This window comes from Eublepharis macularius, chromosome 1 (assembly GCF_028583425.1).
Source record: "Eublepharis macularius isolate TG4126 chromosome 1, MPM_Emac_v1.0, whole genome shotgun sequence".
Lineage (NCBI taxonomy): Eukaryota > Metazoa > Chordata > Lepidosauria > Squamata > Eublepharidae > Eublepharis > Eublepharis macularius.
The window spans coordinates 87,470,020-87,542,108 of record NC_072790.1 but is presented as its reverse complement, the minus strand read 5'-3'; the positions used below and the strand labels follow the sequence as shown (position 1 = coordinate 87,542,108).

Genomic DNA, 72,089 nt, shown 5'->3' with positions numbered 1-72,089 from the left:
AGTTTACTTTCATTCTATTATAGCTAATAGACGTCATACTTCTTTTCTGGGATTTTTTGATGGTTTCAAAATAGTAGCTTTCAAACTGTGTTCTGCAGAAACCTGGTTTCCTATAAATTTCTCAGCAGGGGCTGTGGCTCAGTGGCAGAACACAGTCTTTGAATGTCCAGGGTCCCAGGTTCAACCCTTGGATTTTTCAGCTAAAAGACCAGGTAGTTAGTGATGTAAAACACTTGGGGCCCTGGAGAACCACTGGCGGTCATGGTAGATAACATAGATCTTGCCAGACCAATGATCTGACTCAGTAGCACTCCATAGATTATATCACTCACATTGAAAAACTACCTCTTTTCTGTAGGCTCAAGTACATGGTTTCCAAGGAGATCTCCCATTCAGATCTATATCCACGACAAAATTGCTGCATCTTATGCCTTTTGAGCATTCTGAGATGTCATGACAAACTAGTGTATCATAGAACTGAGGTAATACAACTTTTCGAAAGAAGCTGAACTTGAAAAGTCCATTATGCTTTTTGAACCTACTTGTTCAATGAAATCTAGAAAATTCTGGAAAATATCAAAGCAGTACAACTTGTAGAAAAACAGTGTTTTTCAGATTTTCTGCTGCCAAGGACCCATCTACTGTGAAATTTTTAGGCATTGTAGAATATTTCAAGGCATTTCCCAAAACAGTCCATTCCATTCAAGTACATCCAGGCCTCTAGGGCTTCATTTATGCCCTTCATGAATGGTAAGTACACCCTAGAATATATCAAACTTTGACCTGTGCCTATCGGACAACGAGGAAGACGGATAATACATAACATGCTGTCTTTCAAGGAACCTTTATTAACACATGAATCGGTCATACTAGCTCTCTCCCAAAAACATCATGAGCATTGAAATCAACATACACTGAGGGGAGAGTGTGAATTAGTGTTACCACACCCCTTCAAACTAGGGTTGCCAGATCCAAGTTGGGAAATTCCTGGATATCGGGGGGGGGGGGTGAAACCTGGAGAAAGTGGGGTTTGGGGAAGGAAAGGACCTTGACATAGCATAATTTCATAGAGCCCACCCCCCAAAGTAGCCATTTTCTCCAGGTGAACTGATCTCTGTGGCCTGGAGACCAGTTGTAATTCTGGGAGATCTCCAGCCACTACCTGGAGGCTGGAAACCCTGCTTCACAAGTAGGGGTGTGCAAGCCAAAAAATTTCGGCTAAAGCCGAAAGCCGAAAGAAGAATCTCTTTCGAATAAGCCGAAAGCCGAAACGGCCAGCCGTTTCGGCTTTCGGCTTTGTTTCGGCTTTGTTTCGGCTTTTTCAATGGGAAAATGCCTCCGTCTTCCCGGACGTCTGGGGGAGGCATTTTCCCACCGAATCAGCCCAAAATTGGTGGGGACCTTCCTCTAACCCCTCTCTAAAACCCCCCAAGTTTCAGACCGATTGGACTTTGAGGGGCCATGTTATGGCCCCCCAAAGCAGGTCCCCCTATCCTCCCATAAGAAAGCGAAGGAGCAGCATATTGTTAGCATGCTGCTGCTCATCTTCTTCATTATTTCCTATGGGGAAAAAATGAAGAAGCAGGCTTCCTTTGCCAGGGGTGGCATTTTGCATGCAAAATGCCCCCTTACCCTCAGGGGCCCTTCTCCCACCCTTCCTCCCACCCCCCACCAAGGCTCAGCCTGCTCCCACTTGGGGGGGGGCATTTCATGGCCTCCCCAAGTAGGTGCTCTGCTGTCATCTCTACCACTGACAGCTGGGGGAGGCTTGTCTTGCCAGGGGTGGCATTTTGCATGCAAAATGCCCCCCAGCCCTCAGGGGCCCTTCTCCCACCCCTCCTCCCACCCCCACCAAGGCTCAGCCTGCTCCCACCTGGGGGGGCCATTTCATGGCCTCCCCAAGTAGGTCCTCTCAGCCCCTAAAGTCCACCCCTTACAGCCCCACACAAACCCAATTCCCCCCCAGCTGCCACACACAGACCCAAATCCCCACATTAGCCCCTCACAGACCCAAATCCACCCCCACCTGCCCCACACCCATAACCCCAGGAACAGGCTGGCAAAGGCCAGCCCTCTCCCTTTGTTCCCTATGCTGGGAACTTCTAAACTCTCTTTCCCTGGGCAATTCTGCACAGCCCAGGGGTGCCACAATGGTGGGCACACTTCTGAGTGCCAGCTGGTCCCTGTGAAAGAGCACCTGAACCACAGACACCCTCCCTCAAATTCCCCCACCACCTACAGAGATGGCTGGCCAGCCAGCCCCATTGTTCCCTATGATGGGAACCAACTGCACAACAAAGAATAAAACACGAACAACACAAAAAAAAGTTTTTTAAAAATTATTTTCTCCCTTTCAAAGTACAAGTAGGCAAAGCATTATGACACATTACACCAGCAGTCCCCTACACAGAAAAATTAACACAACTCACTTAACATCAGAGAATCACAACACACGATTTCTGTCAAAAACACTTTATTACTTGAACAGCTTTAGGTTACACAGCAGGGAAGCACACCAAAGGGCATGGCAGCAGTATCTTACACAAAAATAACACAAATCACTTAACATCAGAGAATCACAAAAGCACAATTCCTGTCAAAAACACTTTATTTCTTGAACAGCTTTAGGATACACAGCAGGGGGGCGCACCAAAGGGCATGGCAGCAGTATCTTACACAAAAATAACACAACTCACTTAACATCAGAGAAACACCCCAAAATATTGCTGTCAAAAGCACTTTATTTCCTTAACTGCTTTAGGTTACACAGTAGGAAGGCACAACAGGGCATGAAAGCAGTGTACTACATAAAAATAACACAACTCACTTCACATCAGAGAATCACACAAAAGCAACTGCTGTAAAAAACGGTGAAGTGGGTTGTATTATTTTGTGTAGTACACTTCTATCATGCCCTTTGGTGCGCCCCCCTGCTGTGTATCCTAAAGCTGTTCAAGAAATAAAGTGTTTTTGACAGGAATCGTGTTTTGTGATTCTCTGATGTTAAGTGAGTTGTGTTAATTTTTCTGTGTGGGGGACTGCTGGTGTAATGTGTCATAATGCTTTGCCTACTTGTACTTTGAAAGGGAGAAAATAATTTTTAAAAAACTTTATTTTGTGTTGTTTGTGTTTTATTCTTTGTTGTGCAGTTGGTTCCCATCATAGGGAACAATGGGGCTGGCTGGCCAGCCATCTCTGTAGGTGGTGGGGGAATTTGAGGGAGGGTGTCTGTGGTTCAGGTGCTCTTTCACAGGGACCAGCTGGCACTCAGAAGTGTGCCCACCATTGTGGCACCCCTGGGCTGTGCAGAATTGCCCAGGGAAAGAGAGTTTAGAAGATCCCAGCATAGGGAACAAAGGGAGAGGGCTGGCCTTTGCCAGCCTGTTCCTGGGGTTATGGGTGTGGGGCAGGTGGGGGAGGATTTGGGTCTCTGAGGGGCTAATGTGGGGATTTGGGTCTGTGTGTGGCAGCTGGGGGGGAATTGGGTTTGTGTGGGGCTGTAAGGGGTAGACTTTAGGGGCTGAGAGGACCTACTTGGGGAAGCCATGAAATGGCCCCCCCAAGTGGGAGCAGGCTGAGCCTTGGTGGGGGGTGGGAGGAGGGGTGGGAGAAGGGCCCCTGAGGGCTGGGGGGCATTTTGCATGCAAAATGCCACCCCTGGCAAGACAAGCCTCCCCCAGCTGTCAGTGGTAGAGATTAGAGCACCTACTTGGGGAGGCCATGAAATGCCCCCCCCCAAGTGGGAGCAGGCTGAGCGTTGGTGGGGGGTGGGAGGAGGGGTGGGAGAAGGGCCCCTGAGGGCTGGTGGGCATTTTGCATGCAAAATGCCACCCCTGGCAAAGGAAGCCTGCTCCTTCATTTTTTCCCCATAGGAAATAATGAAGAAGATGAGCAGCAGCATGCTAACAATATGCTGCTCCTTCGCTTTCTTATGGGAGGATAGGGGGACCTGCTTTGGGGGGCCATAACATGGCCCCCCAAAGTCCAATCGGTCTGAAACTTGGGGTTTTTTTAGAGAGGGGTTAGAGGAAGGTCCCCACCAATTTTGGGCTGATTCGGTGGGAAAATACCTCCCCCAGACGTCCGGGAAGACGGAGGCATTTTCCCATTGAAAAGCCGAAAGAAAGCCGAAAGAAGCCGAAACGTTTCGGCTTTTTTTCTTTCGGCTAGCCGAAACGTTTCGGCTAACCCGAAAGAAGCCGAAACACTTTTGTTTCGGCTTTCTTTCGGCATTCAGAAAGCCGAAACGCACATCCCTATTCACAAGCTTTACAAGGGGAATTATCTTGGGTGTTTGAACAAGGAGAGAAAATCAGATTTTTTATCCAAAGAGGAGGCTGTGTTCAGGAGGAAAAGGATGACAGAGACCAGATTTAAAAGTTTTAAAAGAAATATGTTTGTTTGCATTTGTTACAATATTATGGAAGAGAAAACTTATCCACAAAATCAGTGCACAGACAAATAGCACATTCCTTATCCAAGCTTACAATACCACAACTGCTAGAAATCAATGGAGCAGGAGTTATGTTTAAACTAAAGTTGTAAATGTGGGGAAATGGGGGTCAGGCCAGAGGAGGAGTGTGCGGTTTTCCAGGTATGAGGGCCTAGATCTCAGGGATGAGCCAAATGTATAGTGCAGTGTAGGCTGCAAAATGTATAATGCAGTGTGTCTTGCAAAGCATGGGAAGATAAAGATGTGGAGCAATGATGTAACTTTCCTAGTCTATGTATTAATCAAGATGGAAGGAGGGATCCAGAGTGGTGGGAGTCTGAATTGCAGTCCAAGTTGAAGCCAGGATCAGGCTAGGCTTTCTGGCACCAGAGTATAGGACTATGGGGGCTACAAGAACATGGATGCTTGTCCGAACACAAAGGATTGCAACAGAAGATAAAGGAATGACTTGGAAACATGAATTATCAGGAGACAACAACAGAACTCGGAGTGTATGGATTGAATAACCGGGGAGGGGCAGTAGAAAGGGGAGTGGAAGTGAGAACTCCAAATACAGGCATGGTTAAGCAGGCTCTGTACAGGAAAGGGGAGGGGTAAGAGGGAAGTTAACTTGGAGTGATTAGGTTACCTGAATGCTGACCAGACAAAACTGTTGGACAAAGGCTGGGTAGTGGCTTGATGGCCCTTCTTGGGCCTGTGATTGAATCACCTGAGTAACAACAAGCCAGATTAACAAAGACCAGGAGATGGCTGATGGCTCAGACCTCACTTGTGTTTTGAGGGAATTCTGCATTATAAGGCAGATTCCTGGATAGTTCTACCTGGAAAGTTAATGATTGTCCAACAACCATGATCTTTGACATGGTCTGAATTTTGATGAGCCCTCAGGAAGTCAAAGAGAAGCGAGTTTCCAGGCCCCTAGGAGAACCTGACTACTAAGAGTGAATCAGTTTTGCTGCTGCATGTTACCTGATTTCAGTTCCTCAGTTTTAATATCAAATATGGTTTCTCTCTCGCAATCTTGGACAGCATATTGTCTGAGAAGTTGTGAAGGTGACTCAAAAACGTGGCTCCCAACTCAGGGCTGATTTCAGAGTTACTTTTTATTTATTTATTTATTTATTTACATCATTTATATTCCGCCTTTCTCACTGAGACTCAAGGCATATTACACAGTATGAGGTTAATACAATCAGTATCAAGTACATTTCAATACAATACCATAAGGTAAACAGATACAAGTTTAAAAGACATAGCATTAGCAAGGATCCAAGAGAGAGTAGAAAAAAATACTGGAGCAAAACATCAATTCTGGGACTAACATTAGACAACATGGAACGTTGGTTGTACATAGGAGTATATATTTAAAGCAGCAGATAATATATAAGGCAAAAATAGTGATGAAGTCTATGATCCCCAACTCGTTAATGAAGCATCTGAGACCCCATCCCTACAATACAGCCCTCCTATTTGAGTAAAAAGCCTTTTTGAATAGTTTGGTTTTGCATCATTTACAGAAAGCCAGGAGAATGGGGGCTCTTCTGACTTCCTCAGGCAGGTCATTCCACAAGACAGGGGCCACCACAGAGAAAGCCCTTGTACGGGCTGCTGCTAACTTCACCTGTGTGCAGCCTGGCACCTGCAGGAGACCCTGTTCAGACGAGCGAAGCTGCCGTGGAGGAACATAGGGAGGGAGGCGGTTCTGTAGGTATGCTGGACAAAACCGTGAAGAACTTTGTATGTAATAACTAATACCTTGAACTGAGCATGGTAAATGATGGGTAGCCAGTGGAGCGACTGTAGGATAGGAGTGATGTTCATGCTCCTGCTTGCGCCTGATAACAATCAAGCTGCAGCATTTTGCACTAATTGGAGCCTCCTAGTTAACTTAGATGGGAGGCCAATGTATGGAGCATTACAATAGTCAAGCCTTGATGTTACCATAGCATGGATCCAAGTGGCCAGGTCAGCAGTGTCAAGAAGCCATCTTCCAGGCTAGAGTAAGGTTGTAGAAAGCATTCTTTACTGCTGCCTTGTTTTTCTAGTAATAATGCTGGATCCAGTATAACCCCATGGCTCTTAACTGAGTCTGCAAGGGTCAGACGAACTCCATCAGAAGTGGGGAGTACAATGTCCTTCAAGATCTCTGCCTTCCCAACAAGCATCACTTCAATCCTGTCTGGGTTCAATTTCAATTTGTTGTTTTTCAACCATTTCACCACAGCTGTCAGGCAGTGATCTAAGATTTCCACTGCATCCTGTGGGGACCTGGATAGTGAGATATAGAGTTGGGTGTCATCTGCATATTGATGACATCCAACTCCATAGCTGCGAATGAGTTCTCCTAAAGGCTTTACGCAGAGGTTGAATAACATGGAAGATGAGCATACTGATCCAGCTTGTGAGTACAGAATCTATGTGCTTAAGAAAGTGTACTTGTATAGGCATCATAACAGTGATTGGATATATTTGAAAAGGTGAACAATGACCCTTGTCACCCTTATCTATCTTGTTAGTCATGGAAGATCCAGTGGGCAAACTGGTTCATTCAAGTCAATTAAGAGTTAAACAAGACCTATTAACTGGCATAATACACAGGAAATCTGTGGCAAACACCTGTATACTAAGCTCCTTATGAACCCAGATTAAAGCACATAAGAACACAAACTACTCTCTCCGAATAGACTTTTGTTTGTGGCCTAAACCTGAAGGAATTTCCAAGAATTTGTATGATCGAATGCCTATGTTTATGTACAATTGTATCATGTGCCTTGAAAATAGCAGCTTTGCTATAAATGTTATGGTAATATTTTGGCTTTCAAAAAACCTAAAGAGATGGTTATATTGCTTTGTGGGAATTAATTTAATTAGTTAAGTTTGTATGAGAATTGCCTTTTGTCCATGTGAACTTCTATAGGTCTATATTTTTATTGTGAAAGAGCTCTTTCTAAGTACATACATCTGGCTTCCCAAAGACATCCTGTTCAAAACAATTTTATTTCACTATACTTTGGAATTTGAAGTAGAATAGTCCTTAGTTATTTATAATATTACTAACAATGTCATCAGATGGAGAGCAGATGATTGGGAGAGTATTGTGTTGAAAGGATTTGCTATATGGGTTCCTGAAGCGATGGTCCAAATTATATTGCACTAGATGGGGACCCACAAATACTTGTGTGTGTGGGGTGGGATTACATTTCCTCCTCCCCCACTATTTCCTCTTTCCCTTCCCTGGCAGCCTCATAGCCTTTTGACTTTTCCTGCTTCTTCTCTCCTTTCCTCCAACAAGCCAACCTACCTTTATCTTCCACTCAGGTTTAGGGGGGGGGAGGGGGTTGGGAGCTGTTGTTGAACAGTAGCAAGCAGCTAGTCCTGAGTAAATCAAGCAATCTGTGTAGTGGCAAGTCACCTGGCCTCTATAACTCCCCCTTCAAAGTACAAAACAGCTCTTAGAAAGGACCATACCCCCCTCCTTTTTAGCTGACATAATCCAGTGCTTGAAGGCTGGCAACACTATGTGGTTGCCAAGCAACAACAACTGAGAGCATTTGTTACTTAAAGCTGGCTTTTGTGTGGTGGCTGCTGTTGAACAGTAGTGAGCAGCCAGGCATGGGTGAGTCACAGAACTTGTGTGGTACAAGTTGTCCGTGGTTGTTGCCAGGCCTGGTCCCATGAGTCTCTCCCAAAGGCTGAAATAGTCATGGAAAAGACCCTGCCTGCTCCTCCTGCCTTTTACTGACCAAGGCTTCATCTGGCAATACTGTTGTGGTTACCTGGCAATGGCCTCTGAAGGCATTCATTTTTTAAATCTACCATTCTGCTTCTATTATTTTTGGTGTGTGTGTGTGTCTGCAAACCTGGGAATTTTCTCTTGTTTTGTAGAAAGATCTGTCTTGTCTATTTATGGCTCTAATCTCCAGATTTAAATATCCACACATTTGATCAAGTTGAGAATTAGATTGATAATATTGGTTCTGATGACCTATTCCATGTTTTCCTTAATAAGTATTTCTGTGTATCAATTTAATATCCTACTTATGTTTAGTATAGATAACATATTGTTACTGAACAAAAGGCTGTCTGTCTCATGGCGAGTTTGATCAAATGCAAGTTTGCCATTGTGCCTCCTCTTCTTGCTCATCCTATTTTACCTCCTCCCTCCTGTCACTTTGAGAACTACTAGTGTTTCCCTTTGAATGTGGAAGGGTGAGATGGGAAGGGTCAAGATTGCTATTTTCAATTAATATGGTGCAATTGTACATAAGCCCTTGGAAATCCCTACAGGTTCAAACTACATTGCTTGTCTATTAATAGATCCTTTAGTTTATTTCTAAAACATGGGTTTTGTTCCAGGTTTCCAAAAAATGGAAACCTGATCTTAAGAATGATTCTGGGGATGGCAGCAGTTGTCTGTTGGTAGTCCAGAGTAACTGGTAAGAGCATTTACAATGCTGTGACACTTGCAGTACAGTCTTTAAAAGTTACACCCTTCTAAGTCTATTAAGTCAATGCGCTTAGAAAGATTTAACTGACTGCCAAGTATAAGATTTATAAAACTAAAGTAGCAGCATTCACTACTAATACAATTCTAGTAATATTACACATCACATGAATTTGAGTATTTTTAATAACTTGAAACATAGCCAGTCACCTAGAGTTATATTTTTTATTTTCCTTAGATCTGAATAAAATACGTACTTGTGAACAGTTTCAAGGGTTTCATTTATGCTACCAGTTATCTAGCAGATAAGGCATTTACTTTTTGAAATGTCATTGGATCAAGGAGATACCTGCACCTGCAAGTCTGACTTGAGTTCCTAAATGTAAGGAAAATGACAACTTCCTGCATTTCTGTGGCATTAGAATGAAATTTTCAGACTTTCCCAGCTGAGTCCTATTAATATTCACAATAGGGTGACATTTTAATTTTCCTCTCTCTTTCCCCTGGAGCAACTAGGGTCCTAGTTTGTTTGCTTGTTAATTTTATTTTCTGAATCATCTCTCTGCTGTGTGAAAAAAACAGAGATTTGAGATACCATGCTGTGTTTCCATAGCAATGGCTTGAGCCTCAATGCTGGGCTTTGAAGGCCTTATCCTACTCAGTGACATAATGCACATTTCTATGTCTATAAAAGCAAAACCCTATTAGCTGGCTATGAAAGACTCTCAAGGAATGCCACAGTGACATACAGAAAATAAAACTTACAGTAAACATTCGGCTCTGACTCTTTTTTTCTTTTTCTTTTTATAAATTATTTTTATTAGGTTTTTAAAAATGGGTAAGGGAGTTACAAAAAAACCCCCACATTTCAGTAAGATTCATGTGCAAGATCATCATGTGTAATCAATACTTCCAAACAAGGGAAAAGTTTTCTTTTTTCCAATATAACTATCAATCCATAAATAAAGAAAGACACTGCATATCTGGCTAGCGCCCCTTATACCCTCAGCCTTCCCTTTAATCTCTCCAATCATTTCAATTCTTTGTTTTGTTTTTTGTATCCACTTACTCTATTTCTTATTTCTTACATTTTTTCTTTTATATATATTATGTTTACTTCATCTTAAATCACATTTCCCATCCCTTAAATTTTAGCTAAGGATGTTAATCCCTTAATCATTCCAGAAACAAAACATAAGAAAAGGACAGATGATATGAGCGAAAAGATAGATAACCATTACTATATATCATTATAAAAAGACATTTTTGTACCAGTCTTCCCTCCTTCTTTCATTTATTTGATCCAAGCCACCTAAAATTATATCTTTGGATTTTCATTGTAATGGGGCTAGGAAAACATCATAGGTAAATAAAAGACTTTGGTTTAAACACTAATTTATGCTCTAGAGAGAGTAATTAGGAAATAGGAATAATCAGAGAAGACTCTAAAGACCCAGTTATCATATTATCTCTAGTCTTTTAACAGTAAATATAAATATCTAACATGTTATAAAATATCTAAACTTAATTCTGTATTAAACTTCATTAAGCATAGAAAGAGAACACGTTGGATCATAATCTGAATTTCATTATATTTCTCACTCTTTTTTCTTAAAAGAAGAAATTTGGTATCTATTTGAGTCAGGGAACATGAGCAGACATTTTCTTGTCTGTGTTGAATTTCTTGGAATCTTACTATTTATAATGGACTAGATCTTACAAATATTTATAGTACTAGCCAATTCTGTTCTATGGGAATAATCTTTTCTAGGGTTGGAATTAGCTGCTGGGGGGAGAAAAGCATAGGGAATTTTATTTATTTACTTTATCTATACCCTGCTTTTCTCCACAATGGGAACCCAAAGCAGCTCATATCCTCCCCCCTCTGCTCCATTTTATCCTCATGACAACCTTGTGAGGTAGACTGAAAGTTTGTGACTGGCCCAAGGTCACCCAGCAAACTTCCATAGCAGAGCAGTGGTTCAAACCCAAGTCTTCCAGATCCCAATCCAACACTGTATCTCACTGGGAAAGACCACCACACTGTTTTTGTTCCAATGGAAAAGCTCTGAGGGTGGGTAGAGTGAATCTTTCTGAGCTTGCTCTTCCCCTACTAGCATTCTAAGTGCCACAGAAATAGCCTGAGCACCAGGGAAACCTCATAAATAAAATAGGATAGAACCCATGTTTTTTTCTGTTCATGTGAGGAAAAGGCAGGTGATAAGTCAATGGCTCCTACTTACTACAGGCTTCCATGCTGTCCACCAGGCTTTACCAATATCTTTTTGGAGATTATGAGAGCCTGCTTGGGTGAGTGGTGGTGGTGGGGAGACAAGGAAAAATGTCTCCTCATGTTGAAAGATCAAACTCCAATCCAAGGGAATCAGAGTGGGCTGCTGGGTGAAGGCGAGGTGGTGAAAGATCTGCTCTGCCAACTGCTGCTGAAAACTTTCTCTGCAGGATAAAACACAATATAATTGAACATAAAAGTTATGGGCTGTATTTGCTTTTCCATCCCTTCTTTTGCTTAGTTTTTTAAATTTTTCTCTCATTCAGTGATAATTTCAAGCTATGAAGCTTGCCCCCTGGGAAATTATTTTGTACAATAATAGAGCTACCTATCAGAAAGCTTTCCTGATGTTCAGCCTAAAATTTCATTTTAATTTCACTTATTAGACTCACGTATGATGCTGCTTACTTTTATTCAATAATTCATTGCCATTTTAATGTGCATAGGTAGCTGCAGATCTGCATTTTTTCATCAGCAGAAAACAGCATATAGTATTTAAAATTAAACTTCCTTACTTAGTTAACTGATAATTTCTGCTCCTCTGCTAATGAAAAGGTCAGCAGCACCAAACTTCCAACTGTATCAGTCAAGTATTTCACCTTAATGATACAATAGTTAAATCTGAGTTCCATGAGTATTTTTTTTACAACTACTGTATTATCAAGTAAGCCATCCATCTCTATCTCATACATGTTTTATCTGTACTGGCCCCCACTTTATGGAATGGCCTGCTTGAGGTCAGGAAAACTCCCACTCTACTGGCTTCCCACAAGCTATGTGTCCGGTGTGGGCCTCACGCCTGACTCGCTGGACCCGCCTGCCTTGCTACCCACCCCCCTCTCCCAGGGGCTGCCCGGCCCCTTGGCCCTGGTGACCACCTTACCTGGGCTAGCAGCGGCACTGGCAACATCGGAAGCTGCGATGGAGCAGGCGGCTGGGACAAGAGCAAGGCCACCACCGAAGGCAGCAGCCGACACACCCATCCCCCGATCAGATAGGGAGGCCCTGGGAGCCACCGCTGCAGCGCAGCAGAAGAGGCTGGAGCCAGCACAGGCCGCCCTGAAGGCATGGCCACAACAAATGGAGCCAGGCACCAGGGACCCGATGCTGTTGCAGGGCATGGGTCCAATTGCAGCAAGGCTGGGCCTGGCTTGTTCGGGAAGAGAGGAAATGGCGTCATGACAGCAGAGGAGGCTGGTTGGAAGAAACGCTGAAGGAGACGGTGGGCTTAGGGCCAGAGGTGGAGCTACCTTGGGGTGAAAGGCTGACCGCTGGCTAGGGAGAACCTATTGGGACAGGGCTGGGGAACAACAGGAGGGCACGGGAGACGGGTGGAGGAGGGGCAGTAACAAGGGTGACAGTTGGTGGAGGCGCTGGGGGGAGGTAACACTGAGGTGTATAAAGGTAAACCTTTCAGGGAAGCCGAGGATGAGGAGTGTTGACATGACCTAGGCAGAAGGGAGGCATGTACAACCAGGTAGGAGGAGGAACCAGGTGGTGCAACCCCCTCCCCTACCCCAACTCTGAGGCTGAGGGAGACAGCCTCACCCTTTGCAGGGTAGGGTCACCATGGTGGTGCGCTGACCAGGTGGGGCAGATGCAGCCAGGACTGACACTATGGAAAACTGAATTATTCAGAAGGGCTTTCTGCCCAGATCACAGAACTGTGTCATAAGAAACAGATCCAAGAGATGCTTTGATATGGACAGGGACTATATGCCATGCTATTGGATATTGTATGCTGATACAGATATATGCCACATTGCTTAACATGCCATGTAAATTAATTAGTTGTTTCAGAAAGATGCTCAATTTTATGCTTATTTTCAAATTTTCTACTATGTACCATATTGTACCCTACCCATACCCTACCCTACCCTAGTCTCAGGCCTTTGCCTGGCTCTGGGGCCTAGTTTGAATGAGGCCTCTCTTATTTTTTTTGCTTGTCTTTATTTCTTCTTAATTCTTTATCTGATCTTTTGAGGGCTCACACTCTTGTTTCCTTTGGTTTTATTTTGTGCACCTCTCCCACCTGGGCAGGTGTCTGTGTGGTGGTTTTGGGGCCCTCCTCCCCAAGCCCAGTCTCAGGGCCACTGCCTGGCTCTGGGGCCGTTTTGTGAGTTCCGCTCAACATTTTGCAATCTTGGCCAAACTGGGAGGGTGGGTGGAAGAGAGCCTGCTAAAGTCTCCCTGCAAGTCTGGCATCTTTGGGTATGAAGTGGGCCATTGAAGTGCCTCGGGTTCTGACGAATCACGAAACTAACAAATCATATCATGAAACGGGATAATTTTGTGAAAGTTTGTGTTTCGTGGAATGTGATGAAACATGAAACTCTTGGAATTAATCTTGCTATGCAAATCTCTCAAGTAGAGACCATGGATATATTAAATATAAAATAGAGATGGGCACGAAATGGAAAAAAATGAAACAAGAGTTTCGTGTTTAATCACATTCCACGAAATATATATCCATGGTCTCTGCTTGAGAGATTTGCATAGCAAGATTAATTCCATTATCACGCTGCCGGGTTCAAGTTCCTGATCTCTGCCACTTCTGTTCTTCATAATAAATTTGCACTCTAAAAAAAAAGGTGATAGAACTCTTGATGTTTGTTGCCTTGGGGATTCTATTCAGGTGGTAGATGATGCTGGTGGCATAGATGTTTTAAATAAATACTTAATACAGAAACAGAAAAAAACAGCCTTTTTGTCTTGTGATTCTTTGTTTAAACTCGTCTAAGCACCATGTACAACAATTAGCACATGTCTGCGACTTGATGGAGCACACACACACATTCAGTCTGGTTGCAACCATCAAGTGAGGAGTCAGAACTGAGTTCAGTTGCATTCTGGCTGGAACACCCCCGCCCCTGGAAATGGTATAGTCCCGAACAACAGAATTCAAACTTCAATCCAAATACATGACTGGATTGGGATTGTGTTTAAATAAGTTGTAGTTGAACATAAGAAACCGCCTTAAACTAGCTTTGTCCAAGTTACAGTGAATACAAGTACATTCTGCATGCATGTGCATACATCTGTTTGTAAGAAAGAGCCACACATTAATTTTGCAATTGAAACCAGTGACCACTACTTGGATAAATGTAGGGGTTGTATCACATATTCAGCTGTACATGAAAGTAACATGAAAATTATTTCAGACACGTTATGCTAAAAAATGAAATGCACACTGTACATGAATTGTACATGTGTTCACTGTAACTCTGGAAGAGTGCTCTTGTGTTTGATCATTGCCAGAGAGGGGAGAGAGTTCCATCCAGGATTGAGAGACCAGCTGCTTAGCCCTGCCGTACTCTGTACTTGAGGCATGCCTACTTCCAAGAGCCTGTTGCTACCAGAGGAATGAAGAGACCTCCAGCTCATGGTGAAAAAGACTCAGCCCCACCTTCCTCTGTACTGAGGCCCTGAAAGAACTTTAAGTGGGGGAAAGCATTGTGATCACTTGATCCAGTTTACTCAGGGTTTATGGTAATATTTGTTTAGAATAGTTTATTTAACATAACTTTGTACCGTAAGTTGGCTTGGATACTGCTTTGCAGATGGAGTAAAAATAAATACATACTTGGCCCATCTAACTCTAACTAGCAGTGGCTGTCAAGCAGACCCGAGCCCCACCTTCCAACACACCTGGCACCTGAAATATTTTCATTAGCGATGGGATCATCTGCGTACAAGACATGTCCACTGAGCCCAAGGTTCTTTCCAACAAAGTTTGTTTTTTACTTACAAAACAGAGCTCGACATTATACAGTAATCCTGGTTAGTAAGCAAAAAGGGAAACTGCATTTTTTTTAAAAGTGTCACAAGACACCGCAGTTTATTAAAGACTTCCCATTTGTCATCCTGGCACTGTAAGTGAAGGAAAGAGAGAGAGAGCAAATAAATCAGAGAATTTCAGTTTACTTCTATCACAAATACCAACTTGTGGGCATGGGGCACTGATCCGTTTGTGGGGGGAAAGGGCCTTGGTGCTCAGTTTCCCTATTATGGAATCCCCTTCGGGGATTTGGAGAAGTTTGGCAGGTGCATGCCCAGCTTGGGGGCTGTTGGGTCCGCCTCACTCACAGATGGCAAGGGATCCACACAGAGGTGTCCACCCACATGCCCTTCTGTCATTTCATTCTTCTTCTCTGGCAAGGGTCTGACGGGGCGGGGGGTCATCAGCAGTCAAGTGGGTCAGCTGATGCTTGGAACTGTGCCCCATGTAGTGCCAGTGCTCTGTGAGGTGTAAAATCAATAAAGTTGTGGCCTCCTTTAACTTCATCACTTGTATTGGGTGTTTTGTCACTGTGCCCCTTGCCCTTCCTTCCCCGCATTGTTGCTAGTCTGCAACTTCAGTTTACTTCTATCACAAACAGCAACTTGATAAACAGAATTCTGCTACCATTAGAAGTCTTCAGCTTGTGATTTAAATAGAATCTCTTAAAACAATGCTTCAATTAGCCATCTTTTCCGCCATCATCGCTTCCAAAAATTAATGGTTCTCACAATAATAGAAACACAGTAATAGTTATTTTATTTCTTAAAACATCACCAGGGCTTGCACTCCTTACCTCAAATCACATGCCAAAGGATATAACACGGTTTTAATATTGTTGAGTGCATTTTCTATAGGTTACATTTCCTGAGACATGCATAGTATTTTAGACTTCTGTAAATCAAGCACAGATTGTGTACTCCACATTATACAATGTCAGTGGCGAATACATCAGTGTTTAATGGTATGAAAACTACTTCCCAAATAGATTAACTGTTGATAATGTGCCACAAAAATGAAATTATGCAAGTATAAATTAAGCTTTTTAATCAAGGATCCAAAAAATTACTGCTATGGCTTTAAAATACATCTAAAATGTCCAATGCTTTGTTTAGTTCTTAAAAGTTTATAAACAGTTATGGATTTGAGACCCACAAAATTAAACTTACACATATGTACAAGAAAAGAATTGTGTCACGTCCAATCAGCTAGTCACTACAACCTCTGTTAAAACTGGTGTAGCTTACACAGCCTTTTTCTTGGACTTTTGGGAGATGTTGGACCACAGATATCTATAAAGACTGCAAAGAAAAATAGGCAGCACATTTGTAAGCTCAGAATGCTGTCACTAACAGTCACATTGCTGCATTTCAGATAGCTTTCCAGAAAGCACAAAGGTTAATTTAAAAATATTCTGTTCTGTTCACTTCCTGCCTTCAGAAATTAGAAGAATCTGTTCCCAAGGATCAAATATTAGGTAATATTGATGTTGTGGATGTTACTGCCTTTCAGGAATTTATTAGATTTCTTTTTCTCAATGGATAAGTTCTATAGCTAATAGTTGGATGACCCCTTATTCTTCTCTGAAATTGCATAAAGCTATATCATTCAGAAAACAGTAAGAAATGTTGTAAAGTTTCTGCCCGATCTACGTTTTTATTAGACACAGGAAATCCGTAAGGATAAAATTCCCACCAAACTGTGTGAAAAGCTTAAGATTATTATTTACAGAAAGGAATTATGTAAATAAATTGTGGAAAGATATAAGACAGCTGATTTTTAAAAAATAAAATCCAAGGCTAAGGCTCTTTAAAAAAAACAAAAACAAAAACCTTTATATCATCTACTGGCACCCTGGACTTTTATAAGTGCATACATTAAGATTAATTCAGCCATCCTTGAAAATAAATTGCCAGTTTTATAATCCATTGCCTGTTTTTAAGGCATCTGAATTTACCAAAAATATATTAAAAGGGTATCAATATAAATGTTACCTATAAAGGCAAAGTAGGAAATTGAGACTAAGCTCAATGACAAGGCAATACACATTCTACTTTTTGTAATCAAATCGATTCTTAACTGTAAAAATATGTCACAGCTACGGAATTACACAAGCTATTTTCCAAAATGTTAATAGTATCAAGTATTTGCCAGTTTCACAATGGCAACATATTTGTATGTTGAAGCAAATTTCAGATATCTAACAGACCTGGATGACCACTCTGTGAGAAAATATCCACACAGTAGAGGTATCCATGGCTAGAATGTAGTGTTTCGCAAACCCAGGCAAACCCCCTGGATTTTCAGAAAGACTTATTAAAGAATAAAAAATGCAGGCATCATGAAGAAAGCGTGCACTTGAGGGTTTAAAGGAACAGAAGGAAGCAGAAAAGGCAACAAAATAGCAAGTAGGAGAACAGGGAATGAGGCAAATAGCAGTGGGGAGGCAACAGTGTAAGATGGGGAAACAAGCAGCAAACAGGGAACCAGAAGAGGATGAGAACACTAATGGCAGAAAAATGGGGTTGGAGAACAAAGAATAGAATTTCCATTCCCCCATGAAGACCCCACTTGCACCATTTGAATTTGCAAGCAAGAACTTTTTACAAGCAATTTTATGTGCAGAATGGAAGGAAAACTGTTCAATGGTTTACAGATCAACATGTATAGCTGCTAAAAAATGGCCTTCTTCATAAGAAAATTGACCACTCAAGCTTTTTGGATTGTAATAGTAACTTTTTATGGGGAAAAATATTAGACAAGTGGAGTGCGTTTCTAGTCTTTTTCACTCATTACATGTTACTATGTAATTTAAGCTGAAGCAGGAAAAACCCAGTACCAGCAAATGAATAAGATATCTGTTGCTGGATAGAAGGGGTGGGGAAAAATGTTTGAATGCTCGCCACAAAAATTTCTGTGCACATAAAATTTTTACACCAGGGGAAAGGCCCAGTTTTCTCCCTGATATACTCTTAGAATTAAATGGATTCCCAAAGATGGACAAGACCCAACATTGACAAGAAATTACAGACCAACATAATTATTGAATAATGACTATAAGTTGTTTACAACAATTTTGGCTAAAAGATTGAAAATAATTCTACAAGAATTTATTCACGGAGATCAAAGTGGGTTCTTAACTAAAAGACAGCTGAAGGATAATGTTAGAATAGTTTTAGATATTTTGGAGTATTTTGAAAAACAACGAAAAACAAGTCACATTGATCTTTTTGGATGCCGGGAAAGCCTTTGATAATCTGAACTTGACCTTTCTGTTTAAGGTTTAGAAGATATGAATTTTGGAAAGAATTTAATAAAATGGGTGAAATTGATCTACACAAACAGCACAAATAATTGTTAAGGAGATTTGAATAAACCATGTGAAATTCAAAAAAGAAACAAGACAAGGTTGTCCACTTATCTTATTTATATTGGTTCTTAAAATATTAAATAGAGATATAAGACATGATGAGAAGATTGGGGAATAAAGATTTTAAAAGACTTACAAGCAAAAAAGACTTTGCAAATTATTTGGTGTTAGTTCTGGAAGACCCTTTAAAGAATATTGAATTATTAATGGCTAAATTGAAAGAGTTTGATGCATTAGCTTGTTTCAAAATTAAACAGAAAACAAGGATGTTAAAAAAATATGACAACAGCAAAAGGAGCTGATAAAAAAACTGGTTTCAAGGTTGAAAAGAAGGTATATTTGGGTATTACATTTGGATATTACATTTGGGTAAACATGAATTGCATGTTATTTCAAAATAATTATATTAAGACAGGTAGTGAAGTTTAAAAAGTTATGGTAAGATGGGACAAAGTGCAATTGTCTTTGTTGGGGAGAATATCTGTGATCAAGATGAGTATTTTGCTTAGAATGTTATTTTTATTCCAGAGTACCTATTTTGACAACTGAAATATCATTTAAACAATAGCAGAAAGATATATCCAAATTTGTATGGCAAGGGAAAAAACCAAGAGTTAGATAGAAGGTATTACAAGATACAAAGCAAAGAGGAGGATTGAGGTTACCTGATCTGAAAGTACACTTTGTTGCTTGTTGTCTAGTTTGGATAAAAGAATGGGTGCTGCTGAGAAACAGAAGTTTATTGTAGTTAGGAGGTCACAATTTAAGATTTGGATGGCATGACTATTTGCGCTATGACAAAGATAAGGGTAATTTAGATTTCAAACCCAATATATCAGACATGCTAATTTGAGAATATGTAATAAATATAAACCTAGATTGCGTCCAAAAACACCTTTGTGACTCTACACAAGAAGCATTTTACAGATGAGAAATGATAACTAAACATAAATGGTCAACATATTGTGATATATTATACTTCTCTCAAGAGGACTATAAAAATGAAATTAAAAGATTTGATAACAGAAGGATATACTTGCCAGTGTGCAACTATCACAAAGCTTTAAACCAGATAAAAGATCTTATGGTTTTGAATAATCAAACAGAATTTGAAACAGAAGTATGTACAAAGGATGAACACATTATTGCTAAAATGTACAAACTTTTGTTGAAATTTGAGAGAGAGGATGAATGAGCGAAAGAACCTATGATAAAATGAGCTAAAGATTTTGGATTTAACATACAAATGGAACAATGGGAAAATATATGGATAAAAAGTTTTAAATTCACGCTAAGCTCCAGTCTTAAAGATAATTTTTATAAAAGGATGTATTGATGGTATATGATACCAGAGAAATTAGCTAAAATATATAAAAATATTTTGAATGTATGCCAGAAATATGAACAAAAAGGGACTTTCTAACATTTATGCTGGACATGTACTAAATTGAAATTTTTTTGGTCATTCTATCATTTATGGTGGACATGTACTAAAGCCAAAAAATTCTGGACTCAAATTCATTAATTCAGAAGATTTTAAAGATTAATGTTCAAATGAAACCAGAGGTTTTTCTTTTGGGACTAATGGACAGACAGAAAAAAGTGATGGAACTTTTATATATGACAATGGCAGCGAGATTATTATATACACAAAAATGGGAGAAGTTCGACACTAGAGATGGGCACAAACCGGGGAAAAAACAAACTGTGCAGCTCGTGGTTTGTTTCATGAACCACGAACTTTCACGAACCTGCCCCAGTTTGTGAACCGTTTGGTTTGTCACTTCCAGGTTAGCAAATCGTCACTTCTGGGTCAGCAGAAAGTCTGCAGAAAGCTCATCCCCTCTTGCCTAGGAAACTGATTGATCAGCACCAGGCTGTCTGCAGTGATGAACCGACAAATGAACTGGCCTAAAGTTTGTGGCGATTTGTCAGAAATAGGCTCTGATGAACTTTCGGTTCACGAACCACAAACCGGCCTGGTTCATGCCAAACTTTGGTTCATATTTCAGTTCACGTGCATCTCTATTCGACACTACCCACAACAGAGGAATGGTTGGTGATGATGGAATTTGCAGAGATTACTTTTTTGATTAGAGAAAAGATATCGTCTACATCTACTGTTACCTGGAAACCTTTATAGATTTTTTGCAGGAAATAGAAATAAATGAACTGTTAACAAGGATTTGAGGGAGGAGAGGGGGGAGCGGATAATAGAAAAAGGAGACTTATTGTTTGTAATTACAGAGTAAGGGTTAAGTTTGTGATTCTATTTATATTTGTTGTAGAGAAAATCAGAAGTTACCACTTTATATATCTTTTTCATATATTATGCAACTTTTTTCTTTCTTTTCCTTTCTCCTTTCTTTCAATTTTTTGCTAGTTTTATCTTTTTGTTCTGAAAAATTCTTAATAAAAATAAGATTAAAAAGAATTAAATGAATCCCCTAGTTATAATAGGAGTGGAATACTCCTGCAAGAGATACATCTCATGAGACTTATCACTGTATGTTTTGTCTTGGGAGATTTAGTTTGAATAGTAATGAAAGAAACAGATAATATTCTAGTCAATTCCTAAGCATCATGGTCAATCACAACCACTAAAAAAACCCTTCCCCCAACTCCTTCCACTACAAGGTGCGTTGTTTATTTACAATAACATCATATATTCATATTTCTGTTGCTCAGGAAGTAAAATATAGCAATATTTCAGCACAAAGGAATTTTATAACAAGTTTATCAATAGCTCTACAATTACATGAGACTTTTAACCTTATACACAGTTGTCAGAAAAGGAAGACAAGGAAAGAAAATGAATCAGAAGTCTGGAGAAATAAATAAAGGATTCCTCTGTAGCTAACTCCTAGCTCACTTGGGACTGTTGTATATAATAGTTTCCAGCTCAATTTACAAGAAATGAAATGTACCAGATAGAAAATACTGTCAGTTGACATGAATGCTAGGTATTGGTAATAAAGGCATTTACTGGAAATTGGTTAAAGCCACCAACTCAGAAATGCTATCTCTCAAAACATTTCTCCTTAATTAAATTAAATATGATACTGCTAAGACTTCATGATCTGGTGCTATATTTGAGAGCTGCTACAAGATTTATTGGAAGACTCAGACGAGGTGGAATGTCTTCACAACGTATGGGAATTATTAACAATAGTTAAATCAACAGTATATACAAAATTCAATCCAAAGTATGAAAAATGTAAGAATGAGTTCTGGTCCTAGGTCAATTTCACATGTATTAATAATAGGGTTACATTATAAATGTTAAAAATGAGGTTGCATGAACTGATACTTTTTACTTTTTGTAGATTTGTATCTAAGTACTATACTTCCTTTTTTTAAAAGGGAAAATATGACCTTGTATGTATGAAGACATTTTAACTTCAAAATCATCCAAGGCGGTAATGCACTTAGTAAAAAATATGTCTTAAGCATTAGGATGGTTGGGATGGTTTTATGTTAAGAAAAGCTCTGGGACCAAAATAGCATGGCCTAGTCAGTGTAATTTTATCTTCAGAGCAAGAAGTACAGTATAGCGTACATTTACTGGCTAATCTTTGGGCAATCACTTCTTTTTCTTCATAAAACTATATGCATAGGAAATGTGTGTGTGTGTGTGTGGATTGAGCGGTGGGGAGCGGATTACCTAAGTTTTTCCCAGGAAGAAACTGTGAGCTCCTTGAATGGCTCCTTGGTAAACTTAAGAAGATTCTACAGAATGTATTTAACTATGAATATATTTAGTTAAGGAAGTTAAGCTATTTTTACATGTCTCCAATTCATTTCTCCAATAAGAAAAGACAAATGAGTCATTGTGGCTATTATTTCTTTACATTTTTGAACTATATACAGAAAGACATTTGAAAAACATACCATATTTTCTAATGAAATGTAATTGTACAGACTAAGACATTTTAGACAGCATTTGACAGTTCAAGTTTTGGAAATGTGATCAAAATAATACACAAAACAATAAAGTACCACTCCAAAAAATGATTTAAGCGGGCACCAGCATATTTTAACAAAAGAAACAGCCTGTCTCCTACACTATTCAACATTCTTTGAGTGGAAGTTACAAACAAACTTCTTTGTAAAGAAGAGATTAAATTAATATTACACACTATACAATCTTATATAAATTTCATTATTACACAAAACGGTATTTCTGTATTTTTGTTCAGATTAAAGTGTTTGTCTGCTTTAAGCCTTTAGCATAAATGTGCAGAAGATGCCTCCAACATTTATTTCATTTATCAACAACAGTGCTATGTACATTACAAAATGACTTACGTACAACATAATTTTGCAGACAGCTCTTTCTTATAAAGTAAATTACAATAATTTTGTTTCATGTAAGGCAGACATTCACAACTTTTTGCAACTTCTTTGTCACATAATTTATTGAAATAACTGTTGGGACACCTGCTTGGTTCTGACAGAAAAAGAAGCGCGAATCTGTAAGCAACTCACATGTTCATAAAAACCGGTAGCTCTGTTGTCGAACTGTTAAGCTCTAAAATCAAGCATTCCATGTTATTTGTTGTACCACCATGACAACTTGTAAGATGTTTCACAGAAAAAGTATTCATTTAAAAATGGTGGGTAGATAAGATTAAAATTCGTAACTGACTGGACCCTTATACAAGAAAGGACCTTGTATGGAAGAAAAGGTAGCCTAGAGATATATTAATAAAACAAATAATAAAATATTAACTTGGAAAGGTTGTCTTTACATTTATTGCAGATCTGGTTGGAAATACGTAAGTGATTCAATCAGAGAATAAATCTCTGAAGAATATTAACTGGCTTTATATAAAGGGGTTTTTATTCTGAGATGCAGCAAGGCCTTGACAAAGTATATATAGTGAACTAATACTCTTTGAACATGTGCTTACATAGATTCTTATTGGGTTACCTGCTTATCAGTGGTATTATAGACTAGGGGCTAGATTTTCTGATATGAAGGCACTGGAATTTGTTACTCTCCCCTTCCAGTGAAACAGTAGATTTTATTACTGTACTCACACACTCTATGCAGTCAATTAATATGAGAAAGCTTCAGATGAAACACTCTGTATTATTGTAGTGTGTTATAACACTTCCTAAACTTTCTATAATGTACGACGGATGAGAACTGCAATTTTAAAAAGGAAACAAACAAATTATAAAGTCTTATTTTTAAAGCATGCAACATGAAAAATTAAACACCCATATAAAGAAAACATTAAATTGATGAGGATACATAAAGTGCCTAACAATAATAGTTAAATAGATTTAAGAGCATGGCTATTCCCAAACCTTTAAACATTTATAGATGAATGGAGATCCTCAAAGTATTCATTACTTTAAGTGTTGTGTTTATGGACATAAACCATTCTGGTCAAATCAAAGATACTAAAACAATCAAATTCACTAAGTTACTCAGCTGTCAAGTGGAAATACAAGATTACTGCAACTATATTATTATTGATTCTCCAGTTACTTCAATAGTTTGTTCTTGTAACCAAATAGAAATTAGTAAGTGATACAATTATCATTTATTAATTTGCTTGTCTCAAACATTTTTTTCAGTACAAATATAGAAAGTTAGTATTACCACCTGGGAAATATTGTCCATGTTTAGCAGCAGCAACCACTGGACTACTTGCAACCATGCAATTCAAGCAACTCACCCAGGTGTGGAAGTGGCTACCAGAAAACTTTATGCCAAACAACTTGCCAGGGGCTAGCACAACCTCAACAAAACTTGCCCAACTTGGCCAGGCTCATCAGTGGCTACCACACAATTTACCTAAGTGACTTGCTATCTCATAACCTTTGCAACTTGGCCAGACTTTTCCTGGGGAGAGGTTACCAGGGAGATGGAAAGAAGAAAAACAGAAATCCAGTATGTTGTAGAGATTAGGATCTGGTAGACTCAGATTCAAATCCCTGCTCTGCCATGGAAGCTTGCTGGGTGACCTTGGGCCAGTCATACTCTCTCAACCTAATTTACTTCACAGGTTAGTTGTGAGGATAAATGGGGGCAAGGACAGTGGTGTAAGCTGCTTTGGCTCCCAACTAAGGAAAAAAGTGGGTTATAAATTAAATAAATAATAAATAAAGCTTAAGATGGTGAGGGGCAGATAACACAAAGCTTTATTGGTGAGTGGGAAACAGAAGGAAAGCAGCAAAATGAGAGGTTTTAAGGATGCTGCCAGGAAGAGAGAGAGATGGAATAGCTTGGAGGAGATACGGATAAAATGAAGTAAGTCTTGCAAGTTCTTGCAGGTTCCCCACTTGTAATGTCTGTTTTGAAACTGCAAAATTTGATTCCTATTTCTTTATGGACTGGCATTAACCTTTAAAGCTCTTTATAATCTGTGACTCGAATATTGGAAGAGCCGTGTTTCCCTAGAAAGACCTTTTTGATACTATTCTCTTTTTGGCAAGTATGTTCAGTGAAGGCAAAGATCTCAGGTGTTGCTCTATTTTTTAAAATAGTCTTCCAAAAATGGTAACTAGACCCACCTCTTTAGATACTTTCCACAGGCACTTTGCTAAGCAGTTTTACTGGGTTGTTATATTTGCAGTTTAATTATTGGTTATCTATGTGTTTTATAATTTTTTAAGCTTTTTTAGTCATTATTAATTCACTAGCAACAAAGCCTGTTGTGGAGAAAAAACGAGCTCTAGAAAGGGCCGGGCAAGGGGGCCGGGCAATGCCTCCTCTACAGTGCCCGATCAGGGTGGGGGAGGACAAGGTGGCTGGGCAGGCATTGCCCCCTCTCCCATGTTCCGATCTGGGTAGAGGAAGTGCAGGGCAGCCGGGCTGGGCATTGCTGGCTCCGCCCCCCCCCGGCTTGGCCTTATCCTAGGGAGGGCACTGTGGGCGTCCCGCCCATCCTGCCGCTTCCCTGGTCAATTGCAGCTGGGGAGGGCCAGGAGGACTGCATCTGCACCAACATAAAAGGTGAGTCATCGCCAATATGGCTCACCTTTTATGGAGTATGATAAGCTGCTTTGAGTTAAAAATAAAAATTTTAATAAATAAAACTGGCCAATGGTTTCAGTAAGCTTACAAGCATATTTTTAAATCCTCAAAATATTTCTGCAGAATCACTGAATATGGAGGCTTTGTAAAGAAAATAAATCACAGAATGTTATTATATTTACAGTTTCAGTGCATATGGACAGTATGAATTTTACTCATATAAGATCCTGAACATTTGTTAGTGATTGATAAAGGAATACAGGGTACAGTATTCAACTTTTTCCAGCTTACTACAACAAAATGTCCACAAAGTTCCCTGGGAGTCAAATCAGGTCAACTGTATGGCCACAACTCAAGAACAAAGCATCAAAATTATGTCAGAATAAAACACCATAGCCCTCATGTCCCTGCAAAAAAACCCTTTTCTTTTAGACTATGTAGCACAGCACACTTTTGAAAACTGCTAAAACAAGCACATAATATACACACACTGCATCATATCTGAGGATTTGCTATATTAGATCTGGACAAGTGCCACGAGAGCACAAAAGAGAGGCACTTTTAATTTTAGACCTCAGAAGGCACTCACTGTGACCACAATGTCCTGTTACCTATTACTGAGAAAAGATTCAAAGCACTGACGTTCTAGTGGTACAGCCCTCTCATAGGATTGTGTCTCTTCAGAATGCAAGTGATGGAGCATGTTTGAAAGGACCCCCATACAGAAATCCCCCTCCATGAGAACAGTTTACACATAAGGGAGAAGTCTAAGTAACTAAGAATGTCACATGAAGATAGATTTTGTTACCAACTAATTGGCTTTTTAGAAGTTATTTTAGTATAAACCACATTGAAAGCTTTTGGAAGAAGGCAGAACATACACTGAAGAATAGTGATGGGCACGAAATGGGAAAAAAAGAACTCTGAGTTTCGTGATTTGTTACGTTCCATGAAACACGAACTTTCATGAAATTGTCCTGTTTCGTGAAATGATTTGTTAGGTTCATGATTCGTCAGATCCTGGGGCCCTAAAATGGTCCCCTTAATACCCAGAGATGCCAAACTCACTGGCACACTTCAGCAGGGTCTCCTCTAGCCATCTTCCAAGTAGCTCTCTTTGCTGACTTTTCCGTCCTGGGCTCCTGCTTTCTGCCGCTGTTGGAAGAAAAGTCAAGCAGAGCGGATCTGCTTGGGTTTTCTTCTCTTCAGGTTCTCTTTGCTGACTTTTTCTTCTTTTCCTCCTGCTGCTCTGACATGCCCTCCCACCCCCGCCTCCAAGTTCTCAAAGGAAAAGCCAAACAGAGCAGATCCACTCAGGATCCGCTCTGGGGAGCTTGGGGGCGGGAAGGCATGTCAGAGAAGCAGGAGGATGGGAAGCAGAGAGTCAGGAAAGGGTTCCTGAAGCTGGCAAGCAGTGAGCAGTGGCAGAAGGAGCTGCTGAGGCTGCCGCGACTGCCACTACTCCACCCCCCATTCTTAAAAATGGAGAAGGGAAACAGGGAGGGGAAGGAGTCTCTAACTACAATTCTCAGGTAAACTTGCACAGACTCGCATTGCTCAGCTCTCAGGTTGGCAGGGAGAGCTGCCTATCAAGGTTATGTGGGTTAAGATTGGGGTTTCCATGGCAACAAAAGGTCTGCAGGCATTCCGGGCCTATGTTGCCTAGGGAATCAATGGATTGGCGCCAGCCTGTCTGGCATCACAAAGCGTTCACGAATCTAATGAATTGGCCCAAAAGTTGTGGATTTCATGAAAAACATGGCCCCACGAAATGTGTTTTCGCGATATGTGAATTGGCCCGATTCATCACGAAATTTGATTCGTATTTCAATTTGTGCCCATGTCTACTGAAGTACAATGAACAATTAAAATCTGAACATGGAAGTGCTTTCATACAAGCGACTGTTAACACATTCTGAGTCCTGTGAGAGGACAACATACTTTAAGCACATGTACAATTATATAAGGTTTCCTTTGCCTTTATCACCATTATATAATTTTGGTGCCTTGTGCACATGCACATCCCACTCCCTCTATTTGGCATCTCCTTTTAAGGTGGGAATGGATAGGGAAAAGGCCACTTCTATCTTATTTTAACTTCTGCAGTGCTCTTGTGACTGGCAATTTATATAGTTTCCAAATAATATTTTTCCAAAAGAAAAAGTAGTCTTATTAAGCATTCTTTTAAAAAATGCAAAGAAATTTTTCTTTGATGAAAATTATTTCTCTCTCCTTAGGTGATTTTCTTTTCCATTTCAGATTATCCTTTTGTGATAACTTAATACAGATTCAAATTTCTAGTCTTGCTCACAATATTGCTTAGTTAAAAAGCGGGAACATTTTAACAGGATACTAAATATGTCTTCTGTCATTCATAACAAAGTATTAGCAACTATGATGATCACAACTATTTCACTTCACTCATCTTTTCCACCAAAAGACAAAACAAATATAAACAAAAACTTTCCTGCTTCTAGGAAGAATATAAAATAGGACACTGGGCAGAAAAAAGACTGGTGTTGTATAGTTCCCATCCATTTTAATGATGCACAGAAAAGTTAAGGGAATCTGCAATTTACCAAACACTGTTTCATGCACCACATACACGTTAATCTTTAAGAAATTATGGATGCAGAAGGTTGATCACAGTTGCTCCAAGGCCTGAACTAAAGCACTGAAGGATTCACAATAGTTCATTTTCCTTTGTTTCCAGTTCACCTAATGCTCTGGAAGCTGCTACTAAAGTTTGCTTACCTTTTGAAGAAGCTTCTTGGGGAGTGCAGTTTTTTTTTCCTGGAAGGGAGAAATTCAGAACCCCAGTTTCTTTCAGAGCTATGCAGTTGTTTGGATGACAGCCAAAGTTCTATACCTCTCTACTTGAATTACTAGTAAAATATTCATACTATACAGAATATTAATACATACAGTATTCAGCACTTCAAATATATTCTCAATATGCTATGTAAGAATCCAAGAAGCTAGTATTGCTTGCCATTGTTATCTTTACTCCTCAAAGTAAAAATTTTCTTTAGTGAAGGTATAGAGTAAGTTAACTAGTTAAAATCTCTGCAATATACACGACACAGTGTGACAGGTTCCTTATGGGGCTGAATCCATTCAGAAACAAACACAGTAATATCTCATGTAAGCCACTGCTCTTTTTCCTGGCTGTATTTTTCAGACCACTTGTGAGTGAGCTCCAGATAAATATTTGGTTTATGTGGTTGATAGTCTAGGTAAACTGTCTTTCCAGTCTTTTTTGGAATGGCTTTTTCAATCTGTGTTCCTTCATGCCATTCATTAAAAGAGGTAATTGAAATTATTTCAGGTCGTACCAGAAGTGCTGCGCTGAATGCAGTCTCATAGTATTTTCCATTGACACGGTTCCGGGTGTTATGGTTGTTCCATGGTCGAATGCTGGTATCTACATAACCTGGACCCACACTTGGAATAAACATTAGGTTGTTCTTGTCACAAAAGGCTTTCAGACTTGGCCAGTTATGATGACTTGAGCCATAAGAAAAGCCATTTGTTGCAAAGTATGTATAAATTCCATCAAAGCCACTTCTGAGGATTTCATGCTTATGTTTTTCTTCTACGAGAAGGGCAATAAATAAACTATCATATGGTGTATTGCGTATGCTCTGGGAACCTGATACAGTGAGCAGATTTGCCCACATTTCAGGGATTGTGATGTAAGAATCATAAACGTAAAACATGGGAAAGGTTCGACCTGTACTAACTTTATGTCTGTAAAAACCTGGATGATCTCCATATCTGTAAAGCAAACAGAACACAGTACACAGTGATTTGTTTTGTTATCTCAGAAGAAAAATCTCTTACACTCAATTATTTTTCTCCAAATGTTGATATTCAAAATTCCTTCTTCTCAACAAATAATATTTCAGCTCAAATCTGGTTTCATATTTACCATCAGATAATTAGAGAGACATATCAAATCTCCTAGATTAAATCCAAGTAAAATTTGTCAGGCCAACCAAATAGGAAATTTAGCTATTTATGACAGCTGCAAGATTAACTGATAGCAAAGGACAGAAAGAGGTTGTATAAATACCATCAGACATGTTGAAGTCTTTTTTTTTTAAAGAAAATTCTTACTTGTCTATGATATACTTGACATTGTTGTACATACTACGATCATCTCTGTCTTTGTATGGCTCAATATGGAAAGTGATCTGAAAGAAGAAAATGTTGGTCAGACAGTCAAAAACGAGAAACCAATACTGTCAACTAACTGAGGACCACAGAATCTATTTTTTTTCTTTTACTAAACAAAAGTACAGAATGCAACAGCACTAGAACAAACAACTCAGTAACTGCTTATAGTTAAGGGGGGGCTGTATCCTGTACCATAAGCACTACATAGGTATCTGTAGAAGTCTTTGCAAACTTGCGGTAGATAAGAGTAAAGAAAAAAAGACAAATAAGAAAATAAGAGGGTCCACAGATGAAGAATCACTGCTTTTTGCCTTTGTTCAGCCATTCTGTTTTCTGTCTTCCCTTTTAGTACATGTAATGAACATGTGCACCAAAGCCTCAGAATCTGGGAAGCTGTAGCACCACTGCCATGTTCATTGAGTTAATTTTTTCTCAGATAAACACAATCACTTTGTGAACTGGTGAAGTAGCTTAGACTGAGAAGTAGTGATTGGCCCAGGGCTATAAGAGAGTGGAGATTTGAACTCCAGTCCTAATTCAACATTCAAACTATTATACTGTATTGACACTAGGAATGCCAACAAGCCTGGAGAAAAATGTCCACTGCCTTTGATAGAGTGCTAGAGGCTTAATGTGATGTTATTTACCTCCATGCTATGAAAAGCTTCAGCTGCTTCTTTCCACCTGTTAAGCCTCTATTAAAGGGATGTCATTTTTCTCCAGGCCTGATGGCAACCCTAATTAATACTCTGGGGGAAAAAATCTGGTTGCTTCTGAAACTACCTTCTCGTTGCCTGGTAAGGAAGTCTCCAAATTCTAAAATGTTCCGTTTAATAAGAATGGGAAAGAGAAAAGCATTAAGGAGTGCTGAGGCCTTTACTGTTGTGCAGAGTTATGTTATACCATCCCTCAGCCCTTCTATAAACAGTAAGTAGTTGAGTGAAACAACTATGTTAGTGTCTCCTTATGCAAACTGTGATAATGCAGATCCAAAAATCTGCTCTCAACCATAAACATAATGGTAGTAATCATCCCAACAGCAAACATCTTAAGAATGGGTGGCTGGATTTTGGCAAGATGAAATCTGTGACCTAACCTTAAATGACACTTTATCTTAAAGATAAACTCTGTAACATGCAACTTTGGGGGAAAAATGTGTTTTAATTTGCACTTGACCAATGGTAGGAGACTAGCCAAAAATGGCCCTATTATATAGGACAAACGCTATATAGTAATTTAAGTTTTCCAATTTGGTTTTGATCAGAGAATCTGCTTGCCTAGAAGGAATAATATACAGTAAAACCTTTATTTGGCAAACATCAATCAAATTTGATGGATACTCACACTTACCGCTATACTCCAGTAACTTCCTACAGGGGAATCCACAACTACCAAACCCCACCCTCCTGGAAACATCATGTTGACAACATCCATACTCCCCCAGCCACGAAGCCATCCTACACAGCAGCCAAACAAACAGTCAAGAAGGAGCCCTTCAGCATGGCTGACTCCTATGGCCCTGAAGTAGACTGAAAGGGAAAGAAGTATCATGGATGATTTCCACTGGAAAAAGTGGGAAATTTGGGGGAACACTGAAAAAAAAACTTATAATACTAATAACAACAACATTAGATTATATACTGCCCTTCAGGACAACTTAATGCTCACTCAGAGTGGTTTGCAAAGTATGTTATTATTATTCCCACAACAATCACCCTGTGAGGTGGGTGGGGCTGAGAGAGCTCTGGAAGAACTGTGACTCACCCAAGGTCACCCAGTTGGCTTCAAATGTATACTGTAGATGTATACAATATTGTCATTTTTTTGGTTTAATCACAATAATTTGGGCAATAATTAATATGCTATAATATGTTTAATAACAATACATTATTAAAGCGTTAAGTGTTTTAATAAAGTTAATATCCAAACATGCTGGTAGTCTTACTTAAGTAATCACTTATTGTGATTCAGAGAGTTTCTGTACAAATAATATAATTTTTTTTGTTTACTACAGAATTTTTCTTCTACTTTCAACTTTTATTTTCCTATGCCTCATATGGCAAAAATTAAAGATACTATGCTATGGTAACAGAGTGCATCAGTTTGTAATTATTTTACAAGTACTGGGTATACTTGAAATTCCAGCAATATGAAATCCTCTACCACCTCACTCACCATCCCTCTGCCCATTGATTCAATGGCAGGAGAAAAAGATAGGAGATGGTGGTGGTGAGAGACAGCATAGCTGATGTCATTACATCATTTCTGGGAGAAAACCCAGAAGTGATATCCCAGCCTATTACAAGATGCTAGAAATTTCGCAAATCTCTGGTTTTTAACACAGACATCACTTCTGGATTTTCTCCTGGAAATGATGTATTGGTGTTGGAGATACCATTTTTCCAAAGGTTCTGCCCAGAAGAAGCTCCTGGAAGTTGGCAGCAACAACTGGGCAACCCTAGATCTTAGCAAGCAGGATAAATTTCCCATATTTTTGGTAAAACAAGAGTCAGCAGAAGCTATTTTTTTAACATTATGAAATTAAAACAGGGGTCTCCAACCTTTTTGAGCTTGTGGGCACCTCTGGAATGTGGAAAGGGGATGATGAGTGCCTGTGGTTGCCACAGGAGCTACAGTCAAACCCAAAATGGCTGTTACAGGAGGTGGAACAAAACACAATACCTCCTTTCTCACACTGCAAAAGAATTGCAGAAGGAGAATAAAAAGAAATGGATTGAAGCCCAGAGGGAAGGAAGAAAGAGATAGGGGTGGGGGAGAAGGAAAGTCTAAAAGGGAAATGGAACCACAAGCCTGGAGGCATACTAGTTTTCCTGATCATCAGTGACTGTTGCTGCTATTGCATTCATGGAAAACCCTTTCATTTGAATCATAGGGTTTCTTATGTTGGTCATATCATAAGAAGACAATACTAAGAGAAGTTGAAGGCAGTAGGAAAAGAGGAATACCTAACATGAGATGGATTGAGTCAATAAAGGAAGACACAGCCTTCTCTTTACAAGACCTGAGTAAATCTGTCAGTGATAAGACATTTTGGAGAGCATTCATTCATAGGGTACCTTAAGTCAGAAGCAATTTGATGGCACATAACACACACACACACACACACACACACTAATAACAAGCCCTGCCTCCCAAAAGCCCTATCTACTTTCTAAAAAGTTTCTCGGGCAACAGGAGAAGTGCTGGCAGGTGCCAGGATGCCCACAGGCAGCACACTGGGGAACTCTGAATTAAAAGCTAAAATATGAAGTCTGCACAAATACTTGCATGTGTACATATGTGCTGCCATTCGCAACCAACTTATGGCAACCTCAGAAAGGGGCTTTCAAGGCAAGTAAGAAGCAGAGATGTTTTCCCATTGCAGAGTCTTCCTGGGCAGTCACTCACCTAGGTACTGACTCTGCTTAGCTTCTGAAATTTTACAAGATCTGGCTATACTATGCTGTCTTCCCGCCCCCATAAATAAAGAACTGTATTTGTTTCAGTTGCTATTTCTTTTACTTAAAAAAGTAAAGTGCACAGTAAGATAAAAACCTAGTAAGTAAGTATCACAATGGGAGAATTATGCATGGCATACTAATAAGAGAAGTAGTTAATCCCTAGTAAGCAGCTACATGGTGAGAGACAAAGTAAAGTGAATACACAATAAGTATTAAAATGGTTTCATGTGAAATTTTGACAGAATACTCTATTATAATTGATTACACAACAGCAAGGAGAAAATGCAAAACCACAACAGTAACAAACTTCCATATAACAACAAAATGCAAAGACAAAAGGCTAATTAATATGATTAATACCAAATGCATATAGAAAGTACTAGAGAGACAAATTTTAATTTATACAACTGCAAATCAAGTTTATACCTCAAAGTAAAAAAGGTTAAAAGCTAAAGCTTCCTCTTTTTCCTGTGCAAGTATCAAGTCATTACTGACCCATGGGGAGAAGTTGCATCATGACGTTTTCTTGGCAGATTTTTTGTTACGGGGTGGTTTGCCAGTGCCTTCCCCAGTCATCTACACTTTACCCCCAAGAAACTGGGTATTCATTTTACCGACCTCGGAAGGATGGAAGGCTGTCAACCTTGAACCGGCTATTTGAACCCAGCTTCTGCCAGGATTGAATTCAGGTCGTGAGCAAAGCTTGGGCTGCAGTACTGCAGTTTATCACTCTGCGCCACAGGGCATATACCTCAAATTAATAATCTAATGATCCAGAGCATCCTACCACTCCACTCAGCTATGTGTAGAACAGTCTTCTGGTATAAAGAAGCTTTTCAATCAGTGAATCTTCTTTGAGTGCTGCGGTAGGATAAAGCCCATTATAATTTCTACATTTTAAAATGTAAAAGATTAATTTTAACATTAAGCAAGAAATATACATCACACAGTTGTTGCTGTTGTTGTTATTATTTATTACATTTCTAATTCACCCTTCCTGCAAGCGGGCTCAGGGCGAGGTACAGCGCCCTGAGGGCGAGGTATATTTATAAAAATATAATACAAATATTAAAACAATTCATAAAACAACAGTTCAAAAGAGAATGTAGTTTTTACTAAGCCAATTGTCTGTTTTTTTATAACAATAATGTCACCTGGAGACGATCACACAGAGAAATGATTTTTAAACCTTGAGAGGATTTTGTTTTCTATCTTTTGGCCATAGATGCACTACACATGACTAACAAACATAGGTGATCAATGATCTAGTAACAATGGCTTGGATCCAGCAACGTACAAGCAAAAACATAAACAGACTTAGCACTCTTTTGCTTGCACAAACTTTTGTGCAAAACCTAATGCTTTCTTCCCTATATATTATACTGCACATAAACTGGTTACAAAAAGTCTTGTACAAGCGTAGACACAAGCAGGAATATAATAAGTATGACTTAGTGCAAATAGCCTACCATGGTCTTTTCCTTGCATTTCTTTTAGGCAAAGAGTGACCACTTCCACACTCTCATCTCAGTCCTTAGGTCTGCAACCCAAAGCTTTCTGTTCTTTACCTACCACTGCTGCCATCATGATTATCTTCCTACTGTGCCCACTTTCCCCCCCTATTGGTAACTGGTTCTTCCTCTTGGACTACAATCTCTATAATGTCTTAAAGAAAGCCTCATGATGATGGTATCTGTGTATCAAATACAGAGTGTGATGACATGCTTTTGAGAAGACAGCTTCTGCATTTTGGAACTCCCATGCTGTAAGGTCTACTGAAGGGTCTACTATCAGAGAGTTTAAGGCTGTTTTTCCTTTAAATTCAGGAAATAGGTTGCCAAGGCTACAAGGACTAGATTATTTTTAGCTATTTATAGATATTTTAACAGGGTTCATATATTTTATTTTTCTGTAAGTGATATTTACTCACCCCTTCCCAAAGCACTGGAATAAGTCAGAGTTAACAAAACAAATGCGCACACACAGAGAATGCTGAATTAAATTGAAATTACTTCTAATCTACTTAGCTCTGTTGAATGGCAGTCTAAAAAGGAATGTTTATACCATTTCCAGGAAGTTCTAGAACTATGCATGACCAAGAATATCTCTTTATCTACCCTCACTGTTTGAACTTGGCACATGTTCAGTTAAGAAGGCACTCTCATGTTGATGATATTAAGGAGAAAGACAGTCTTTGAAATATTGAAGGCTTGAGACATTAACATCTTCTTTATTAAAAATCAGCACAAATTAAACCTGGAAGAGGATGCAGATGATAGAGCACAAGTGTACTTGGTCTCTGTAGCCAATACTGTAAATAGGAAGCAGCTATGTAATATAGTTTGTCCAATAATGGTGATGGTACATGCCTACCATGGCACAGTTCAGTCACCGTACTATTTGTCAGGTCATGGAGTACTCTTCAGACGCAGTGGTACATGCACTGTTGCTAAACAAACAACTTATATATTATGCCTTAAACATATTAAAATATGGAGAGCATTATATCAGTGATAACACATAGTTCTGGCAGCCCACAACTCCCTTCCACTATTAAAGGGGCCTTGGAAAGGTCCCCTTCATTAGACAGAGACTTTCTTCTCTAGTAGAATAGAATTGTAAGGCCCAACTCTTATGAAATAAAAGTGTATATAAAATAAAATCTGTATACCATAATTAAATCAGGAAACAAATAATGTCTATAGCTTTTTTCTAGTTGAAAATTTCAAGTTTCATACCTTTAATTTGTACTTGTGTGCGATATCCAAAATAGTAAGTACCAGGCCATCAGTAGGTTCTCCATTCTCATCATTCATACCAGGTGGATACCAAGAAAGAGCCAATACCCCTAATAAACAAAAATATATTTAACTGATAATAAACTAGCAATTAAGTACCTAACCCAGCAAAAAGGCAATTTCTGTTCCAGTGCTGCATAAATCCATTGGTTCTTATTTAACATATTGTGCTAGCTTTATTGTCCTTCTGAAACAAGTCTGTGAACTGATGCATTCTCTAAACCATTGGTTAATGTATTATTTGTTTCAGGACATGTTCATCAGTGCAAGGAGAGGCTTAGTGATTTTTATACTCACCTTCCAGAAGACCCTTCCCATGTCTTTAGCCAGCTACTTGAGTTGGGAATGAATGAATAAGGTAATTGCCCTTCTGTTTTTTGCAGCATTTTTATTCTTCCAACTTGAAGCAAGATTAATGACAGTTCTGGCAAGTAAATTCTAACATATGAAAATTCAATCTTGCACCTCCCCAGGATCCTCATAATCTCTTTAAGTATTCTGACCTCAGCATCAAAAAATTCCTTTCTGCACCCACTCTACTCCACTGACATCAATACAACAAAACTAATGTCCCCAGGCTCTATGAAATGTCTGAAATGTAATAAACTAATTTTATGCCAGTAATAAAACATAATGCTAATTTACCAATAGAAGCTGAGCTTATTTGTTTCATGTGAGATTCTATGACAGAAGGGTCTTTGGAACTATAAGGCCCAAGTTCAGGATAGAAGCTTGACCCAATATCTTCTGGAGGGTTATGTCTTCCTTTTGGATAACCACTTGCAATTTTGGGATCCCAGTGTGTCAGCAATGGATGATTCCAGTGAATATATTTTCCATCAAACTGTGGATTCCCAAACCAACTATAGTAAAACACATGGAAATCATAATTAGGAGAAGGAAGGTCCTGTTCCACTTTTCCTACTGGAACCATAGGTGTTTTCATATTCATTGTCAAACTGTGCAAATTTTTGGTGTGCGTGAAGCTATCTTCCTTGGCTCTGTTTTGCACACTGAACTTTTTTTTTAAATGTGTGGTTCGTTGTTGAAAATCTGGTAAAAGCCCAAGGCCAAATGGATCTCCAAATCCAGCTCTTTCAGGTCTCAGAGTTTTTAAAGCCATCATTATGGAGCAAATAAATAAAATAAAAAGCAGCAAAATGATGCACGTTCTCCTACGAAATCTTGCCATGATGTCATGGTAGTTCAAGGCACATGTAGGAAGCTTCTAGCTGTCAATAATCAAAACAAAAAAAGTTTGTTAGGGTTTTTTTTAAATCTTGAACAAAATAAATAAAAAGTCCATAACTTGAATAATTGAATTTATAAATATTCTTGAAATTTCTGGTATATTTATGGTAGCCTTTCAAATGCTTATTCAGGGGAAGCTGTCCACAATTTGCTCTCTTTATCTATAGTACTGGCAGTCTTGCATATTCTGCCCCAATTATGCCATCACTGCTAGCCTTTGAGGACTGAAAAGGAAGGGAAAATCTGAACCTAGAGTTCAGCTAGCCTAGCTGTATCCAACAAAGGATAGGTCTATACAGCCAAGCTTGTCCTACTTCTATCTTCAAAGAGTTGAAGAAGATTAAGAATTCCGCATATGCTCTGGGACAAGTATAATTGGTCAATTACTGTTCACAGATTAAATTTAAAAGTAATTAAATAGTTTAAGAAACAAATTTTCAGTTCTCAGAAATAAATAATGGAGATGCATAGATGCTAACATTGATGGTAGATATCAGCAGGACAGAACTGATTACAAAAGCTGTGGACCTCTATACATTTACGCGGTTAAGTACACCACAAAACTGTAGGGATTTAAATACATACAACTGTGCAAAGGATTGCAAGGAAAAAATTCTTGGGCAGGATTCTTCAAATGGTACAAAGAATTACATGCATCAATTATATACATATAAGAGCATCAGTCTAAGCACTTACTGTTAAGACTGCACAGCAGATTACATGAACCCACATTGTGCCCCAAAACAAATAGTAAATGGACTTCTAAACCCCAAATTTAAATTTTTTCGTCTTCTTTCACTCATCTAAACATAAAAGTCTCCATTCAAAATCAAACAGACCTTTGAGTTAAGACATGGTAGAGAGAAAAAAAGTTATAGTTCTTATATATATTCTGTACCTCTGCAAAAGCATAGAAAAAATATCTAACAAATATATTGGACATAAAATCCAGCACACGGACAATTTCAGAGTATCTAATCTTACCAGCTGTAAAAATAAGTTTGGAAGTAAATGTCTGCTGAAATTTCTGAAGTCAGAGCTTTACTCAATTGTATTTCCAGAACAGGGAATAAAGTTTTAGTGCCTACTATCCTCCCAATGATTACCAGAAACACAGCATTTAGAAGAATGGGATACAATTCAGAAGTATGGGATACAATTACTTTAGAAGGATGAAATTCAAAGTGGTTGATTATATAATATTGGATCTTATGTTCTGTAAGCACATCAACTTCTGTTGCTTCAGAAGTCCCATGATCCCTTCAAAGACAATGCTAATGGTTAGGGAATCGGAACAAAACTGCATGCAACACAGAAAGCCGTTGCAAGAGGGAGAACTGGGTCATGCTGTCCCTCTTCTAGCATCAGAGAGCTTGCCCAACCTACTTTGTCCTCAGGCATATAATGGAGATGCCTCATTTCATCTCCTTTCTGCAACTACCCATTTCACAGTACACCTTTCTAGGGATTTGCTGAGGGAAAAGGGATGGTAGAATAATCCACCTCCAAAGCAAAAGTTCATAGGCTCCAATTCATGCAAATCAAACAATAAGCAAATGCTCTGGATTTGCAAGATCCACACAGGTTACAGAACACAGCTTATTTCCAAATAGTGATTTCATATAAAATGCAGAGTACATTATAATAATGACATTTTGTTTTAAAGTTAAGAAAACTACACCAATGAAACTCAATACAGAGAACTTTAGAGTAAAAATGAAAGGCACCAATTTATTTCCAGTACAGAAAAAGAAACATAACATTAAACTAGCTTCTAAATAAAGTCCATTATCACTGGGGATACAAGATAGCTTGTCACAAAGAGACATAGGCAATTTATCATTGGCAAGCCTATCTATTGCCTGCTAAAAGAAAAGAGGACCAGGAAAAAAGCTGAATGTCTTATACCTCTGTGAATGCTCCAAGGAAATAAAAAAAAATGCAGGAGAGAAAGAAAAAATACCTAACTTCCCCACAAATGCTACATCATAATGGTGTACTAATACACTTCTGAATAGGGTAGCACTATAAAACATGTAATATCTATAGTTTATACTTGCAAAAATAACCTTACTTCATAACTTCAAATACATAGCATATTCAGTTGCGCCAACCATGGTCAACTGATCAGTTATATACATGAACTGCCCACAATCTAGAATATCTTTACACAAGACATCTTACACAAGGACGCTCAAGTGTAGGAAGACAATGTGAGCCAGGAAGTATAGTTTAAAAGTTGACTCAGTGCCCTTCCAACTTCTGTCCCATCCCAAGGCATGCTGGTAGTGTGGCTAGGAGGTGTAGCCTCCCTCCGGCACTTATGTTGTGCAACGCCAGGTCCATTAATAATAAGACCAAAATGTTGCAAGATTTCATTACAGCGGAAGGAGGGGATGTGGTGTGTGTGACCGAAACCTGGGTTAGGGAGGGTGAGATGGTTGCCTTGAAAGAGCTGGCTCCCCAGGGTTCTCAGTCCTTCATCATTCCCGGACGGATGGTCGGGGTTGGGTGGAGTGACAGTACTCATTCAAGAGACTTGCTCCTTCAGGACTCTCCCTGCTCCAAAGACCCCAGTATTGATTGTGTTGGCCTGGCGTGGGATGCTGAGGACAGTTTGGCTATCTACTTGGTGTACTGACTGTCTAGCACACCAGTAGCTACCCTGTCAAGCTTGTTAGAGGCGGTGTCAGGGTGGGCGTTGGAACATCCTAGACTGTTGGTCCTGGATGATTTCAACGTCCATGTTGATGACACTGCCTCTTCTTAGGCTTTGGACCTGGTATCTTCCATGGCAGCACTGGGAATCGCCCAATTTGTTTCAGCTCCTATGCATCAAGCGGGCCACACGCTGGATTTGATCTTTGGGGCAGGGATTCAGGTGGATCTGGACGCTATTAAAGCAATGCCATGGTTGGACCACCATGTCCTGAGGGCTCGTCTGGGTGTACCAGCACCCTCCTGCATGGGTGGTGAGCGGATTTATGCTCGCTTGCTGAGACTTATGGATCCAATTGGCTTCCAGAATGCCCTGCGGGATCCGATGCCCCCTGGCGATTCGTTGGATGAGCTGGGGGAGGGGGGACTGGTATGACCGGCTCTCGAAAGCCATTGATGAAATTGCTCCCCATCACCCTCTTCATCCCTGCATCAGACTGGTTCCCTGGTATACAGAGGAGCTACGTCTGATGAAGCGGAAACTGAGACACCTAGAGCGAGTGTGTCAGCGGAATCGGGGTGAAGAGGTGAGAACGTCTTATAGAGCATTTATGAAAGCCTATGAGGTGGCTGTGAAGGTAACAAAGAAGGAATACTTTGCCGCCTCCATAGCATCTGCAAGCTCACGCCTGGCAAAATTGTTCCAAGTAGTTCAGTCCTTGGTTTCCCTATCGCAGGGAGACCGTCAAATTGGAAATCTGGCTATTAGCTGTGAGGCTTTTGGGAGCTTTTTTGCAGATAATATCTCGTCCCTTCATCACAATTGATACAGTAAGGGAACTGGAGGCCCCTTGGCCATCTTCCAGCCCATTTTTGGATCACTTCAGCCTGGTCTCCCGGGAGGAGGTGGACAGGATCCTGCGGCTGGTAAGGCCCACTATGTGCTCCCTGGACCCCTGCCCGTCATGGCTGGTGAAAGCCAGTGCCGATGGGTTGGGGGCCCAATTGGAGGTCATTATTAAGACATCATTAAGCTTCGGGGTTTTCCCAGGATGCTAAAGGAAGCCATAGCGAGGCCTCTTTTGAAAAAAACATCTTTGGACCCCACTGACCCGTCCAGTTACCGCCCGGTATTGAACCTCCCATTCCTGGGAAAGGTGATTGAGTGGTCGGTGGTGGATCAGCTACAGGTGTTCCTGGAAGAGACCTCTGTCCTGGACCCATACCAGTCTGGGTTCCGTTCGGGTCATGGGACAGAGGCAGTGTTGGTAGCCCTCACGGCCGATCTCCGTAGGCACCTGGATCGGGGGGGAAGGGTAGGTGTTGCTCATCTTGTTAGACCTTTTAGCAGCGTTCGACACAGTCGATCATGAGTTGTTGGCCCACCACCTTGCCAATGTGGGGATTCTTGGGATGGCCTTGCAGTGGCTTGTCTCTTTTCTCCACGATCGGAGACAGAGGGTGGTGCTGGGGGAGAGACTGTCCGCACGCCAACCTTTGGAGTGTGGCGTCCCACAGGGGCCAATACTCTCTCCTCTGTTGTTCAATCTTTATATGCGCCCCCTCATCCAGTTGGTGCAGAGTTTCGGACTGGGTTGTCATCAATATGCAGATGAAACCCAGTTGTATCTGTTGATGGGTGGCTGACCTGACTCTGCCCGACACCCTGTTGAGAGCTCTGTAGGCCGTGTCTGGGTGGGTAGAACAGAGCAGGCTGAAGTTGAATCCCGCAAAGACAGAGGTCCTGTACTTGGGCTGTGGGAAGCAGGGATCCTTCTCCCGACCTTGGGGGGGCACTTGTGCCCGTATCATCAGTTAGGAGTTTGGGCGTGATTCTGGATTCCTCCTTGTCTATGGAGGGCCAGATCGCGGCTGTGGCTCAAGCGGCCTTTTTCCACCTTTGGCAGGCCTGGCAACTGGTGCCCTGCCTCTCGGCCCAGGACCTAACAACAGTGATCCATGCAATGGTCACCGCCAGGTTAGACTACTGTAACTCCCTCTATGCAGGGCTGCCCTTCAGCTTGATCTGGAGACTTCAACGGGTCCAGAATGCTGCTGCGCATGTCCTAAGTGGAGCTTTGTGTAGGACACACATTACTCCTATCTTGTAAGACAGATGTTCCGTCAGGCATACGGTGGAGGCTAATTTTAGCCCATCATTGCTGGGCCTTCCACTGGTCTCCCTCTACAAGGGGTATGGAGAGTCCACTCATGCTGGCTGCCCCAAAAGGGGTACAGTATTTTATCTATTGCTGTTTTTATGAGTGATTTTAAGTTGTATTTTAATCAATGTTGTACCTCGCCCTGAGACCGCTTGCGAGGAGGATGGGTTAAAAATAAAATAAATAAATAAAAGATTGCTCCTCAGAGGGTTTGTTAACTTCATCTTCGCCTTCGGGAAGGTTCTGTCAATTTCACCTCCCCTTAGGGGAAGCAAAGATGAAATTAACAAGACTTCTGAGGAGCAATCTCTGCCTGCTCTGTCTTTTTAAACTACCCTTTCCCGGTTAACATTGCATCTCTCTACACTTGAGTGACTCATGGATGCATGCAAATTCACTTAAATAGTATGCAAGTCCAAGATAATTGTTTCTATTATAGTAAGAAGCATGTTATATAATAGAAAAACAATGGATTCTTGAAAATATTCATATACACAAAGTATGGCCATCCAATTAGCTTAACAGTACCATCTTAAGCAGTTACATTCTTCTTGTTCATGGAACAACTCTTAACAGTACCATCTTAAGCAGTTACATTCTTCTAAATCCACTGAGCTCAGTGAGCTCTGAAGGATGCAGGGTGGCACTGTACATCTCACACTCAAACCCAGCTTTACTTTACTCTATACTCATTCACAAGTAGGCCAGGGAAGATGTAAAAACACAACTTCCTTGAAGATTTGGAACAAAAGATATGTACACTGAGAACAACTTTATGTGTTCAAGTTGAAAACAGTAGAAAAGAGTAAGAGTCCAGTAGCACCTATAAGACTAACAAAATTTGTGGCAGGATATGAGCTTTCGTGAGTCACAGCTCACTTCTTTATATACTAACTTTTGTTAGTCTTATAGGTGGTACTGGACTCTTTCTCTTTTCTACTGCTACAGACAGACTAACATCTTGATCTTTCACCCATCTTGATCTTTCACCAAGTTGATAACCTGCACCAGTTTTCAAAGAAGCCAGAAAAATTACATAGGATATAAGAGCTCCCTTAGAGACTGATATATCAGAATGATAGTTTGCGGCGTATGTCCAGAAAATGATTTTATATTTCATGTTGTCCAGTTCCACAACAGCCATGTTTATTACTTGCATAACAATATGCCAAGAGGTTTGGGGACACCTTAAAAGTAAACAAATTTATTGTGGCATGAACCAGATCCCATTTTGTTAAATCCAAGCTCTGTCCTCATTGCTAATTCAATAGTCAAGAATAAGCAAGGCCTTTAAAAAAATGGGGTTTTTTTTACTAATGATAACATACTTTTAAAACAAAAAGAAAGTGGAAGCTCTCTTCTCCTTAGTGTAGTTTGACATTCCTTTACATGTCAAACTGCTATCATTATCCATTTCTAATAGGAGAGGTTTGAATTAGGATTTTTGGAATCACCGATGGCATTATGAAGCTTTATCCTCAGTGTACCCGATAGAGTTAGGAAGATTTAACCTCAACACACATGAAATAAGCAGACCATCTGAGACTACTGCACACAGAAATGATGTTGCTCTAACTTGCCTATTAATGAAATGACAAAAGCAGCCATTTTAGGAATGTTAAGAAAGGCACAAGTTAAGAAACACGTAAGTGAACCAGCCAGGAGACACTGAACATATGCAATTGTATAGGAAACCAGTGAGATGAAGTTGATTGAGTGGCAAACTAAAACCTGGATAGAAGATCCAGGTTCAAACCCCCACATTCAAAAAGTAACTGCTCAATACAATTACAAAACCGAGAAAAGGGACCAAAGAAAGCTGTGCACATGTACTGAAAGTAGATTCAAAATCTGCTTGGTGAATACCTTATCAAGAAAGTCGTTAAAACTTAACACCCAGAGTCTCATGTCCTGTGAAATGGTCACTCTGCTTATAGGATGAACTTGGGCCGATTGCTCTCTCTTAGCCTAACCTACCTCACAGGATTGTTGTGGGGGTAAAATGGATGGGGAAAGCCATGTGTAGCAGTTCCAAGCTCCTTGGAGGATGAGTGGGATGAAAAGGCATCTAAAATTTAAATTCAACGTTGTACACATAACCGGGGCGTAGACTTTCCAATTTCCCGGGGGTGGGGGGTGCTGGGACTGGGCCAGAGGCACTGCTATATCTGGTCCTTAAAAGAACCGGGGTCTAGTGACATCATAGGGAGGAGCCAATGACATCACAGGGAGGGACTTCTATTGCCACCATCTATGGAGACAGGGCCATGGAGGATTTAGGGAAGGGCTCCCCACAAATTTAGGGGGACCTAGGCACCCATGAGGACCCTCCTAACAATCCCCCTGGGCTGGGCCAAACCTAGGAAAAAGGTGGGAGTTGGCCAGTGGTTATAGTGCTATCTCAGCAATCTCCCGCTGTGTCCTATTTTTGAAATTCACTTTTAGGATAGTCACTTTAAGATCTACAAATATACATGCCATGTGTATAGGAGAAACGAATGGTCACAAATTAGACACTAAGAAAGTCAACACAGAAAAGCCTGTAGGGGAAAAATTGTTAAGTTTTCCTGGACGTTAATTTACAGGAGTCTTGATTCTGCCTTATTCATAAGGGTGACTTAGTACTGAAATTTACTAAATTGTGGCATTGCAGATGCCTTCACTTGGTAAATGTAAAAAAGAGTCCAGTAGCACCTTTAAGACTAACCAATTTTATTGTAGCATAAGCTTTCGAGAATCACGTGATTCTCAAAAGTTTATGCTACAATAAAATTGGTTAGTCTTAAAGGTGCTACTGGACTCTTTTTTATTTTGCTACTACAGACTAACACGGCTAACTCCTCTGGATCTATGACCTTGGTAAATGTGTGGTTGAAGTTTGAACCATGGCAGAATACAAAACAGTTGCTGTGCACTCGATTTCTGAACAATGTACAGAGTTCAGAGTAGTAGCAATCTCCTTCTTCTCATTTCAAACTCATATCCGCTAAGAGAGTACAAGCACATTTTGAGGCAATTCAGAACAGTGCTAGTCACTACCCCAAAGAAAACTCACAGTTATACTACCTAGGATTGTATATACCTTGCTTTCTTAGCACACTGCTTAAAAACGCCACCTTAAAAACTCAAGACATTCAGAACATATTATTAACAAAATGATATAATTAAGTGCACATTCCTTGCAAATGTTCTCTCCGGGCTGCACACAGGGCAAAAGGAAATTTTTAAAAGGCCTCTGATCTGCATCCCCCCCCCCCCACCAAATCTTGTTTCATGCAGATGGGCCTTCTCATTGTTTCAGAGAGACAGCCCTCAGACTGCCATTTTAGGAATTCTCCTTTTCGGCAATAGATACCACCTCTCCATTTAAAAATGGAATGGAAATTGAAAGAGGAGCTTAGGAGTGGCTGAAGCACCCCCACACACTACCATGAAAAAACTAACTGTTCTCCCACACCCAGTGCCCCCTCCCCCCCCAAAAACAGCACGCAAGCAAACAAACAAAGCTATTTCAGCAAGGAAACAGAACGTCTACCCCTTCCCAGTGTTCCATTTCCAAAATACAGTGTAATGATAAAGTAACTGAAAAGTAAAATAGTCATTTTTCCCTATTAAAAGGAACAGAAACTGTTCCTTAACAGAGTAGCATTGATTGCAGAGAAAACGTGATGATGGGGGGTTGGAGCATCCTGGCTGGTGTCAGTGTAAAAGAGAAAGAGAAAATAACAAACTTATACTTGCCTTAGTTTTAGAAAAGAAGTAAGAGTTCTTTATCATAGGATTTCCGTACTTTAATAGGAAAGTGGAGAGAAAATTCCTATCTACTGATCTATTCCTGAGCAGGAAGTTCTGAGATTAACAATCTACACATCAAAGGATAGTTCAGGGCAGTAAAGGAGTAAACAGATGCCCTGACCTGTCTATCTTTCTAACTCTCTGGTTTCTCCACTTCTGAAACCTGAGGAAAGGGACAGCGTGAGAAGTGAAGTCCTGTTGTTGTTATGTGCCATCAAACTGCCTCCAACCTATGGCGACCCTATGAATGAAAGACCTCCAAAACATCCTATCATTAACTGACTTGCTCAGATCCTGCAAACTGGAGGATGTGACTTCTTTTATTGAGTCAAGCCATCTCATTTTGGGTCTTCCTCTTTTCCTAGCATTATTGACTTTTCCAGAGAATCTTGTCTTCTCATGATGTAACCAAAGTACAATAGCCTCAGTTTTGTCATTTTAGCTTCTAGGGAGAATTCAGTCTTGATTTGATCTAGTATCCACATTTTTGTTTTTCTGGCTGTCCATAGTATCTGCAAAACTCTCCTCCAGCACCACATTTCAAATTAATCCATTTTCTTCCTGTCAGTTTTCTTCACTCTCCAACTTTCATATCCATATGTAGTAATGGGGAATATCATAGTTTTGGATTACTTTGATGTTGGTTCCCAGAGAGACATCTTTATTTTTAGGAATCTTCTCTAGCTCTTTCACAGCTGCTCTTTCAAGTCTCAATCTTTTTCTGATTTCTTCATTGTAGTCTCCCTTTTGGTTGATGATTGAGCCAAGGACTAGAAAATCTTTGACAATTTCAATTTCCTCATTCTCAACTTTAAAATTGTGTAATTCCTCAGTAGTCATTACTTTCGTCTTCTTCATATTCAGTTGTAATCCTGCTTTAACGTTTTCTCCGTTAACCTTCATCCGTAGTTGTTTCAAGTCTTCACTATTTTCTGCCAGTAACGCGGTGTCTTCTGCATATCTCAAACTGTTAATGTTCCTTCCATGAGTTTTCACTCCACCTTCTAGATCTAATCCAGCTTTCTTTATGATATGCTCTGCACAGAGGTTGAATAGGTAGAGAGATAATATGAATCCTTGTCTGACACCTTTGCCAACTGGAAACTGTTCTGTTTCCCCATGTTCTGTCCTGCCAGCAGCCTCTCGTCCAGAGTACAAGTTGCGCATCAAAACAATCAGATGTTATGGCACCCCGATTTATCAGTCTCCATAGCTTTTCATGATCCATACAGACAAAAGCTTTGCTGTAATCTATAAAACACAAGATGATGTTCTTCTGAAATTCCCTGATATGTTCCATTAGCCATCATAAATTCGTAATATGATCTCTGGTGCCTCTTCCTTTTCTGAATCCAGCTTGAAATCTGGCATTTCTTGTTCCATATATGGTAAGAATCTTTGGTTTAGAATTTTGAGCATCACTTTGCTTGCATTGGAAATTAATACGATAGTTTGATAGTTGCTGCACTCTTTGGTGTACCCTTTTTGGGGAATTATAATGTAGACTGAGCGTTTCTGTGGGCCATTGGTTTTTTTAAAAATGTAAATTGGAGCCAAGCAATTAAGATTAAATTATGTCCAACAGAGGCCTTGCAATCTGACAGTTGCTACATTGAAAGTGGGTGGAGCCAGCCAGGGTTAAGGCCTAAGCTACTTAGTGTTGGCCATAGCTATAGGCATTTTAAGGCAGTGTATAAATTCTTTTTTATATAAACTTTATTTTTATAAATATAAGCAGAACAGAGAACATAAAAATGATAGCACAATTATAATTACAGCAAAAGAAATGAAAGAGTAAACATATAATAAACAATATAAACAACTCAGGGTTTTTTTATATCCAGTATATATCAATCCTTGAATGTGTTTGACGTCTGTCAGAAAAGAAAGTATAGTCTCCAGTATTCAGATTTTTGATCCTCCAAGTATCTTCCAATTGTAACATTTCCATATAATTAAACACATTTTTGGGAAGTTTGCCTTCTTTGGTTTTTTTCACCTATCATTTTTTTTAGATCTATTACCCCATTCATATCTCCAAAGATCACTACCTGCTTGAAAATCAAAAAAGGATTGGGAAACATTTTCATAAATTTTTTCTCTTGCAGTTTGGTGCATTTATTGTTCCTAGTGTGTGAATCTTGCTTTCCAGGAGCCTGATTTTCAAAATCATATATCTTCCGTCAGAGTCTTTTAATTCTTCTGTAGCATTTATTTGGAAATTGTAAACTGCAACTCCTTTTTAAAATGATAAATTCTTAAAAAACACAGAAATACATAAGAGCAAAAAACAGGAACAAAGTCCCAAAGAATCATGGAAATTGTAATATAAATAGGAAGGGTGGACAGTCCTGTGCTTCATCTGCCATTATAACTGAGTCCCTCATATGAGTTTATCATCGCTTGCTCCCCTGGGCAAATTCAAGGGGCTTGACCCCTCAGCCCCCATGTAGTTCACCGGTTGCCCGGGGGGGGGGGCTCAGCCCCCCCTGGCCAAATCCGGGGGGGGGCTCGAGCCCCCCACCCCCACCCCGTAGTTTACACCTATGCACATAACATTAACCCCGATATGTTTCTGACACCTGGAAGAAACCAGCACCCTCGATCTATCCAGCTCCAGAGGCCTGCGGCGGTTAGGGCAGGTTGGCAGATTTGTGAGCCAACATAACTAAGTGGATGCCGGGCACTTAGGGACGGAGACACCTGACACTCACACCCCGGCTTCAAAGATCGCCCCTCTCCCTTTTTACTGCCCGAGCTTGTGCTTGTGGACTCTGAAGGGGGTTTGTGGAAAGGGCTGGCTCCGAGCAAATATACACTCAGCCCCCCCTCCAATTTCCATAGCCCCCTCAAAGCGTCAGTTGGGGGAGAACGGCCTTAAACGCCACGCTGCAGCCGAATCTGGAGCGCGAGCGAGGGAACCCACAGCACCTCAGCCCCTTCACCTCACGGAGGAAATGTGCCCCCCCCCCTCTCCCGGCCGTGTGAGTTACCATCATTCAAGAAAGAGGGGGGAGCTCGGAAGAACGTCTCGAACCTCAGCCCCCTCCCGCACTCACCGCCAGCAGAGCAGGACGCCGTAGGGACGGGAAAATCAGAGACGGGGAGGGGGGAACCAGGGGGTAGGAACGGAGCAGCCAAGGAAAACGAGGCAGCGGTACGCCTTCATCCGCCTCTTTTCAGACTTTGCTCCCCCGTGTTGTTATTGAGCTTGCGTTTCCCGTGCTCGGTGTGCGCGTGCGCAATAGCACGCGGCGAAGTCGGGTGCCCGTAGCATGTCTTCACGCTAACCTTTCTGTGGCGCAGCCTAACTATAAGCGGCGGAAAGTCCCTTAAGTCTCTTGGGCAGAGGATGCGCGGGAAGTGCTGGAGATTGTATATTAGGAAGCTGGTTTCTTCTTTTGTCCGTAAAGTGCGTTTAAACTGACGTTCTGCCCTAATCGGTATGTGACTTGCTTTCAAGTAAGTGTGCTTTGGCTCAGCTTTAGAGCCCATCCCACTGTTTTGTGTTATTTGGGAAAAATGTAAAACACGGATCCTCGTGGATTCTATAGTTTTTAAAATAGAACATCCACCAATCCACCATCAAATCACGTATCACAGCCCGGTCCATAGACTGAAACATTAAAAAAAAAACATTAAAAAAATCTAGAAATTTATGATGACATCAAGGTCCGAGGCGTGGAGCCTCGTGAATTCATATGATTTTTACACTGAAATAAAATTTTAAAACTTGTCATATTGTAGATAGTGGCTTAGTCTAATAGGCGGCGCCAAGAAAATGACACACACCCCTCCTGCTTCATGGCATATCACAGTACAAAAATGTATTTCCAAGGTATGCAGTCTCATCTATCCTCAGGATTTTTACCCCAGAATCACCACTCAGTCACGTATCTCCATAGCCAAAGACTGAACCACAAAAAATCATGTATCCACCACTTTGTGGGACAGCCATGTTGCAAAAACATGGTTTCAAGGCACAGATCCTCAGAATTCGCAGATAGATGTTGGGCTAGGGTTGCCAGCCTCCAGGTAGTGGCTGGAGATCTCCTGGACTTACAACTGGTCTCCAGGCCACAGAGATCAGTTCACCCGGAGAAAATGGCTACTTTTGGGGGGTGGACTCAATGGAATTATGCCATGCCAAGGTCCTTTCCCTCTCCAAACCCCACTTTCTCCAGGTTTCTCCAGGTTTCACTCCCCAGATCTCCAGGAATTTCCCAACTTGGAGCTGGCAACCCTATGTTGGGTGGACACTTTAACCAAAAACATTGACTCAAATCATCATATTTTCTTTAGTTAACTACTCTCTTGTGCCACCGTGCCTGCTTCCATGCAAATGTTTGTATCCATTTTAGCTTCCAAACTGCAGTTGGGTTTTTTCTGGGAACACCCACATGAATTCGTGGTCTAATTGTGCTGCAGTTGTCCTTTCCCCATCTTTGATATGCTCTTTCCCAAACCTGATGATTTCTGATGTTTTGGGAGATAGTGCATTCTAACTTTTTAATTTATTTAATTAGAAAATTTGTATCCTGCCTGCCCAGACCTGTTTGAGGCAACTCATGTGGCCTTGATGGGAAAATGTGCATTATCCAAGGTCACACCCACAGTGGAGTCATTTTCCTTCCTTCTATTTAGTCTGTAACCCTTTTCAATGTGATGTTATAAAGGGAAAGGTGTATTAATACAAAAAGGGGCAAGAATGTTTTTCCGCATGAAAGCTGGGCATTCTGAGGAACTATGGCAATAGAGTATTATTCCAATTCATGTATCTATTTTTAGATTTTTTTTAAGCCTAAAAAGACCTGGGGAGGAGGAGAAATTGCAGCCTGAAAGAGGTAAGAGAAGGAAATTATATAGTCACAGGTTTGGGAAAGAGCATATCAAAAATGGGGAAAGGACAACTGCAGAACAATTAGACCATGAGTTCATGTGGGTGTTCCCATAAAACCAACTGCAGTTTGGTAGCTAAAGTGGATGCAGGCATCTGCATGGAAGCTGGCACTGTGGCATAAGAAAGGAGTTAGCTTAAAAAAAATGATACTTTGGGGGCAAGGTCAGCCAGTCTTTTTGAGCTATCTGCGAATTCATGGGGATCTGTGCCTTGAAACCATGTTTTTGCTCTGTGGTGGTCCCAGAAATGCATGATTTTTTTGTGGTTTAGTTTGTGGCTATGGAGATGATTTGGGACTGTGTGGTGAGACCTGAAAATCTGGAATTAAAGCTGATATCCAGATGATAGAGATCAGTTCTCCTGGAGAAAATGGCTGCTTTGGAGGGTGGCATTATATCCCACTACGGTCTTCCCCTCCCCAAACCCTGCCCTCCTCAGGCTTTACTGCTAAATCTCCAGGAATTTTCCAAAGTGGATTTGGCAATCCTGCTTCTCATAACATTAATGTTCTTAATGTTCTTATTCTTCTTATATTTATTTATAATAAGGTAATGATTAACATTTCCCAGGATTACTGGGAGAAAACACTTAGCAGGTATTAACTGCACAATGTGGATATGCCTCCCTCGCCCTACTGGTTTCTCAAAGATTCCTTATTCAGAGCTCCAAGCCTGAGAGTTTCCAAGCATTTCTATTAGACTTTATTTTTTATACCTCTGGACTCAGACACCATGGCATTGACATGTATCTTATGTTTAAAATTTGTTTTTTTTGCAGTAAGCTTTTCAAATAATTTTTCAATGGTTTGGGATGAATGCTTTGTGAACAAGATGAATAATTTACTCTGCTGTGTCCATAGAACATATTTCAGGTGAAAATACTGCCCAAGTTTGTCTATAGAAAATAGAGGAAACAAATACAAAGTAGAGCAAAAAAATGTAAAGCAAAGGAAAATAAAAGCCTCGCCACAAGGTCACCTCAGCCCCGGCTACCTAAAGGAGTTCCTACCAGGCCAGCCTGGGAATCAGGGGACTTCTGAACAATGCATTTGGGCAGGGTGAGGTGAGGGTGGGCAGGCGGCCCCATTCAGCCCTTTGCTGTGCAAGGGGAGATGGGTACGGCAGCCCCCATCCCTTGCAACAGCAAAGCAGGGCATGTCCTTCACCAGGATTGGTGAAGTTATTCAGAGCAGTGCTGTCCTGTTCCCCGCAGGATAAGGGGAAGAAGGGCAGGGTGGGGCAACCTCATCCCATCCCTCAACAAGAGAGGTAAGGCTGGGCAGGGTGGCCCAGCCCTATCCCTCTCCAGGAGCGGCAAGGCTAGGTGGGGTGGCTCCATCCTGTTCTTTGCTGGGCTAGTGGAGGCTGAGCAGGGTGCCTAAGCCTTTACCTCACTGGATGAGATGAGGCTGGTTGGATGGGACAGACCTGTCCCATCCCTTGTTGCGGTAAGGCCAGGCCAGGAGGCGACCCAGTCTGTTGCCACTGCTAGGCTGGGAAGGCTTCTTTCCACTGTTCACTGGGAGAGCTGAGGCCAGGCAGGGTTGCCCTGTCCAGGTGCTTGCCAAAGAGAAGCTGGGTAGAGCAACCCTGTCCCTCATCACAATGAGGCTGAGAAGCCCCGTCCCGTCCATCACAGTGGTAAGGCTGGACTTTGGGTCAGTCGCAGTCTTGTGGTATAATCTGTGTCATAAATTGGGTAAGGTTAAAATCAGATAACTTTGCATACTCCTTCCAAAGCTTCTGGAGGAAGGGCAGCTAAATATGTAATTGTTAAAAAGGAAGAAATGGTTTTGATATTTCCCCAGAAGATCATAAGATAGTTTGACACCTAAGAAAATCAGGGATATCTGCTGTTATAATGATATTCAAAGATGGACTATGAATTACGTAATGCTTACAAGAAATAGATCACACACACACATACACACAGAGAAAGAAATTACGAAAATTGTCTAAATGTAATTCATTTATATGTGTTTTAAATGGCATGTCAATTTACTTTTATAGTGCTTCGGTACAACATAATCATCATGTTCTAACTGATTTGGTATTAACATCAAAAAGAGTTAACTGAATGCTGTTTTATCACATTCCCAAGAATCATCAAACATTTTCAATTACTGCTTAAATAGGATATACAAACAATATTTTGCAAGAAATAAGGTAGTATTTACACAATGGAGAGGATGACATTAGAATGCATAGAATCGTGTGCCTTGGTAGTGCTCTTGTGTAGATAGAGTCAACATTTGCAAATCCAAAGTACATGTCAAAGCCATCTCTGCACATAACTGTATCAATCCTCTACCTTTTTTATTCACTACCCTTTGGCTTTACCTACTTGCTATATTGACAATAAAACTAATTATATTCTTTTAGAGAACATCTTTTAATGTGTAAACCATCCCACCATTTCACAGTTATTTTTCTTACTGGCTTTGACTGTGGAAAGTCAAACAGTGAATTGTGGTAGGTAAAGTATAATGACCAGTCTGAGCCATAGATCCATTTGCGGACTGGAAAGTTATCTGTTTATCTATATATGTGGCTCCTGAGTTTTGAGCCAAGAGTAGGTGTCAGCTACGGTGGCCTGATGTCTTTCAAAAGAACCTCATATCGGATCCTGAAGTTACCAAAGCAAACAATGATATGCATAATTATGAATACATAGGAAACTACATGATTATAAAAACCACCAGAAAGATGTATATTGCTTCAGCATATGGGTTACAAAAACATAAACAGTGCATAAGCAAATAAGTCTATAATACAGTTCTAAACCAGTCCCCAGTAAAGGACTCATTATAAACCATAAACTAGTATGCCCTGTAAATACTTTTGAAACAAAACGTCAACATGATAGCAAGCTTAATGCAAGTTATCACTAATTGTCATTCATCTGTCTTTAGGATTGCCAGGTCTCTATACCCTCCCAGCAGGAGGGGGGGGTGACCTGGCACTTACCTTGAGTCTCCTTCCAACGTGCGTGCTTTGCACATGCGTGTTCTTGGTGCTGATTATGTCAATTCCAGGAAGTGATGTCTTTGTGCTGGCAGCGGATGTGCTGCTGTGCTTCGTGCAGGACCAGTGCAGCCTGATGGGGTCAAAAATTGGCTGCTGCAAAGTGCAGGAGCATGCCCGCTACCAGGCACAATGATGTCACTTCAGGAAGTGATGTCGTCTCACCCACTGGGAGCACGCCCACTGCATGCTTGCCCAGGAGGTTTCTTGCCTCCCGGGCTTATACATTCTGCCTTTCCCCCCTCACTGGCCAGGTAAGCAGTGGCAGGGGATGGAGGATGGGAGTGGGGGGGGGATCCACCATCCCCACTAGGTGGATGGGATCCCTACCTGCCCTTCTAATTACACCTCATTTTCCTAGAAAGCAAGTTAATGTAATTTCATAGCTACCTATCCAAGAATCCAGGAAGGTTGAAGAGACATGATCCTCCCTCACAGGCTTCTCAGTCTCTCAACCCTCAGATTCCGAAAACCTAGGAGGAGTGGATGGGAGAGTGAGGATAGGCCTCAAGACACCAAAATAGCATCCTTAGAGCAGGCAGACTGTAAACAGAAATGGATGCTGATTTCAGTCTACCTTCCTCCAGGACTTTTCTACATTTCCCTTGGTCAGGGGCAGTCACATAGTGCAGACACCCTGCTTTTTAGTTAAGGGAAAAAAGTGTACACATCATTTTTTCATTAATCATTGTTTACTTTGGCACTCAAGAGATAAAGCCCATATCCATAACATCTTCCAGTATCCCAAAACAATAATCCAGTCAAGGCTCTTATCATTCCCCTCCTTTTTTTCAATGCTTCACCAACAAAGCTTTTATTTTGTAGCATGTAGGCCAACCCTAAGTTGAAGTGTGTTGTTTTAATTGCAATGTTCAACCTGAGCAAACCAGAAAGAATACAACATGGTTTCCTTTTCAACAAAACACAGGTCTGCTGAACCAATAAGCTTGTGTTCTGTTTAAGTGGTGGACTCTATTGCTGATCTCCTCTCAAAGGCACTGAACCCCAAGGGGAGATTTACTGATCCGTAGCATGTCACTTTGGCTTGTTGTCCACTCCCAACCATCGTGGGGGCACACACTTGTCCCTGTCTTAGTAAGGACAGAAGCGAAAATATTACTATTGTGATATTACTATTGTGTTAATGCTCAGCTTTTTAAATGCGAAATGTATATTGATTTTTGATCTCTGCACTTAGGGAAACACAAACATCTACTAAAACTGAGAATTAGAAATCCCTATTGCAGTGCGCTTGGTGATTTGGTAGGTGGTCCTACTGATTTCTCTGCAATTGCTGGAAAGGTATACCTGTTGTCTATATGTTGCTTATTTATTAAATGATAGTTAGCAAGCCACTCAGCAGAGAGTACAAAGCAGACATGTTTGTAAAAGGTTATGGAGCTGTAAAATCCAGTTTGTATTAATGTTATTGCTCTGATCATCCTCTGGTGGCCTCTAAAAATAGAATAATGTGAGTGCCACGTAATGGTATTCATCAGAAGGATTCCACAGGCGATCTCTGGTAGTCTTTGGGTACTCTTTGTATATGGCTCCCATCACTGGCTTTCAACTTTGACTTAAAGCTGACAGAGTTGTGACCTACTCTTAAGTAAGGAGACACTTTACTTGGCTGCAGTTGTTAAGCACAGTATCTAAAAGGATTACTGGAATCTAAGTAAACAGAATGGTCAAATTATTTGTTTTCTATTGAACAGAGTAGCAATACTTTATATCTTAAATTCAAAGAATGCATCAGAATTTTTTTCTTTGTCTGAATAATAACAGTGGTTTTTGTTGAGTTATGGAGAATATAATGTATAAATTAAATTGTGGGTCCAAGGGAAAAACAGGTGTAACAAGACAAAGAACTCATTACTGACTCCCTGGGACATCATTTACCAGCTGGTAAAATTCAGGAATAAGACAGTCCTAATCAGATTAATGCTTACATTGTTTGAATTGCTAAACTTCTAAGATCTTAGTAATTAGTAATGCTATTTCTATAGTGCTATGCAATAATTATGTCTGTTCCATGCTTTTAAAAAAGTAAATGTTTATTAAGTGATTTTGTCTTGTGAGTTATGGTGAAAATTAATTCAAAACATGTTACAGAAGCTTCAGTAGTGTTGTGCTTTCCTGATAGAGAGAAAACACTAAATTTTCTGAAGTGACCAAAAGTCAATCTAAATAGTGTATGGATCAAGTATTGGAAGGAATCCCACCCTTCTGCTCTGTGAAGTGGTACAGTTGTAAGAAGCAGATGCTACCATGTGCTTTTTCTGCATATGAGGATTAGGTTTCAGATGGCACATCAACTGAAATGAACTGCCTATCCTCTAGGGATCCCATTCCCCTGGTGGGGGTAGGGGATCTCCCACTCCCATCCCCCCCCACTGCTTACCTGGCCAGCAGGGGGAAAGGCAGGGAATGGGCCTCCTGGACATGCTCCCAGGCCTGGTGCGATGACTTCATTGATGTCGTTGTGCTGCCCCGAGAGTGCTCTCACACTTTGCAGTGGGTGAATTTGGGTCCCAAATGGGCTAAATTGGGCCCATTTGGGGCCCAAATTGACCTACAGGGAAGTACACATACACTCCCCAGGTTTGCGTGATGATGTTACTTCTTGGAAGTGACATCATTGTGCTAGTGCAGGATCACATGCACATGAGGAGCATCCCAGGAGTACCATGAAGGTAAGTGCTGGGTCCCCCCTCTCGCTGTGAGGGTGAGGGGACCTGACAAACCCTACCATTCTTTGATGCTGTTGTAGACATAATATACTTCTTCAAATCTCTGCATTATAGGTTGTGCAACATTAGTTGTTCTTCAAATCTCTGCATTATAGGTTGTGCAACATTAGTTGTTCTTCAAATCTCTGCATTATAGGTTGTGCAACATTTAGCCAGCTAAAGCTGTAATTTCTTTACAGCTCTCTGCCTTGTGAAAGCAAGTCTAATTTATCTGAAGCTTTTATTGTTTTACGTGATGAGATGGGGATGAGCTCTATTGTGGCAGCCAGGTTTAGACTATCCATAAACTCTGCAGCTAATTTATTGTGAACAAAAAGGACAGTCTTATTGGGCTAGCTAATGATCAGACATTGCAATTTTCACTTCAGCGGTTGCTGACTCTTGAAAAGAAATTTCATTTTGGTCAGTGTAACTGCTAGCAGTCCGATCTGTCCTCTCGCTGAGGAGCAGTTGCCCGGCCTAAAATGAAACCAGATGAATGCCAGCCCGGTAAGATGCTGGGAAAATATTGTAGAAGATAAGTCAGAGTGACTGAATGACTAATGGCCTTCTTCATGCCCTGGAGAGATGGATAATTTAAGACAATGGATCTCCCAAAGAACTTTTGACTAATTTCATCAATGCCCAGCCTCACTTCCTCTCACCCATTTACCTTAATTAAGCAACACTTAACACTATTCACCAAACCTGGTAGCTTTTTTCCATCCAGTACTCACAGGGTCACCAAGCACCATTTACACCTGTTATCCACCTCTGGAAAATCCATCAAGTTATTGTTTGGGGGATGAATATGTCAGGGAGCATTTTGCCCTATATCTGGAATTCCTAGCCACTTCTCTCTCTCTCTCCCTCTCTCTCTCTTGTGTGTGTGTGTGTGTGTGTGTGTGAGGTTCTGGCAGTTAGATCCCCATAGTACTCCACTGCACACACTCCAGGTTATGAGTTAAAGTAACTTTATCAGAGGTCTATCAGTATCAGCATACTCAGACAAGGTCATTAGCAGAAATGATGTATGGGAGTTTGGAGGGTCAGTTAAAGGGAAAGTTCCTGCCTTTGGGATAAGGACGGTTGAGATTCTGGCACGAAGGGGTCAGGAGGGGAAGGAAGGGCTTTCGAGACAGGAAGGGAGAGGGACCGGAGGAGAGAAGGAAAAATTAAGTCATTTTCAGTTCCCAGGCTCAGTTGGCCTTCAAGGACACTCTCTCAGGTGGCTGTGAAAACAAAAGTAGACACCACTATAGGCACCTGCAAGATAAGTAACTCCCAGCCAAGCAGGCTATCAATAGGCAACTTTGTGTACTCTCAGAGAATCATTATCTAGCACAGAACACAGAAAATACTCATGGCAGTTATGTAGACAGACATATATGACATACTGCTTCCCTAAAAATGCCCCCCATCTTAATTGAGTTTGGGTTTTTCTAGGTAGGGTTTATGAAATTTACGTACAAGCCTAGGGGCTTTTGGATCTGTTCATACACTCCCAAATCCATCTGGGCCTTCTCTCAGTGAAATGCTGTTCATTTCACTGCTGCTTCTGCGGACCTCCGTCTTCAAGATTGGCAATTATAGCCTTCCCAAAAATTCCTTTCTCCCCTCTCCTCTCTGATTTCTGATTTCCTCTTAGTGATTGTATGCTTACCTTTTTATTTTTATTTTAATTAAAAACCTTTCTGGCCGAACATCTGGCTGGTTTATTTTGAGAGTTCTCTTAAGGGAAAAATCCCCATAAATATCGATGGAGAATCCCAGATACCCCCTTTCACTTTGTCTCCGTTAAGCTAATTTCCCCCAACTAATTAGCAGACTGCCTATTTGGGTAACATTACTGTAACAGCTATAATGACATACACATATTCAGCTGTTATAGCTGTAAGCCGTTAAATATTCCTAGCATAAAAGTGTTAATGAAATAATAAGAGACAATGTCTTATCAGATGAAAGAAGTGAGAGAATGTAAAGAAAATGCAGGCCATTATTATTATTCTGGAGAGACTGACTGTAGATATGGGAGCAGACCTGGTAACTTGCTTTAGAATATCCCTTTCATTCTTTTTATTGTAGTCTCTTAACCTTTTGTAGAAAAAAAAACACACACACATACCAACACAAGAACCATGTTAGCAGATACACATTTTAGGGAGTAAAAGTAATACAACCTGTGGTTTTATTCACATGCATACCACTTTAATGTGGGTTCACACTATATGGTACCCATGCTGCCAGAACCAAAGTCATTACAGAATAGTAGTATAACATTTTTACAATATACTGGTGCCAATTAGTGGATCGTGCAAGACGGATATGTGAGCCGCACTTTCTCAATGAGGAAATTAATCATCTAAACCACGCACTTCAGGCAACTGGCTACTCCAGAAATGAAATCCGAAGAGCAATCAAACCCAGGATGAATCAAACAACCAAGGAAAAACAGTCTCCTACAGGAAAAGTGTTTTTGCCATATATCAAAGGAATTACTGATCAGATGGGAAAGCTTATGAAAAAGCATAACCTTTAAGCAGTATTCAGACCCACCCGAAAAATACAACAGATGCTACGATCAGCAAAAGACAGTAGAGACCCCCTCACCTCTGCAGGAGTATACCGTATACCCTGCAGCTGTGGACAAGTTTACATCGGGACCACAAAGTGTAGCATCCAGACAAGAATAAAAGAACATGAAAGACACTGCAGACTTGGACAACCTGAAAAATCAGCAGTGGCTGAACATAGCCTAACGCAAACAGGGCACAGTATCTTATTCCAGGACACCAAAATACTGGACAACACTTCCAACTACTTTGTCAGACTGCACAGGGAAGCCATTGAAATTCACAAGCATAAGCAAAACTTCAACAGGAAAGAAGAAACCTTAAGAATGAACAGAGCATGGTTTCCAGTTCTGAAAAACACCAGGCTAACAAAACACTCTATACTCGACAATAGCCCTGCAGAGATTAGCACATCAAGCCCCAATCCATATGCAAAAGAACCTCCTCAGGATACAGTGAAGCCTCCCGCCATTAGCATTCCACACCCTGGGAAACTCTTACAGGATGACTCAGCTCAACCCCACCCCTCCTGAGTAGATATAAATGACCTGCCAACATCTTTTCCACACTGTGACACTGAGAGATCTCTGTCTTTTGGTGCTACACCTCTGGAGATGCCAGCCACAGCTGCTGGCGAAACGTCAGGAACTACAATGCCAAGACCACGGCAATACAGCCCGGAAAACCCACAACAACCAATATATCTGATTCTCAGCATGGTCAAATCTGAGGATATTTAAATCTGGAGACTGGAGACAGATCTTTCTGCAAACCCAAAAAACACCCCAGGTCTGCAGAAAAATGTGAAATAAAAAAAAATTGGAAGGGTTAGCCCCCCCAAAATAATAGAAACAGCATATGTAGCTTTATAAAAGAAATGCCCTCATATGGCCATTGCTAGGCAACCACAATAAGCCTTCAAGCCTTGGTTCTGTTGATAAAAGACAGGGGTGGGGGACAGGGCCTTTTCCAGGGCTGTTTTCACCTTTCAGGGAGGAAGGCAGCAACCATTGGGTGACTTGCTACCACTTGACTCACATAACTCACCTAGAGCAAGTCTTGCCACTGTTTAACACAAAAACCAGTATACTGTAGTGGTCAGAGTTTCAGACTATGACCTGGGAGACCCAGGTTCAAATAATCACTCTGCAATGGAAGTTCACTCAATGACCATGGACCATTACACATTAACAGCCTAACTTACGTCACTGGCACAACAAACCTAAGCAGAGTTACTCCAGTCTAAGCCCATTGTCTTCAGTGGGCAGCAACTCTGCTTAGGATTGCACTGTGGGTTGTTGTGAGTATAAAATGGAGGAGATAATAATTGATGTAAGCTCCTTTGGGTAAGGTGGGGTATAAATGAAATAAACAATAAATATAGCTGAAGATGGGGGACAGGTAACAGGTAGGTTGGTAGGTGGGAAGAAGAGAAGGAAGCAATGAAAGATGAGGATATGGTGGTTGGCAGGAGGAGGGACAGAGAGAATGGGGCAGGGGATACAGGGGAAATTCAGGTATGCCCTGCAAGTTCTTGCAGGTCCCTCGCTGCAAAACTGGGCCTTGCCTAGTAGCCAGCACCATGCAACTGGGAAGGACAAAAAGCTGAAGAGGGGGACAGTGAGCTTGGCTGGTAGGTGGGAAAGATAGAAGGAAGCTGAAAAAGAGGAGAGGCTATAGTTGCGTTCAGGGAAATGAAAGAGGAAATAATGGGGGAGAAGTAATGAGATGCATCCCACAAGTCCTTGCTGGTCCCCCAATGGGGGACATGCAATTACAGTTAGGGATCTGCTTCTGACACAGGAATAGGTTATCAGCATTAATACTAAAAATTTGTTATATTGAGAAAAAGTGTTTGTTTTTGGGTGAAACAATATGAAAGCTATAGTTTGGACTGAATAAACCTCTTGTTTGGTTTTTGTATGAGCTTAAGAACTTCCTGCAAAACCCAGAGTTGAATTTGTTAATTTGGACTTCATTAACTATTTAACTATGACCTGACACTGCTCAGTAAAGATTGAAGCCTTCCTCCAATTTAAGTGGTTCTTCTTAATATAATTTTATGAGAATGTTTCAGATCTACTTGTGTAGGATTCCTTCAATTTCCATTGCCATAACTAGAAAATTAAGGCTATATTCCTAGCCATGATGCAACTTAAAATTTTTGGTAGCCTTCTTGGTATGATGAGCATAATGCACGTGTTATGCATGTACAGAGTTCAAATGACAGTCTTACCTTAGTCGGACTGGAAAATAACTGTCTAACAATTTGTGCTTGTGATTGCAAGCAGAGAGGAGGAGAGTATAGCTCATGAGCTAGACTGATGAATTACAGTTTCAAAAGGCCTCTAATTTCCATCTGTTCACGACTAGGTGTCAGAACTGAATACATATTAAATTATAAATATTGAAAAGCACCACTTCGATTTCTTTGTCAACAGCTCGTTTTCAGGGGCCAGCGAGTTCTGTTGAGCCTTGAATGAATATTGGTCAGTGTCATAAGAAAAGCCTCATTGCCTCGAGCCCATTCTCTGATCTGGGACATTAAATAAGGAGGCAAGCAGAGTCAGCACAATAGAAACCAATATTTTAATTGTTCATTTTTCTGGTATAAAAGAGGATAAAGTTAAAACTGGCCTTAATAGTCCAGGATTATGGAGTGTTCTGCTAAACTATGGCAGGTGTTTGTACAGGATGAGGTTCCTGGGAACACTGGAGGCACATCTTATGGATGAACTTGCTCCTGAATTCATGCCTTTCAATAAAAGTTTGTTTATAAACTATAATTAACCTGTTGCACTGTAGTAACTTTTGTATGATATTGTTATTGGACAACATGTCCTAAACACAAAGCAGCATGTAATTACTTTAGATGTAAAGAATAGCAGGGCAGATTGGCCTTGAATAATGCTTTGTTCCTGGTTCCCTTTGCCCAGAGGCACTGGTCCACAGTTTGTGCATTCATTTCTTCCAATGTCCTACTTGATTCTTTACAGTGAGCAATAACACCTCTCCAAAAGTTTTTTGCTGTCTTCATTCTACCCTATTAAGACATGAAATTAACAGCTCATGGAAGTAGCTTATTACGTCACAGCATCCCCCTAAAAAATCATCATCATTTATCTTCAACATTTTGTGTCATTTATTGTAGGCAGTATTTTACACAGGAACTAGGAGGTTTTTTTAAAAAAAACTTGGCTTAATTTGTTCAAGACAGCGGTCGTTGTTTTTGTCTGTATGAACTGTATGTTGATGATAAAAGCTGAAAAAATGAGTTGGGTGAATTGCATTTCTTTGTATTGCATAGAAACAACAAAATATTTGTTTGTGGGACTTAAGAATTTAGCTAACCATTTTCTTGGTAAAATATTTCCTTTCTATAAAGAATTTTCAAATAGAAACACTTCTTGTATTTATTTATCTGGGCATTTTAAACCCATTTTCCCCTACTCAAAGCAGCTTACAGTGGTTTCAAAGCAGCTTACAATGTCAAAAAAGCCCCCAGAGATGTTCTATAAAAACAAAAATCGTCACAAGACACAAGTTACCTACTTTACTTTATAAGTATTTAGAAGCTGTTAACATATTTATCTGCAGGGTGGAGAAAGGGCAGAGCACATGATAAGTGCTCCGCTGTTGATGAGACCACTCTCTCCTCAGGCACATAGGTACTCCCCCCACACTTCAAGAGACAGCATCTCTTTATACTTCCAGGAGCTGGAGACTTGGGGCAGAATAGGTGGAAACAGCTTTGCCTTTGATGGAGCCTAGGGTTGCCATCCCCCCCCACATGAAAAGCAGAGCATGGGGGGCCCCAATCCTGTGTGCACAAAGCACTCTGCAGGCCCCTGGTAACCTCACTTTTGGTTTAAATCAGAAGCTACGGCATCTCAGCAGATCCAAAACAGAGTTTTCACTATGTTTTGGGCTGATTCTTAGAGAATTGTCCCCAATGAGACACTGTAGCTTTCATTCTAAATCAGAAGTGATGTGATTGGCACCTGTGGAACTTGTATACCGTGTGATCCAGTCTGCCTCTGATCACCTTTCTCTCCCCTGCCATCCAGATTAGCAGCGGTGGGGGACGGAGACTGATGGTGGGGGAATCTCCTGCCAAGGCAGAGAACCTGGCAGCCCTAATGGAGCCTGTTTCTCCCAGCCCAGCCAGGCAGGCATTCCCTTTCTTCCTGGAGACAACTTCTGTTTATGCTTCCAGGAGCTGATGGGGACAGAAGAGTAAAATGAAGAGTCTGAAACGTATATGAAGGTGGAAGAACAAAAAACAAAATTATAACAAACTCAAGAACTAAATTATATGCCAATAGAGCTTAAAATATATCATATGTTATTTGAGGTATATTCTAAAACTTTTTACTTTTACTTTTCATATATTACTATTTTTACAATAGTAATATGGTTGTCTAGGTTTTCAGCACACACAACCATCAGAATCTTCCAGAGGTGACTTATCCATACAATAAAGCTTTTAAATGGGGGCAGCAAAGGAGGGGGTGCAGTATTAATACTGCCCTGAAATAACAATGCAGATCAGATACGTTCTATAAATGACTGCTTTTCCATATGGTAAGGGTTGTAGCAGAGAAGTGAATAAGCAATATAGTTTGGTTTATCACACTTTGGGTCAGTTTTTAGTTCTCTCAGTACAAATGGAACAGGGAATGTGTGACAATGAAGGCACAGTAAAATCAAAGAATGTATTACACATTAAACATGCATCCATAAATATATGCCTATTTCCATGCATGTCTGTAAATCTCATTTATTTCTGAAATGTGTGTGTATGCAACTGTAGGCAGAATAACCCCGAGGCACAGCAAAAAAAATCAGGCATCATTATGGTCCCAAACAAATGTATGGACCATGCACATTTAAATCTATTACAATGTAGGGACTTTACTGGTCTTCATGTATGCCTAATTTTCTTTGCTTTATGTCTTTGGTATTCCCTATATGTTCTTCAACTGTTTTTGGCTTATTTCAGAAGTTGCCCATAGCTTGGACTGTTTATTTTACAGATGTCAGAAGTGCACATAATTTTATAGTGAATAAATCAAATTATGCCATTCTAACTCTTGTCATTTTCTTGAGTGAGTTAGCTCACTTTTGGAAATTGCTATACTGTGAAATAAATTACTTACATTCTACCATTGTAATTAAGTTCTCATTATAACAGAAATGCTGTTTCTACAGATAATTAGCTACCAGAGCAAAACTGATTTTCAACAACTGGAAACTGCAGAGTCTAATGCTAAGATCTAGAAAATGAGGGCAGGAAAAAGGACTGAACAAGTTAGTGGAACTTTCATGTAAGGTGCAGTTGTGTACATAGTATTTAGTAGTTATGAAGAAAATGAAATATCGTGTAGTTTAGTTAGCTGAGCTTGCATAAACCTTACCTGTCCAATGTTCAATACTAACAATGCAATTGTGAAACTCTGTGTGGCCATTGGAACAGCCCATGGTGCTGGTACAGTGCTGGGGCACTCCTGGTGGCCCGGCCGGGATGCACATGCCAGAAGGGATGCCAGGATGCCGGTGGGAGGGGGCCCCACTCCTGTTACCCAAGCTGTCAAAAGGCAACTGTGGGCTAAAGAAGGGAGGCTGGCGAATGGCAGAGACTGGAGGGGAGATGCACAGCTCCAGAGGGAACAGCACCAGACTGGGAGGAGGTGGAGCATCCGGTGAGCCCCAGACAGTGCAGCAAGGGCCAGGGAAGGCCCCAGGGAGCAGCAAGGAAGTTGCACTCATCCAAAGTGGATGAGACACTTGCAGGGAAACAGTTAGGATTAAGGCAGCGAGGGAGGATGGACAGTGGAGTCATAGGAAAAGAGAAAGCCTTACCCGGTGGGATGCCCAGGATAACAGTGCCACCTGGTAGGAAAATTGACACAGAGGCATGAAGGGAGCAATAGAAAGGGGAACAGGTGCCAGTATCAGGAAACATCACCACCCCAGTGGCCAAGGAGGAATTATAGGGAACCTTTCTGTGGTTACACAGTCAGAAACTCAATCTGAGGCTTTGAGCATCAGTTACACTCAGACAGAATTCAAAAAGTCCATGCCCTAAAAATGTAATTGATCCAAAATATTCAAAATATCTCAAGAAATGTATGCTAAAAAAAATGTAAAATACCACATTACTGCTATCATTATAAAAGAACTCCAAAGGTCTTCCTAAATAGGAAACCCTTATAAACTCTCATTGAACCCTGTAAGTCATTAGACCAGGATTAGGATCTCTACTTGTGCCATCCTAGGCAGAGTTACATGCTTTTAAGTCCAGTTCAGTCAGTTCATATCATGATAGAATGCTTTAGTGAGATTCATGTTATGAGTTGGCTAACTTACAGGGGCAATGCTTCTGAGCATATCTATTGCGTATTGTATTGACCCTTTAATTTTAACTCCACTTTTTTATTGCAGAGTCCTAAAGTTCTTCAATTTCAAAAACAAAAACAAAATCTTCAGTTAGTACTGTGTTAGAAAACAAACAAAACAGTACTAGCAATTTGTGTTAGTTAATTTAAGACCTTGGTTAATTAGCATGCTATTTCACAGCTTCAGCATTGTGTAAATCACCAAGGTGCTGAAAACACTGCGGATCCAGGACATGCAATTTGCTAGTTTTATACTGAAGTCCATTAGCCTAAGGAATAATGTCTGTAGTTTCTTTACTCAAGTCAATGAACTGGAAAATCATTATCAAGCCCTATTATGGTATATATTTTCTGCTGCAGGGTACTGCGAGTTCTCATGGGACCATATCTTCATTATACCATTTGACGTTACTGATGTCATACCAAATGGCCTGTATTTCATAAATGTGGACTTGAAGTGCTCTATTTTTCTTAGGCAGATTACCATCTTTAGCATATTCTTATATTTATTCATAAGAAACTGAAAATGATAGAAGAACTAGAAAAATATATGCTGAGTGGGACAAGGGATTCTTGTCATTAAGATTTCTGGGGTAGGCTGATGCTCTACTGATGCCAGTGCATCCACTGTAATGTTCTTTTGAGGTAAAGAATCACACTTATGGGTTATTTTCTCTACTTCCAAGTACAGAAAGGATATAATTCACTGTTTTGGCAAAGTGGTGGAGGCATCTGTTCCTGAAAACATAAGGCACAGGTGCAGTCTGAACTTTTAAATCATACTTGATTTAACTGACACTATACTTTGTGATTTCTTCATTTGATAGTACTAGATTGAAGAAATACTTTATTTAATGAGATATTAACTTCCCCCACAATTTGTTTTACCAACAGTACAGTTGGTTGGATTGTTGTCCTGCTTAGGTGCTGTTGCTACCGTCCCACTACCGCTTTGCCTGTCAGTTTCCTACACCAAAGTGTGCACCTGCTGACACTCCTTCTTCGGGGTCCATTGTTATGTATGAGTGTGTAATGTACTTGAGGAAATACTTGGTGGATCTGTGGTTTAGAGGGAGGACTGTGTTGTGTACAGTTTTGGTGCTGTTAACTGCCAAAACAGCTGAGCTGTCTCAAAGAGCCTCAAAGGCCTAATTGCAAAAAATGGGGCCGAAATTCATGATAATAAAAAAATGCCAATGGCTTAGATCTGAACCAGCAACACTCCATGTGGAAAAAACAATAACAGTACATAATTCATTTGGAAATCCTTGATTCAAAACTGAACTGGAAATTTTCTCATTGCATATCCCTAATGGTTATATCAGTGTATGCTAGTTGGCTGTGTTTATCTGCCTGTCACAGGGCCTTCAGTAGCATTTTGCTATGTGATCGGTGGCTTGCACCTATGGATACAAGATCAATTGTCCTACTATCTGTGCCTTGCTGAGTGGTGTTGCTGTTGCATTTCCTATCTGCAGAGCGAACATAGAAAATCCACTTGTAGTGTGTTGCTGGTATTGGCAATATACTTGCATTGGGGTGTTTGTGCTATTTATTTTGATAATATATTTTACATGGAGGTTCTATACTTTTTTCTTGTCTATTTGTTGTTTCCACCCAACCTTGACTTATGATGATGCCTTCATAAACCCACTGAGTAGTCACAAGTATTTTTTAATTTATACTTTGACAACACTGTGAAAAGAACATACTATTGTATTTCTATACAAAGCCAAATTCCTGTGTATTTTGTGATACAAATATGTTCCAAGGTAACAAAATCTGAGGTGGCAAAAGACATTTGTGTTTTATGAGAGTTTGAAAATACACTTTCACATGAAGCAGAAAACAATTACATCGATAAAAACATTAAACATTGTAATATTGTTTTGGGGTATTTTTCTGCCCCAAGAACCTATTTTTCTCTGATGAGGAAGATGTTGTCCAGATCACAATGGGTCATTTATCAGGAGGGTATGCATCTCTGTAGAGAATTACAAATACTTCACTGGAACAGTGTTTTTTGAAAAATGACCCCCCCCCCACAAACATATTTAATGGGCTGGGAAGAAACACACCCCCAAAGCCAAATTTACTGTATTTCAGGGGTTGTTTTGCTTTTCTGTGTACACGTACCACTGTAAATGGTGACTGCACTTTGGAGACATTATCTACTAATGTGAAGGCGGCAATGCCCTAAGAGGAGAAGTTGTAGGGCCACTTCTCTATGCATTCTCCCCCCAGTGGTATTTGGGGAAGAAATTTACACCAAACCACTGAATCAAGTGTAATTTCATAACATAGTAATTACTTCAGTAACCAGGGGTACCTAGAGGTACACCGTAGAGATCAAGTTTATAATTTTTAAAACAAAATAAAACTTGAGACCACTGTCTTGATATGCCTCTGTATGGGTAATGTGAAAAAATTAATATTTAGAGAATATGGAATAGTGAAAAATAAACAAGACAAAAATATTATGAGGGTATGTAGCCGCATACTGCAGTTAAGGTTTTGAAGTCTCATCTAAAGCCAGTCATGCAACATCTAGCTATATGGGAACTAAGAATGGCAATATGATATTTCCTGTTACTTGGGTAATGAGAAAAATGGAGTAGATTGCATTCTTATTGTCTTACAGCTAGCAAACTGTAGGGGCCTCCTTCAGACTAGAAATGGACTACCCTAAATATAAATCCAACATCAAATATGATTAGAATAGCAGTGTTGAAAAAATTGATGTAAGTATATTCACAGCTGTTAAAAAACAGAAACACTGTTGTTGAGCAGATGGTTTGCTAACAACAAAAATGTTTCAAGTTAACAAGATAGCATACTTCTTGTTGTGACAAATTTTATGGTTGAATTTGGTAAAAAAAATGCTTATTATTAAAAGTTTTTTTAGTTGTCTGTCTGCTAAAGCATTGTAGAAAGTGATTGAACATGTGGTAAAAGAGAAGAGTTTCTATATCACACTTCCAGAATATGAAAACTGCAGTGCTGGATAGTAGTTGCCACGGTCTGATTTCATTTGGAGAAGACTGTATTTGTATGGATCGAATGAAACCAAAATGGTAGAATATTGCCCTCTAAATTGCTTCTTGTTTCAAGAGTAAAGGAAAAATATCTGTCCAGCAAAATCAGGAAGCTATTGTTCATATCCAAGTAAACTAAATACCTTTAAGTGGGGGAAATTCAAACTCCACATATACAATGTGGCTTTTTATCTACACTTGATGATACAACTTAATTGAGCTTTATAAAATTCAATGCTATACACTATGTCAAAGTGATAGTCTCTGATGAACATCTGATTGCAGCCCTGTTATGAGTTGTTTTTATTAAGGACTTTTATTTACTTTTTTCCCTGCACTGTTATGATTATATGGCCATGCCTATTTTCCAGAGTAACAATAAACCAATTACATAGAAGTGTGGCTAATATGACTTGAGAAATGTTCAAACTCACAACTGGTGTACAGAGTATTTTGAGATACTGTGAAGATCCAAACTAATAGTTATCCATAATAGTCTCCCCACTGTTGTTTAATATCTATATGTGCCCCCTCGCCCAGCTGGTGCGAAGTTTTGGGCTTGGGTGTCATCATAATGCAAGACGGAGCTGTTCCGCCAGGCATACGGTTGATGCTGGCTAAGGCCTCCCCGCTGGCCAAATAGAGGAAAATGTGCCCTCCCTACCAGATGTATCTACCACCCAGCCTTCTGTTAAACATCTGTGGAGATGATTGGATGGTGGATTTTCTTGAGAAGTGCTGCTATACTGTTTTAATTATTTATGTGGTTTTATCTGTATTTTAAAGTATATATATTTTAATGTATTATATTGTATGTAATCTGCCCTGAGCCTGCTGTTGCGGGAATGGCAGAATATAAATAAAACAAACAAATAAATAAATAAAATAGTCCAGTCACTATGCTCTTGTAACTGATGGACAAGTCAAGATCTGTCCAGGTATCTGGTTGGAAGATAATACTAATCTTCTTTCAGTCTCTAATGGCTTTTGACAGCTCTAGAAAGTTTAAGAGCATATGAAAATATAAAAATATATCTAGATTTTAAGCCAAAAATAAGAATGCTGCATAGTAGAAAATGAAGACCCACTGTGGCATAGGGTCTAGTGCTGGAGTTTGAAGTAGATGAATATTGTGCAAACGTCTGTGCAGTAAAGAAACTCATTAAGTAACCTCGGACTAGCCAGTACCCCAGAGGGATGTACATCACAGAGATTAAATTGCAACTAATCATACGCTGTATTGAGTACTTGTTGGGGAAGCAAGAAGAACAGTGAATGAATATATGCCAAGGCTAGAAACGGAAACAGCTCTGGAACTAGTGCTGTGGATAGCTCTCTGGTGCTGAAATGGCCAAGCATTCAGTTTCCAGGCTGATTTGAAAGTAACTTCTTAATAATTACAATGTATGTGAATGCTTCATTGTAAGTCTTTCCCCACCCCTCAGTCCTTTGTTTTCTGGTCCTTTCCTCATTTCTTCCAATTACCTTTAGATGTCTGGTGTTTTTAGGTCCACCCAATTTACAAAACAATTTGTTCTAGGGATGCAAAAAAAATTCTCAGGTTCATCTGCCTAACATGAATCCTACTGCTTGAATAGTATTTGTGAACATTTCGAGAACTACAGCATCTGACGAAGAGAACTGTAGTTCTTGAGAACTTGTGCTACAGTAAAGTTAGTTAGTCTTAAAGGTGCTACTGGACTCTTCACTACCATAAAGGAAGAGCATTGATGTAAAAAATGAAACAGGTCCACAGTCCGGAAGCAAATGCTATAAAAAGGAGAGGAGAAGAAAACTAATCACTACTTATTTCTCAAACTACATAGAATGAGATTTCATTATAAAGTATAGAATTATATATTTGACACCTTATATAAAATCCAAAGACAAGCCTCTTTTGTTAGCAGAATCTCATGCAGGCAGCCTGATCCTACCCAGTGCTATAGCCTGTACAATGTTGGCACTTCAACGTGAAAATGACATCCTGTGTCAGTTGAAAGGTCAAAGTGGTCTATCTCTAAAAACATAGACCCTTCCATATTACCCCCTTGAAGGAGGGTTGATACATCAGCATACGTGTAAGGTTCAAAGTGCAATCTGCAGGATTCAGTTTGCAAGTTTCGGAAGAGCTAGGTATCTACCCAGTAATAATAACAACAACAACATTCGATTTATATACCGCCCTTCAAGACAACTTAATGCCCACTCAGAGTGGTTTACAAAGTATGTCATTATTGTCCCCACAACAAAACACCCTGTGAGGTGGGTGGGGTTGAGAAAGCTCCAGAGAGCTGTGACTAGCCCAAGGTCACCCAGCTGGCTTCAAGTGGAGGAGTGGGGACTCAAACCCGGCTCTCCAGATTAGAGTCCCGCGCTCTTAACCACTACACCAAACTGGCTCTGGTAACATTCCATTGGTCTGATAATATTAAGATGAATGGATAAGTAATGTGTTTGTGTGCTCATTCCCCCAGTTGTAACATTTTTGGCACTATATTGCAGAAGCTGTTACCAGTTAGTATCAGACTAGGATCTGAGAGACCCAAGTTTGAATACGCACTCTGCTGTAGAAGCTTGCTGGGTGTTCTTGGGTCAGTCATACACTCTTGGGCTATCTCACAGGGTTGCTGTGAGAATAAAATAGAAGACAGGAAAATGATATAACCTGCTTTCTGCCCCCACTGGGGAGAAAGGTGGGGGTATCAATGACATAAATAAACAAATGGGAAGGAATGTCATTTTAGAGCCTTTAATTTATTAGAGCAGGGCCAATATCCACCCCCAGTCTTGAAATAGCTCCCCTTCCACATAAGGGTTTTGATCTATCTTGTGATAGCCACAGCTGCCTCAGTACAGCAGATGAGGCTTAGGCCCAATGCTGGCATAACATGACTCTCCTCCCCAATAATATTGAAAATCCAGTCATTCGTGCAAATATGTATAGTCTGAATAAAGCATAATCTGAATTACGTGAACCAGACCCAAGTGAGAAATGATAGCTCTGTTATCTGGAAAGCTATATTTCCCATTTATTGTTTGCTAATGGCAAGATGTGTCTCTTCGCAGTGGCTACTTCCTTTCTGACTCCAGCTACCATTATTTCTGCTCTTCTATTTCTGCTGTGGCATGTCCAACCTGGACAGGAACCATCCCATCCTATATTGCTTATAGAATTTCATTCCATTTTGTCAGAATCACTGCTGGCTGGGAAAGCAACTGTGATCTCAAATCTTTCTGTTGAATTGGGAAATTCTATATACCAGTTATTGGGCAGTGCGTATATAATGCAGGGTTAGAGAACTGTATGGGATAACAGAAATTCCACGTTCAAACAATCTTAGGCCTTTAATTTACTTTTGAAGCAGTAGATTCCAATTTCCTAGGTTCCCCCAGTGGAAGCGAGGGATTCCCTGCTTTCACCCTCTGCCCCCTGCCACCACTTACCTGATGACTTCCAGGAGTGATGTCATCGCACTGACCCAAGAGCACTCCTGTGCTTTGCAGTAGGCGATTTTGGGCACCAGATGGACTGAATTGGGCCTGTTTGGGGCCCAAATCAGCTCGCTGCAAAGCATACATGGTCTCCCGGGCTTGCACAAGGACGTCACTTCTCAGGAGTGATATCATCATGCAGGCCTGGGAGCACACACAATCAAAGTGCATGGATGAAGACTGATTAAAAGGTAAGTGCTGGGTCCCCCCCTCTCCTGCCAGGATGGTAAGGGGACCTGGTAACCTTCTGTGGTAGAATCAGTATAAGTAAATACATTTAACACCAGTCTGCACTGTCATTTAACAGGG

At 40.4% G+C, this 72,089-nt stretch overlaps 1 protein-coding gene across 5 annotated transcripts; it reads right to left on the bottom strand.

Moving 5' to 3' along the window:
- Positions 1-15,707: 15,707 nt before the first annotated feature.
- Positions 15,708-48,812, bottom strand: MANEA (mannosidase endo-alpha). 5 transcript variants are annotated; one of them, XM_054970519.1, is made up of 7 exons: positions 48,690-48,812; positions 36,410-36,996; positions 35,705-35,814; positions 29,446-29,522; positions 29,070-29,103; positions 28,081-28,119; positions 15,708-16,266 (listed from the first exon to the last, which is right to left on the bottom strand). In XM_054970519.1, exons 2-7 carry the CDS (start codon positions 36,954-36,956, stop codon positions 16,258-16,260), a joined length of 816 nt encoding a protein of 271 aa, XP_054826494.1. In that variant the 5' UTR covers positions 36,957-36,996; positions 48,690-48,812; the 3' UTR covers positions 15,708-16,257. The 5 variants fall into 5 exon arrangements, with proteins under 5 accessions (XP_054826494.1, XP_054826484.1, XP_054826466.1 ...); XM_054970509.1 differs by lacking the exon at positions 15,708-16,266 and having other exon boundaries at positions 22,163-28,119; XM_054970491.1 differs by lacking the exon at positions 15,708-16,266 and having other exon boundaries at positions 22,163-29,103; positions 48,624-48,812.
- Between the last annotated feature and the right edge of the window lie 23,277 nt (positions 48,813-72,089).

Coding starts and splice junctions, on each gene's coding strand:
- MANEA (XM_054970491.1), bottom strand. CDS start 36,956: ATGGCAAGATTTCGTAGGAGAACGTGCATCATTTTGCTGCTTTTTATT. Junction 29,523..35,704: donor CACACAAGTACAAATTAAAG/GTATGAAACTTG, acceptor TTCTTCTTTCAG/ATCACTTTCCATATTGAGCC. Junction 29,104..29,445: donor GTCAAGTATATCATAGACAA/GTAAGAATTTTC, acceptor TTTGCTTTACAG/ATATGGAGATCATCCAGGTT.